Raw genomic sequence first — 72,089 nt, 5'->3', positions numbered from 1 at the left:
AACCGCTAAGCCATCTCTCCAGCCCAATAATTTTCTTACTAAGAGGCCGGAATACCCACACCTTATTTATTGTGCCAGAACCCCTTCTCTGTTACTGGGGTGAGAGAGACCTCCTTGCTAAACCAGGAACTTCCATCTTTTAAAATAAGTATTTCTTTATTTATTTATGCATATATGCATGCATGTGCATGTGTGAATGTATGAACACATCACTGTCTCTGGATACTGCAAACCAATGCCAGATGTACAAGTCACTTCGTGTCTAACTTTATGTGGGTGCTGGAGAATTGAATTGAACCCAGATTGGCAGGCTTTGCAAGAAAGCACCTTTTACTGCAGAGCTATCTTCCCAGCCTTGGGAAGCAATACACTTTATGGCCCCTTGGTCAAAGTCAACCATGAGGCTTGTTAGTTGTTCTAGATGCTTCTTACATCTGGATGGGCATCTGTTTTTCTACACTTGGGAAGTTTTATTCTATAATGTTATTAAAAATAGTTTTTCTATTTGGTATGAAGATTTTTTCCTTCTATGCCCAATATTCATAGATTTGGTCTTCTCATGGTATCCCAACATTTTATTTTATTTTTTTATTGAGAGCATTAGAGAGGGTGAGGGAGAGGACACAGAGAGAGAATTGGTGCAGCAGGGCCTCTAGCCACCACAATTGAAATCAAGGCACGCACACCACCTTGTGTTTCTAGCTTACATGGGTGCTAGGGAGTCGAACCTGGGTCCTTAGGCTTCACAGGCAAGTGCCTTAACCACTAAGCCATCTCTCCAGCCCTCATGTTATTTTTATATTTTTATACTTAAAAATATTTTTTTTTACATATAAGCAGAAAAGGGGGAGGGAACATGCTAAGGCCTCCTGCCACTGCATGGGCCACTCTGCGCATCTTACTTTACATGGGTACTGGGGAACCGAACTCAGGCCTTTAGGCTTTGCAAGTAAGCACCTAATCTGCTGAGCCATCTCTCCAGCCCTCATATGGTTGTTTAATTTGTTTATTTATTTTTGGAACTTGCCATTGAATTTGGCTACCTGGTCCATTTCTTCTACCTTACTCTGGAACCTTGCTATTCTGTCCTCTGCATGCTCTGTTCTCTTGTCAAGGTTTTCCAGGGTGCTTTAAAAAAAAATACTTTATTTATTTATTTGACAGAGAGAGAGAATGGGCATGCCAGGGCCTCCAACCACAGCAAACAAACTCCAGACGCATGCGCCCCTTTGGGCATTTGGCTAATGTGGATCCTGGGGAATCAAACCAAGGTCCTTTGGCTTGGAAGGCAAACGCCTGGACCACTAATCCATCCCTCCATCCCTCAGAGTGCTTTTTATTTGCTTTAATGCATTGTTCTCATTTGTTGGTATGTTCTTTAGCATTTCTATCTCTTCATTGAATTCGTTTTTCATAGCCTGGTTTAATGTCCCCATTTAGCTGTTTGTGCCATTTCAAACTTCACGCAAGCATCTGTGCATGATCTGTTTGAATTCATTCAGCTGTCTACCGAGTTCTCTCAGTTGTTTGTGCTCTATCCAGTTGCATTTGGGTGTTTATTAGTGTTCTCTTTATGTTTATTGTTACCTATTTATCATTTGAATTCTTTGTCTTGGATATCTTCTAAGTGGCTCTCATGGGATGCCTCCACTATGGGACTGAGCATACCTGTCCATATGCGGTTTGGTTTTATTATTAATATTTCCTTTGTATTAGGATTTGCCCATCTGGAGCTATTCTGCTGGTCAAGGGTGTGTAGGGATTCACACAAGGTAGCAACTAGGTCAAGAGGTGGCATGTGGAATGGGCTGGATGGGGTAGGCTCATGCGGTCTAAGTACATAGGCGGTGGGAGAGAGCCGCATTAGGGTGAGAATGTGGGGTCACCCAAGGTGTTGCAGCGTGGTGGACTTGGGAGGGGCACAGAGTGGGATGACTTGGCTCACTCTTTGTAGGGAAGGGATGTGCTAAGCAGGAGGGTGTCCACGTCTGCGGTAGCATGGTGCAACTGTGTTGGTAAGAGGGACTCATGGAAGATGGTGACAAGGAGCACAGGTTCACAGCAGCGTGGGGTGACTAGGTTGATGGGAAGGACCCACTGGAGTGGGTACAGTGGGGGATGGTGGTGCAGAGAGGTGGACTCACTCACAGTGGCATGGCAGGACTGGGTTGGCAAAAACTGTACACATTTTAAGAGTCCAATTCAATGAGTTGTGATGATTGTGTACATATCATACCATAGGCCACATAAAAATCATTTCTATTTCCTCAAGATTTTGCAATAAACACCTGATCTACTGCCTGCTACCATAAATGGGTTTTGTCTTTTCTCAACTCTTTTTTTCAACGATTTATAATTTTTTTATTATTTATTTGAGAACCAGATATTGGGAGAGAGAGGCAGAAAATGGGCACACCAGTGCTTTCAGCCACTGCCAATAAACTCTAGAAGTACGTATCACCTTGTATATCTGGCTCATGTGGGTTCTCGGGAGTCGAACCTGGGTCTTTAGACTTCACAGGGAAGTGGCTTAACCACTAAGCCATCTCTCCAGCCCTTTTCTCAACTCTTATGTAAATGGAATTATCAAGTTCCTCTTCTTTCATTAGCATACGTATATTGAAATTAGTCCATAGTCTTCGTGTGTTGGTACTTTACTCTTTCACTACTTTCTTTTTTATTATTATTATTTTATTTATTTATTTATTTGAGTGCGACAGACACAGAGAGAAAGACAGAGGGAGAGAGAGAGAATGGGCGTGCCAGGGCTGCAAACGAACTCCAGACGCGTGTGCCCCCTTGTGCATCTGGCTAACGTGGGACCTGGGGAACCGAGCCTCGAACCATGGTCCTTAGGCTTCACAGGCAAGCGCTTAACTGCTAAGCCATCTCTCCAGCCCGTCTTTCACTACTTTCTATTGCTGTATTCCATTGTAGACATGCACCACAGTTTCACAGTTGAGTTATTCCCTGGTTGATGGGTGTTTGGAATGTTCCCATTTTTTAATCTATGAAGAAAAAGTAGGCTGGGGAGATAGCTCGGTTGGTAAGGTGAATACCGTGCAAGCATCAGAACCTGAGTTCAGACCCCCAGAGCCCTTGAAAAAGCTGGGCATGGTGAGGTATGCCCGTCATCCTAGAGCTAGGGAGGAGGGACAAGAGGATCCCTAGGGCTTCTGGCTAGCTAGTCCAGCCTAATCGGTGAGAGACCCTATCTCAACAGACATCTCTTCCTGCAATTTTTATATTAGAGAGATTATGCATATCATTTATGAGCAAAAAGTATGTAGCCTCTCAAAAAAGAAGCAAATGGTGGGGGAGGAAGAGAGGACAAGAAGCGTGAAATAGTAAATCTGTCTTTGGAGCCAGAGTGCTACGGTCAAAACCTGGCTCTGTTTGTCTCTCGTTATATCTGCTAGGATAAATGAGCATACTTTGTCATAGATTGGATATTTCTTTTTCTCTGAAAAAAATTGTATTTATTTATTTGCATGTGTGTATAAGTGGGCGGGGGGGTAGAGGAGGCACACACTAGGGTCTCTTGCCACTGAAAAGAATGTCAGATGTTAGGCTGGAGAGATGGCTTAGTGGTTAAGCACTTGCCTGTGAAGCCTAAGGACCCCAGTTCGAGGCTCGGTTCCCCAGGTCCCACGTTAGCCAGATGCACAAAGGGGCACACGCGTCTGGAGTTCGTTTGCAGAGGCTGGAAGCCCTGGCGCACCCATTCTCTCTCTCCCCCTCTATCTGTCTTTCTCTCTGTGTCTGTCACTCTCAAATAAATAAATAAATAAAAATTAAAAAAAAAAAAAAAAGAATGTCAGATGCATGTGCCACGGTTTGCATTTGGCTTACATGGATGGCTTGGAAATTGAACTCAGGTCAGGCTTTGCAAACATGCACCTTTAACCACTAAGCCATCTTCCCAGCCCCTGTTTTTCTTTATGAGGACCCTGCCACACAGTAACTAAGAAGATTAAATTCATTGAGATCACTCACAAAGTTCATTGCAAGTGCTTAGCACGTGGTTTCTTTCCCGTCTCCCTGCCTGAGAGGGAGGGAAGCGCTGGCTGGAGGAACTCGCAGCCTGTGGCACTTACAGCAGACCAGACATCCATGAGGTACTTCCGATGCCCGTCATGCTGAGAGCTGTCTGCCAGCTTGTGTGGTTTAGGTCAAAGAGTGATCTATAGGTTGCTGGTACTTCCTTAATCATGCTCTAAGTAACCCTTTATAAAATTATCAACTATTAAAAGCCCTCAGAATACAAGGTTATCTTTATCTTTGTAGGAGATGTTAGGGGAGAAGAAAAGAACTTTAGCCTGCTGTTTGATCAGTGATGGAAAGTTTCTGTCAGCTAACTTTTAGAAGTTTCTAGAGAAGGCTCATCAGACCCAGGGGTGGAAAACACGAGATTTACCTTGCAGCAGACTGTTCTGGGAAGAAGAGCAGCTTGTGTGAGCCCCAAGCTGCGGATACTGATGACAAATGCTGTTAATAATCGCTCTGGGAGAGACACAGGAAGAGATGTTGAAGCAGGTTGCAACTTGGAAAAGAATCACCTGGAACACCTGGGAAAACAAAAGGGCTTAGAGAGGTCTCCTTGTGGCCAATGAGGAGAGAGGTGCTTCACCAAGACCGAGAAGGCCGGAGTCTTGTGACAGCTCTGCCTCCGCTCTCTGTGCAAATCCCTTGGGGGCTTGGTTTCTCCATGGTAATGAGGGTGTTCAACCACATTCACTTCAGCTCTGACATCTTATAATTTTGTGATCCCCATTAAGCCATGGATGTTAGGTGCCAGGAACTTGTCTACCTGGTCACGTTTTTGCTGCTCACAAGCAGAAATGTGGATCGAGGTGAGCATTCCAGGGAGAATAATGCAAGTTAAAGAAAAAAAAAAAAAGAAGGAAGAAACAAAAGGTAGAGGGGAGGGAACAGAAGGAGATGGGAAAGAAGAAAGAGAGAGGAAAAAGGAAGGAGAGAGAGAGGAGGGAGAAAGAAAGAGAAAGAGATGAGGGAGAAAGAAAGAGAGAGAGGAAGCAAGAGAGAGAGAGGGAGGGAGAGAAAGAAAGAAAGAAAGAAAGAAAGAAAGAAAGAAGGAAGGAAGGAAGGAAGGAAGGAAGGAAGGAAGGAAGGAAGGAAGGAAGGAAGGAAGGAAGGTAAGGCTGGTTCACATGAGTTCTATCAGTGGCCATAGGGAGACACAGCTCTGCTGCCTGTCTGAGGAGGTTCCATCTCAGGGCCTTCCACTCAGGTAAACCTGGATCCTTGACCGCACAAAAGAAAACAATTTCAGAATAAATCAGATAAGAGATAGTACACACTTCAAATCTAAGTTGAGAGAGCCCGGCATGGTGGCACATGCCTTTAATCCTAGCACTCAGCAGGATCACTGTGAGTTCGAGGCCACCCTGAGACTACATAGTGAATTGCAGGTCAGCCTGGGCTAGTGAGAGATCCTACCTTGAAAAATCAGAAACAAACAAAAACATTAAGTGGAAAGCTGGGCGTGGTGGCGCAGCCTTTAATCCCAGCACTTGGGAAGCAGAGGTAGGAAGATTGCCATGTGTTTGAGGCCACCTTGAGATCCCATAGTGAATTTCAGGTTAGCCTGGACTAGAGTGAGACCCTGCCTTGAAAAAAAAAAAATTTAAGTGGAGAGACAGATTTTGATGTCTTCACAATGACTGTATAAATGACTATGTTACATTACTCAAAGAATATAATTCATAATAATGTTTAAAGATTAAGCAAAGCTTAAACATGAAGTACCAAAATATAAGCATATCAACTTATTTTTTTTCTTCCGTAATTTTCTTCTGTATCTAAAATTGTAAGTTTGTACATGAGGTACATTCTTCCTGTGTAGGGATGAGAGAGCAGACGCAACGGAACCCGAAGGTCCGAGCGTGCAAAGTTCTGGCTTGAAGTCAGCACAGTTTATTTGTGGTTTTGAACATCCTCATTTAAGACACCTTTAGGAACAGGAACCTTGTCTCTGTGGTTAATCTTGATTTGACCATTTGTGTTAAGGTTTCAGGATCTCACCCAGATTCTGGAATGGGGGGCTTCTTTCCTCCCCACGGCCCTTAACTCTTCCAGTCTTCCTATCCTGCTCCCGGGTGCACGCAGTGGGGAGGGCTGGAGCCACTTCAGGAAGGAAACCGTGAAGGTCAGCTGCGTGGAAAGGGACCAAGGGGATCAAGCTTTGTGCGGATGGAGGCTATGGCACCGAGTGATGGAGGTGAAGTTTTCTTGGTTTGCTGCATCACGGGGAGGGTGCTGGGCCCATTCGGAGCAAACAGATACGTGTGGTGCTCTTAGTTCAGCCTTAAAAGGGTTTATCTGTTCCTACTGGGTAGAACAGGTTGGAGTTTGGGATCAGCTGATGTGATGGCAGTTGAGAGTGACAAAGCCCTCTGGGCTCTGCATGGGCTTAGAACTCCCCAAGCCAGTGGCTCTCAAGTTCTGGTCTTACTATTAACAAAGAATTAGTAAGCACAGACATGAAGAAGGGTAAATTATGAAAGATTTAGTTAAAAAAAAAAAAAACTTGTTTGAGGCAAGCCCAACAGACTGGGCTGCTTTTATGAGAGAGAGAGAGAGAGAGAGAGAGAATTGGCACGGCAGAGACTCCAGCCACTGTAATCGATCTCCAGATGTGTGTACCACCCCACGCACATGTGCGACCTTGTGTATGCATCACCTTGTGCGTCTGGCTTATGTGGGATCTGGGGAGTTGAACATGGGTCCTCAGGCTTCCCAGGAAAGCGTCTTAACTACTAGGCCATCTCTCCAGCCCAAAAGACTTATTTTAGAAGAGAGTAAAAGTAAAGCAGAAAAGCTCCCAAGCTGATAGCTCTCCTCATCCAGCCCAAACTGGGAAGGATCCTGAGTGGGAAAATCTGCATGGTGACTTGGGTTAGGTTTTCTTATAACCTTAGAGAGATAAATTAGGCATCCAATGGGGATGAGCCTCATTGTCAACTTGAACTCCTTCCTCCCCACCCCCGAGGTAGGGTCTCACTCTAGCTCAGGCTGACCTGGAATTCACTGTGGTCTCAGGGTAGCCTTGAACTCATGGCAATCCTCCTACCTCTGCCTCCCAAGGGCTGGGATTAAAGGCATGTGCCACCACACCGAACTTCATTGTCAACTTTAAATGTACACGGGGAACCTTGATTGGTTGGTGGTCTAGGGAGGAAAGCACAGACGGGCCTACCAATAGGGGGATATTCAAGGAGGAAGATCCAGGAAGTGGCCTTTTATTGTCATCTTGAATCAGACTGGTGTTCCATGCTAGTTTCAACAAGCAGTGGCAGCTATGTTCTTGTGGACCTGTCTCCCTAAACTGACTACCTGCAAAAATAATAAAAAAAAAGTTACCTTGCCACTGATCTCTATCATTGATTAATCCATGGATGCCACACGCTAGCAGAGTGGCTGCGAACCTGGCCCCCTGAGCAAGTTCCCATTAGCCACGGAGAGCTGCAGGGCCATGGAGGGAGGCGAAGCAGCCGGAAGCTGGAGCATCCACCCACCCAAGTGTTCCCGGGTTTAGAAGCGAGCCGTCAGGTGGAGAGGTCAGTGAGAACCTCTGTGGCCTTCAAGCCTAAACCTAACCTGTCTGTGAGACTCAGCAGAACACAGGGAGCCGCAGTGCAGTGGACAAAGCCGTGGCCTCAGGGAGCTGGCTTGTCTCTGAGTCCTCAGGTTTCCATCCACACAGTGGATGACAAGCCGGGCGTCATGGGAAGAAACACAAAGGGTGGGCTCTTAATCAACAGTGACTCTGACATGTGGCCGAGGAAGATAGCTGCCATTTTGTGCTCTGCGGGTTGAGTCAGCTCCTGGAGACAAGTCCAGACATGTCCCTTTCACATGTTTTTGCCCCAGCCAATTAGAACTGTAGCTGCTGCTTGTCTAGCCAATCATGTCAGAAGATTACCTAACCAGCCTTGCATTCCCCTAGTTGTGCTTAAAAGGAGCCTGCGTGCTGGTCTTGTGGCAGCCATTTTGTATGAATGGTTGAAACCTCCCCTGCCACCTGCATGCTGGCAGATTCTCCAGAATAAAGGCTCTTGGTTTTTACATACTATTTGAGTCTGAGGTCTTTCTTTAGCGATCTCCAGACCCTTACAGGGCCACACACCTTTAACCCCAGCACTTGGGAGGCAGAGGTAGGAGGATCACTGTGAGTTCGAGGCCACCCTGAGACTACATAGTGAATTTCAGGTTAGCCTGAGCTAGAGTGAAACCGTACCTCAAAAAAATAAAAATAAAGGATGGATGAAAAGATTGAGGAGCTAGCCTACACAGTGCTTCGTTCTCTAGGTGAGTCACAACGAAAGCCAGCTTTGAAGTGCCCACAGCCTGTTCTACACAGAACCAAGTCAACACAACACAGGGAGCTGCCCTCCACACAGGGCTACAAAACATGTGCACCGTTCCTACTGACTTGTCGTCAGGTGGACGGGATCTAAAAGGAGGAGATTCCAAGAGTGAACTCGATTCTGAAGCCAGGAGCTTCAGCCTTCTGGTCTTTTCCTTTTAAAATGTACCTTCCCCCATTCTACCAACCACAATACTCCTTCAACCTTTGTGCATGGGCGTGTCAGGGTGAAAAGAGGCAGAGGAACAAGAAACTGATGTTCCCAAAGGGCTTCGGAAATGGGAAATGGTTCTGGAATGTGCCGCTGCTCGGTGAGGGAGGGGCCCCGAGGAGCAGCTTGGCAACTTGCTGGGCGGCGGCCAGGGGCAGCTCAGAGGGACAAAGGAGAGAGAGAGAGGCGGCAGGGCTGAGACTTTGAAGCCCATCTCAGTGAAGGCAGATGCTCAAAACTTTCCAAACCAGGAAGCAAAGCCTCCTTAGCAACTCAGCAGCAAAGATGAGGATGATTTTTGCAAATAAATGGCTTGCAGGAGGTGAGAAGGAATGCCTGCAGCCCACCCACCCTTTTGGCTGCCATTCTGCATGCTCAACTTGAAGAGGAGACGCTTCTTGCCCGGTACCTTAGGGAAACCAGTTTCAATGCTCCACACTGATTTGACCTGGGAAGTCACTAAACCACCAACAAATAAGTACCAGGTTCTCTTGACTTCTCTGTGCGAACAGAAAGAAGGTCTATGCCTCCCAGAACCCTGACCTGTAATGCAAAGTAGAAGCAGTGCACAGGGTTCCCCTCAGATTCTTGTAATGGTTCACCTGAGAACAGGAGGAACACCTCACTGCCCCTTCAGCTGCCTTTGCCTGCCCCTAAGTCATGCCTCCTTGGGACTCCAGAGGTGTTCATTGACATAAATGTGAGGTCTGGGCATTTTAAAAAGAGATTTACGGGCTGGAGGGAAGTGGTTAAGGTGTTTGCCTACAAATCCAAAGGACCCAAGTTTGATTCCCCAGACCCCACGTTAGCCAGATGCACAAGGAGGCACACGTGTCTGGAGTTCGTCTGCAGTGGCTGGAGGCCCCAGTGTACCCATTCTCATTCTCTCTCTCTCTTTCTCTCTCCCTCTTTCTCTGTCAAATAAATTAATTAAAAAAAAAAAAAAGATTTACAGAATTCTAAGACTGGGCAATGCCACCTTTTCTTTTCCCAAGTCTTAAGGGAGTTACTTTTGAAAAGGATTTAAAAAGATTGACTCCAATTCCACAAATACTTTCAAATATTTGCTGCAGGCAAAACACCTAGCTAAGCACAGTGAGAAAGATGATGATGAGATTAATAAAAGCCAGGCTTGGTGGAGCACGTCTGTAATCCCAGCACTCGGGAGGCAGAGGTAGAAGGATCACCATGAGTTCGAGGCCACCCTGAGAACACATAGTGAGTTCCAGGTCAGCCTGAGCTAGAGTGAAATCCAACCTCGAAAAAGAGAGAGAGAGAGAGAGAGAGAGGGAGAGAGGGAGAGAGAGAGATAGAGATTAAAGCGAAAGGGAGGGAGATATTTGAGGATTTGCTTTTGAGCTAGCGAAGGAGACAGACGCACGCGAGGCAAGCGCGGTGCCGACAGCGCAGAACGTGGAGGAAGAAGAGGGAGGTCTTCCTCTTGGGAGGGCCAACAGGGGTCTGGAACACTGGTTTGTACCGAGCCTTAGAGGAAAGGGATGACTTCAGCAAGTGCCAAGGAAAGGAGCACCCATCAGGAGCCAAGACACAAGGAAGGAAAATATGGGGGCTGGAGCAAGTGCTCAGTGGCAAAAAGGTGTTTGCTTGCAAAGCCTGACAGCCCCGGTTTGATTCCCCAGTGCCCACGCAAAGCCAGATGTATATGTAAAGTGGCACATGCATCTGGAGTTTGCAGTGACAACAGACCCTGGCACACCCACACTCTCTCTTTCTGCCTCTTATATCAATAAACAATTTTAAAAAATTAACAATTATGGAAAACTAGATATTTGATATGGTTGGGGTAGTCCTTGGGTTATATATATATATATATATATATATATATATATATATATATATATGAATAATAAAACATATATACATAATAAAACATATATACATAATAAAACATACATATAATAAAACATAAATACATAATAAAACATATGTGTGTGTGTCAATTGAAGCTTTACGATAGTGGGGGGCAGTGAATATCTCCACAATAGGGATTGATTTCTAAAGGCTCCTACTCATTCCTCATTCTTCTCCCTCAAGTAAAGACACAGATTAGGAGTAAGATAGCCTCTTTTTTTCTGGTAGGAAGTTAGGGACTGGTCTGTGGAAACATAAATACCACCCTGCCTGCTCTGGAACATCTAGACTGCACATCTGATGTAGTATCATCCCAGACAGCTATGTTAGAAACAAGGACCCCCGGAGTCAAAGACACTTAAGGGATGAGAAGATCTGGAAAAGGTAACTTCCTTCTGCAGAGAGCACGTGTTTTCTCAGAGGTGAGGTGGCAAGCCCACTGGGTCCTTTCCCTAAGGTGGTGGCGGGGGGGGTGGGGGGTGGGGGGGGTGCTGGCCCTTTACCTCATTGGCTAAGGCTTGGGTTCACAATCTAACTCACAACTGGCTAAGGAAAATGGCGCAAAATTGGCAGCAATGAGGGAGCTGGAGAGCCATTTTGAATCAGAATATACAGAGGTAGAGGGAGGTCATATCTAAAATGAAGTCACTGTGGTAGTTTGATAGGAAAGACGCCCTTTCCTCATAGTTTTCCCTCTTAGTCACATAGTTGTGTTCTCTCCTTCATACTGGAGTGCCCTCACTGGCTCTGCTGTTTGTGATCATCAGCAAGAGGAGACTGGCTGGATATGGAGGAGGGGTTTGCTGGGTGAGGGTGGTTTCAGGGAGCCTCTGGATTAAGCTGCCAACCCAAGAAACATGACAGCAACCCAATGCTATCAGGACTCTGCAAACTAGGACTAATGATGGAGACCAGCACTCCTTTCCATTTTCCAAACCAGCGTTCCATAAGGCCTGTGAAAGGATTGTTGATGGCCGAGTTATCAGCTAATTCACTTGCAAGGGTAGTTAGCCCTTGCAATGCTTCGGTAATGGTTCTGTGAGGCGCCGCATTGCTGGGAATGAAGAATAGCATTGGGTCCCAGTCCCCACAGACAGCTCCTTTCCCTGCCAGAATCATGTCTAATGCTGACTGATTCTCCCAGGTCATTTGGCTAGTCGGCTCCAATTGTTCTGCTCTCCCCTTAATTGCATCCCTGGTGTCATTTACAAATCTTTATTGGTTCTAGTAGATGTAGTTGATCCAGTCAACATTAAAAAATATATTTTTTTATTTATTTACCAATAGAGAGAAAGAGAGAGAGAGAGAGAGAGAGAGACACAGACAGAGAGAGAGAGAGAGAGTGAGTATGGGAATTTCAGGGTCTCTTGCCACTGCAAACAAACTCCAAATGCATACCCAATGGGAAAGGAACCACTGGGGCTTCTGGTAATCCTGTTGCACAAGCATAACAGTCACACTTATTTAATGTGCCAACAGAATACTTGATCCACTCCAGCCAGGCATTCAGATCCCTGTATCCTGTCTCTGCCTCTACAGTCTGCCTTAGCTCTATGATTTCAACTATTGCAATCTTAGTGGAGTAGCTCATAGAGTGAAAGAAGGGGTTTCTAAATGTCATGAGAGACGGGTCAAGTGCTGGAGAGGCAGAAGGGTCAGAGGATGGAGAGGTGGCGGGGTCTGGCTGACAGGCAGTAGGCTCAGGGGATGGAGGGACAGTAATGTCAGGGTTGGATATGTCAAGAGTGTTGATTTTGGGTGGGATTACTAGCCTTAATTCTAAGATCTTGGTGGAGTCTGTGTTTGTTCTATCAGTCCCCATATTTCCTGATCACTGGGGGTGGGTGGGTCGTGGTAGAGGGGCTTCCATGACTAGAAGAAGATGGCCACATTGTAAAGTTTGACCGTTTGGAGTGGGGAAGCGTCTATGAATTTGAATTTTGTAGGGCAAGTCTACCAAATCATCTTTACGCCCCTGTGGAGGTCCGGTGGTCGTATTGGGTAGTCCACTGAACATCTCATCCATCAAAGCAACTGTAACTGACAAAATAGGGACCTCGCGTGGGCACGTGTATATATTATAAATCTGCAGCCACCTTTGTTTGTACAGGCTGCCACAAGATAGGACCTAACAGGTGTCAGTCACTACTTAAGGTTGACGGATTTTGAATGACATTCATAACAAGAGGGCAGACAGCAGGGGAAGATGGAACAGGAAGCATAGTTAGACATGCTTCCAGGTGAGCTGGAGTGCACTCTCCATTGTCCTTCTGGGTCTGGTGGGGAGACCATCTTTACATGGGTATGATAAGGCCAACCTCATTCGGCTGCTCTGACCACAGTCTCAGTAGTCAGGACCAGGAAGGGCCTTTGCAGGTGGGCTCTAGTTTATCTTCTTGGGGCTGGGGAAAAGGCACTTGCTCGCAAAGTCTGCTGACCCAGGTTTGATTCCCAAGTACCAGATGCCCAAGTAGCACATGCATCCTGGAGTTCCTTTGCAGTGGCAAGAGGCCCTAGTGTGCCCATTTTCTTTCTTTCTCTCTTTCTGTCTCTCAAATAAATAAGTAGATTAAAAATACTTTTTTTTTTTTTTTAAGTTTCTCTTCCTTCCAGGATTTTTCCCAGTTGGGGATAGACCAGGAACTCAAGAGGTGGGGTCTGGACTAGAAGACCCTTTGTTTCTGAGTGAGAGTGAAGCAGAAGACAAACCAAGTACATAATTCCTTTAAAAAAAGTCTTTGGTCTTGAAGACTGAAGACTGGCACATCAAGAGTAGGAGTAAGGGGCTGGAGAGATGGCTTAGTGGTTAAGACACTTGTCTGAAAAGCCAAAGGACCCAAGTTCAATTCCCCAGGACCCACATAATCCAGATGCACAAGGTGGCACATGTGTCTGGAGTTCGTTTGCAGTGGCTAGAAGCCCCTGGCATGCCCATTCTCTCTCTCTCTGTCTCTCTGAAACAAATAAAATTTTTTAAAAAGAGTAGGAGTAAGGAAGGTAGTCCATATAACATTTCACATGGGGAGGGACCAATGTCCCTCCAAGGAGTGGTTCTAATCTTTGTAAGCTGAAGGGAGGCACTTTGTCCAGGACAGCTTAGCTCCTGAAATTAATTTGGTTATATGGGTTTTAAGAGTCTGATTCATCTGTTCAACTTTTCCAGAGGAGGAGGAGGGATGCCATGGGGTGTGATAGTCCCATTGGATTCCCAGTTTTCACATGAGCACCTTAACAATGTGAGCAGTAAAGTAAATCCATTTGTAAAGTGAATCTATTGTCAGAATCTATATTCTCTATGATTCCAAACCTAGGTATAATATTCTCTAACAAGACCTTGATAACATTATCGGCCATTGCCCTTGGAAGAGGGATAGCTTCTACCCAAGGAGTCAAATGATCTACTATGACTAAGACTTATTTAAGGTGGCCTATTATGGAGGATTTCAGTGTAGTCAACTTGGATATTCTGGAAGGGTCTTAACCCACGACTTCTTCCCCCAGGAGTTGTCTATCCCAAAGTCTGCTTATTCATTTTCTGTCATATAAGACAACCCTCTGAGATTTGTTTGGCTAGGATGTGTAATCTTATACAGCATAGAAATGCGAAATTGTATCACCCGGGACCTAGGGACCTCAGTGGCTTCCTTGATGGAGACGAGTAAGGATGTCCCCATTAGAGGTGTGGACAGCATTTCTCTTCCATTTGGAAGATGCTGTTTCCCTCTGTGTTCTTAAGGGCTCCTGTTTTGTTTTGTTGTTTTTAGCTGTGCTTCCTAAGCTTTGGGAAAGACAGGATTCATAGGGGGTGGAAGGTGGGGAGTGAGATAAAAGATTGGGGCCTTGGAGGAAAGAGTGGCCTGCTTTGCCTCCTTGTTGGCCACAGAATTCTCTTTCCTCTGGCTTCAAAGCTCATTCCTTTAGGATGTCCCAGGACATGGGTGTTTCAATTTGTCTAGGATTTGTTGAGTTAGTACTCTGTGTATTAATTTCTATCCTTTGTTATTGATAGGTCCCCACCCTGCCCAAAATCCTTCCAAAGGTGTGAACAACTCCAAAGGCATACTTGGAGCCAGTGTAGATGGTCCCTTCTTTTTCCTGTAGGCGTTTGGAGGCCCAGCTGGAGGTGGGTAATTCACAAGTTGGTGTGGACAAAACTTTTTGGGAGACTACTAGACTGTAACAGAAAGGGCTGCCCCATTTATTAGGAAATATCCATTATGCCTTTTTTCCATCTAAGACCTTAGATTACCCATCTATAAAAAGGTGAGATTCTGTTTGAAAGGGAGTCTCACGGATATCTGGCCTAATTTTAATTTCATAATTGATGATATCTAGGCATTGATATTTTGGTACCCCAGGGGTAGGTTGCACCATTGAGAAAGTCATCTCTTCCTAACAGAACTTTGAGATCCTTTCATCATCCATCTCCCAGCCTTCTGGTTAAAGATGGTCATAACTTCATGAAGGTCATAACTTGTGCAGAGCAACTGTTTGGGAGCCTACCAGACTATAATAGAAAGGGCTACAATAGAAAATGGCTAGTTTTCCACCAAAGGTTAGTTTTCAGCTTTCTGTGGTCAGGAGAGCAGTGGCTGCTATGGACTAGGTATATTCTAGGTACCCTTTAGTGATGAAGTCTGGGAGTTTAGCTTGGTGGCTTCCTCGATGTTCTTGACTTAACACCCCCAATGTTACTCTCCTATTTATGTTTACAAACAGGTGGGAGGCTTTCTCTAAAGAAGGTAAGGCCGGATGGAGTGATGGCTTAGAGGTTAAGGCACTTGTCTGTGAAGCCTAAGGTCCCACGTTCAATCTCTCTCCAGATCTCACATAAGCCAGACGCACAAAAGGGAGACAAGCGCAAGGTCACACACACCCACCAAGTGGCACAAATGTCTGGAGTTCGACTGCAGGAGGCCCTGGAGAGCCAGTTTTCTCACACACTCTCTCTCTCAAAAAAAAAAAAGGAAGGCCAAAACAGGGGCTGTAATAAGAGCCTGTTTTAAATTTTCTATGTGTCTGATTTCCTCCAGGGTCCCTAGGAGGGGATTTGGTTGCTCCTGGGTCAGTTTGACATAAAGATCTTCAGTCTTGAGGGCATGTGAATCTCTCCAGAGATGGGCAGTGCCCAGTCAGGTCTAGTAGTCTTCTGAGTTCCTGTTTATTGCTTGGCAGGGAGAAATTCCCTCAGTTCTTTCAGGACTTCCTTTCCTCTTCCCCTTGCTGATCATGTGCCCAGGTATTTTACTAACTTTTCAGTGAACTGAAGCTTGTTTTCAGACTTTCAATCCTTGCCCACCTAGGAAGTTTAGGAGACTGATGGTTCTATTTATGACCACACCCTTGGAACTCTCTGAAAGGCATAGATCATCTAAATATTGACTTAGACACATATCAGGGGTAAACTAAATTTTTCTAGGACCTGTTCTAGAATCCATCCACAGAGATGAAGAGAATCCATGAAGTCTTGGGTAAGAATAGTCCTCCCATATTGTTGCTGGCGGTCAGCACATCTTCCCATTTGAAGGCAAATATATCCATACTGTTCTCTGCCAGGGGGCACACCCAAAAGGCTTCTTTTATTTATTTATTTTTGTAATTTTTTGTGAGACAGAGAATGAGAATTGGGAGGGTCAGGGCCTCCAGCTACTGCAATCAAACTCCAGACACGTGTGCCACCTAGTGGGCATGTGCGACCTTACGCTTGGCTCACCTTTGTGCGTCTGGCTTAAGTGGAATCTGGACAGTTGAACATGGATCCCCGGTCTTTGCAGGCAAGCATCTTAACCGCCAAGACATCCATCACACTGAGCCATTGGTGATCACATGGGATCCTGTTGAGGAACGTGCAGGGGTTTGGCACCCTGGGTGCTTGGTGTGAACAATATGATGGGTAGCCCTAAAGTCTTGGAGCAGTCGATAGGACCCATTAGCCTTGTTGAGGTAGGATTGGGGTGTTAAAGATGACGTGCAGGCTTTGAGGAGGCTGAAGGGTTAATAGCCTTCCCTGTAAACCAGAGGAACTAAAGAGTTGATAACTGTCCCTAAGACCAGCAGGCAATAAAGAAGCCTCAGAGGCATGCGGCCTTGGCAGTCTTGTCTGCTCTTGGTTGATAAACTTTCCTTAGCTCAGAAAACCTTGTGGGAACAGGACAAAAAAAAAAAAAAAAAGCGTATTCTAAGTAAAGACACAAATAACTATAGTTCCTTATTTATTTCCTTGAACCTGCAGCTGGTCCCGTCTGCTTTTCTCGGGAGCCTCCTTATAAGCTTGCACCCCAGCCTGGCCGAGTGCTTCAGCCTTCATCCCACGGGAAGGTTGCTGCCCTTCGCTGGTTCAAGAAACTGTCTGTAGAGATCAGATCCGGTGTTCTCTTTTGCTTTTCTTACACTTTCCTTACAGAAGCCATCCAGAATTAATCCCTCTATTATAGGTTTTAATCCTAGCCTTCCTTCTAGAAGAATTAGATATTGTCTCCTCACAACGTCTCCAGGACTCTTTAATTTAATATGTATAGGTGGGATTCAGAGATTCCTCCCCTTCCTTTTCCTGTTCCTCCCCACCCCCACCCCTGGCCAGAGGGTGGGTTGGATTTGCTTTTCAGCCTGAGGAGTGAGAAGATTTAAGGATACTTGGATAATTTCTTTGGCCACATTTAGGTCAAGTCCCAATTTAGTCAATTAAGTCTCTCCTTAGTAAGTCTCTGCCTCAGGGACCAGAAGCAATTGTATTGGAGTGGTTCTATCCCAATGTTCACAGATGTCTCTTCTAGTACTTTAGCTGAGAAACCTTCTTTTACTTCTGAAATTAGGTGCCACTTAGGGTAATAAAGGAGCCTGTTGGGTTGATAACAGAGGGACTATCAGGAGGCCTCTGAGTCGACCAAGCAGGTTATGGCTTCTCTTCTCCTTGCAGTCTGACCTGGAAATTTATCAAGAACTCTGGGTGGGATCTGTTGGTGTAAAAGAGCCATCGACTCCCCCATTTCTCGTCAAAGGTCACGAAGAGAACAATTTTCTTCTCTCGTCCTCATTCTGGGTAATCTTTACTTGAAGTGTCCCCTCTTCCTGCAGTTAAAGGGTCTATTTTCTCCCCTCTCTATTCCCCAGTTCCCAGGTCTCTTTTGTCCTCCTCAACAGGGAATTTGGGGGAACCTAGAGTCTGAGGGCCAGGGCACTTCCTTCCTTTGGTTTATGTGTCCAAAAGTAGCACAAATTTTGCTGTTTCTCCTTGTCTCTCCCCATGTACACTTTTTGGGCTTTTCTCAACAATACTTTTATTTTTTTGCTTTCTGTAGTTTCTTTGAAAGGCCTGGGCAGCTATTGGTAACAAAGTAAAGTTTAACATTCCTTGGCCGAGGGGGTCTTCGAAGTCAAGTCCTGCATATTTTCTCATCTGCTCTTTGAATCTGTTTGAAAAGTTGGGAGTTGGCTTAGGGGTTAAGGCGCTTGCCTATTAAGCCTAAGGACCCACGTTGAATCTCTCTCCAGATCTCATGTAAGCCAGAGGCACAGAAGGGAGGCAAGCGCAAGGCTGCGCATGCCCACTAGGTGGTGTAAGCCTCTGGAGTTTGATTGCAGTGACCAAGGCCCCAGAGTGCCAATTCTCTCTCTCTCTCATTCTCTCTAAAATAAAAAAATAAAAAATTTTTAGACAAAGAAAATTTGGTAGTCCCTATGTCTTTTCTTTGTTGCACATCAAAGACTATGGAGACGTTTTGAATCAGGAAAATCACTCACAAATCCCCTTAGTAATCATCTCTCTGGTTTCTCTCCTGTTTTCCCAGTGGACCTGCTTGTTATTATCCCATCGGGGATCCTGGCTAGGAACGTGACCTCTGCTGCTGGGACTCCTTGTCCGGGGCTCTCATTCCCAAAACAGCCATAGGAGCTCCCCTGATCACACCCCCCTCTTTGCCAGAAAAGAGGATGCCCATAATGGACATTAATTCTGACCAAGCATACAGTTGGGGGTCCCAGGAATTGATCTATCTGTTCTGCCACCCCAAAAGGGTCATCAAGGAAAGGTTGTATTTCCCTTTTTGAATTTCTGACATCTGTTGGGCGTTGCTCTAGTTCCTAATGAAGGCCTGACTTGGAAGGGTAACAGGCAGGAGGGTGAATGGGGAGAGGGGATGGTCGGGAGGTGGTGGGGGAGAGGGGAGGAGTTGGGGCACTTGGCTCTTGGATGGGCTGAGGAAGGGCAGGACTGTAAGGAGGGGGCAATGGAAAAGGGGTTCCACGTAGGAGGAGGTTTTCCTTTCTCTTTTTCCTAATCTTTTAATTTAAGGGGAAATAGGACAGATTATGGAGGATCTTGCATCACAATCATAAGTTATTATTTATTTGTAATTTATTTCCTCCTGAGAGACTGGCCTTTCATCACATACAAACTCGATTGGGAGTTGACCTACCCAATCCTCACCTGATCCGAACTTGAGCCAGAAGGCTGAAGGTTGGAGGACTGGTGTTTGAGTCCAAATAAAACAATAACACGTAATCGTTTATTGATTTTTCTTTCCTTTTGTATGGGTAACTGCCCACCCAGTATTTGAACATCTACCCTAGTTGACTGTCAGGAGGTATTTTATTTTCATTTTCTTTAATCCTGTTGTTTCCTTTACTAGTTTGATTTCCCATTCTGGCCACCTGGCTGCTTCTCCCTTCCTTTAGAGGCTCAGACCCCTGATGCTGAGGTTCTCTCATGCTACATTTTACCTTCATTTGACCCATTTCCAGCCACTTCCCTCATGGAAACTTAGGTGCCTCCTAGCACTGGCAGGTCTGTATAAAACCCTGACCCACATCAGACTCACAGGGAGGGACAATGCCCAGAGCCTGACACCGACCTAAGACCTAAGCCATGTAAGGTCACCAAGGAGACACAGACCTGGGTTCCACACTCCCTCCAGATCTGTGACCCATCTCACTCACACACATAAGCAGCCTCCAGAAAGTCCCAACCACCAAGACGGTGCTTGGTTTCTTATCTTGGTTCATGCATTAAGAGTTACCTGGTCATCTCAGGTCGTCAAGAGATCCTTAAGTCTTGCTTATTCCAGCCTGGTGAATGCTGGAGGCTCAGAGTTCTTGAGCCACCACAGTAGAGTCATAAGACAGTCTTACAGGGCTGGAGAGATGGCTTAGCGGTTAAGCGCTTGCCTGTGAAGCCTAAGGACCCCGGTTCGAGGCTCAGTTCCCCAGGTCCCACGTTAGCCAGATGCACAAGGGGGTGCATGCGTCTGGAGTTCGTTTGCAGAGGCTGGAAGCCCTGGCGCACCCATTCTCTCTCTCTCCCTCTATCTGTCTTTCTCTCTGTGTCTGTCGCTCTCAAATAAATAAATAAAAAATTAAAAAAAAAATAAAAGACAGTCTCACAGGAGGTCAGCCCCAAATTTAGACAACCCCTTCCCATGTCAAATAAAGACATTTTAAATATTTTATTACACACACACAGAATGGGCACCCCAGAGCCTTCTGCCTGTGCAACTGAACTCCAGGCACATGCACCACTTGGTGCATCTAGCTTTATGTGGGTCCTGAGGAACTGAACCCAAACCTGCAGGTTTTGGTTCCAAGATAGCTCTACAAGTCTCTAGTTTGAAAGACTCATTTTCTCATAGCTACAAGAAACAACTTCTTAACCCCTTCCCCCCGCCCCCCTCTTCAGCAAAAGCTATAGCTTCCTCCTTTTTCAACTTCTCTTGGGCATAGCACACCTGTGCTCTGGCCTTGCCTGAATCAGCCTGATCCACTCACCAATCAGGTTCCTCCTCATACCTGAGCGTGCTGATGAGCCTCGTTCTAATTGGATATTTGGGTCATGTAAACGGGCCTGAGACGTGTGTAAGCTCTTTCTCACCCTCTGGGTTCTCTTAGCCTCTCGGCTTCCCAGGCCCTGTTTCTCTCCTTCCTGTGAGGGGGGATATCCTCGGTCTCCATCCCCCTTCCCAGCCTGGAGGAGAATTTCCTTGGGTTTGGGCTTTCTTGTCTTGTTTTCCCTCTTAATCCTAACTCTCCCTAAAATAAATCTCAAAATTCATTATTTATTCTCCTCTGAGTCTGCATTTTCAATTCTTTGATAATTTGGACAAGAACCTGGAATTGGGGTTCACAGGCTGGAGGGGGGGGTCTCCTGCATCTTTATTGAGATCTAATCTCTCCTGGGACTCCAACCCCCCCGCCCCCATCAGTATCAGGATACTGAAGGTTTTGAGATGGAGTCACGAAAGCTCTATCTGTATCAATAATGCTGGGCCCAAGTAAGTGGCTGTGTGTGGTCACTAAGCCATTGTTACAGATACAGGGTTGCCTAGATGTGCCGGGCTCTACAACTTGTGTGTGTGTGACCTGTGTGTGTGCATGTGCATGTGCCCTTATTGTGCCCCATACGCTCGCCTGCAGTGGCTGGAATGGAACATTGGTTGTCTGATTCTCACTCTTCTGCCTAGACTCGTTTTGAGTCAGTCTCTCTCTCTCTCTCTCTCTCTCTCTCTCTCTCTCTCTCTCTCTCTCTCTTTCTGATTCCACAGTTTGTGGGGCTTTGAAAACTCTTGAGTCTCTGCTCCCCTGCAGGACTGGGATTACAAGGCATGCATGGCCATGCCCAGTTGCTTTATGTGGGATTTGCAGACTTGAACTTGGGCAGTCTCAGGTCCCTCGGGCTCTCATGCTGAGCCATCTCTCCAAGCCCTGCTCCAAGCTTCTTCTTCTTCTGGCCCTTTCAGTCAAGGGGGACACAGATAAGAGAAGGAGCCAGCCTAGTGGGGGACTATAATAGTTGGGGTACCATACACCTGAATGAACCACTACACACACACACACACACACACACACACACACACACACACACACACGCCCTGCTCCAAACACCTCTGATCTGTGGCAAGAGGCTGTCGATGCAAAACACACAGCTCTCAATTGATAGTGAAGGACCCAGAAACTGAACGAGGCCATGACAGGCTTCAGTAGAGCGTTGCCCTGGTTAGGCCTAAATTACAAGTTTCAGCTTAAACAGAGAAACAAAGGGGCAGTTGCCCTGCCCCCTGCCCAGGACACATGAGACTGTCCAAAGACTTGTCCCTCCTACCTCCCTGTCATTCAAAGTACATACAAATATTATTTACTGCTTGTTGCTTAGTTACCTAGCTCCCGCCCCGCCAACCTTGCCTGCCAACTTTGCCACCGATGTCCTAAGAAATCAACCAATCATGTACCCATTCCCTACTTCTTTGTTCAAATCCCTATAAAAAACCTGCCCCCCTGCTGCTCGGGGCTCTTGTATGGACCCACTGCGCTGGTGAAGACAGGAGACCAAGCTTAAGCCCGAAAATAAAGCTCCTTGCCTTTGCATATGTGTTTGGTTCTCCATGGTGGTCACTGGGGGTGCCGAGAACTGGACATAACAAAAGAGGGTAAGAGAGTTTTATTCTGGAGCCAAATAGGAGTGACCATGGCCTGGGAACACAGATTCAGGTTACCTGAGATTCCAATGGGTTAACAATTTCATGAAGGTTTTATAGTTACAGAAAAAGGAAAGAAAGAAAGAAAGAAAGAAAGAAAGAAGGAAGGAAGGAAGGAAGGAAGGAAGGAAGGAAGGAAGGAAGGAAGGAAGGAAGGGAGGAAGTAAAGAAAGAAAGAAGGAAAAAAAAGTCATAAATCAAGGCACTTTTATGTTTATTTTTTAGTTTTTGGAGGTAGGGTCTCATTTTAGTCCAGGCTGACCTGGAATTCTCAGGGTGGCCTCGAACTCGTCGCTGATCCTCCTACCTCTGCCTCACAGAGTGGTGGGATTAAAGGCGTGCGCCACCACGCCCAGCTCCAAGGCACTTTTTTTTTTAAATTTTTTTTTTTTTATTTGAGAGTGACAGACACAGAGAGAAAGACAGATAGAGGGAGAGAGAGAGAATGGGTGTGCCAGGGCTTCCAGCCTCTGCAAACGAACTCCAGACGCGTGCACCCCCTTGTGCATCTGGCTAACGTGGGACCTGGGGAACCGAGCCTCGAACCGGGGTCCTTAGGCTTCACAGGCAAGCGCTTAACCGTTAAGCCATCTCTCCAGCCCAAGGCACTTTTTAAATAGAGAGATTGGGAGGCAGGGAGAGAAAATATAAACAACCCTACTGGACCTGGTTCAGCCATTATTTTTTCCTAGGAACAGTGCGTCCTTGTTACTGTGTTGCTTCCTCCTGGACAGGTGGACTATTAGCTCTCCCAACTGTTAGATTTCAAGAAAGCTGCCTCTCCTGTCCACCTCCTCCCAGCAGGGTGCCCAGGACCAGATCATCCCTACACAGTAAAGGAAGTTTACTAAGCCTTATGCCCCAGGGCTTGGGTGAGGATGTGGCGATCCAAAACTCACTTTCCTGAGGAAGTTTCTGCAGGCACTCCAGAAAACCCTAACACGTGGCTGTAAAATCCAGACCCAGGAAAGGAATGTCCTTCCTGGTCACATAGGATCAGTCAGCATGAGTCACAGCTGCTCCTCCCTCACAGCACAGTTCTCTCCACTCCCTTTTCTGAAAGTCCTGCAAGTCTCCTTCTGTAACAGGGTGCCCTTGAACCCCAAACCCTAGGTTTGTTTCTGATTTTTTTTTAATTTTATTTTTTTTTAAATTTTTATTTATTTATTTGAGAGCGACAGACACAGAGAGAAAGACAGAGGGAGAGAGAGAGAATGGGCGCGCCAGGGCTTCCAGCCTCTGCAAACGAACTCCAGACGCGTGCGCCCCCTTGTGCATCTGGCTAACATGGGACCTGGGGAGCTGAGCCTTGAACCGGTGTCCTTAGGCTTCTCAGGCAAGCGCTTAACCGCTAAGCCATCTCTCCAGCCCTTGTTTCTGATTTTAATCAAAGAATTGAATTAAGAAGGCTGAGGAGGATAATTATTAAATTATTATATTTATTGAGGAAAGTACAGAGCCAAGGGAAGACACCCACGTGGCTAGAGGGAGGAGGGCCTGGAGGTGGAGGGACTCACAGAAAGAAAGGAGAGGAAAGAAAGTTCAAGGAGCTCCTGCCATGTGGGGAGCTGGAAGGGATGAAGAACCCATGTGGAGAGTAAGGGCTGGGGGTGGCCTCCCCTCAACTCAATCCAGCTGGGCCTGGGCAGGCAGAGTTGAGGGAAAAACTGAGCCACAGCTGGAAGTTTCCAAGTGGTCAGAGAGCCTGCTCTCCCCTTGCAAATATGTTTAAAGCCTTACTGTGGTGGGCTGGCTTCCGGCTCAGGTGAACCAGAGGAACAGCTGGTTGGTTAGTGTTAGGGGTTCTCTCAGGAAGAAGCTAGCTAGCCCTGAAACCAAATTCCAGGGGCTGAACTTGACCAACCACAGTATGTATTTAAATTCTATGAAAGACCTCCTTCCCAGGAGGGGTCCTGGTTGCTTGTGGAAAAACAGGTCTAGGGAACTAAGCAAGAGATAAGGAGTCAGATCATCTTTGATTTCCAGCAAGTGTAGACTTTCTTGCCTTTTTTTTTTTTTTTTTTGCCTTCAGGAGTCCAGTCACCCTAGCTGTACACCCCTCCCTTCCTTCCTTTACTCAGGGTTCAAGGTTTCCCTCTCTTTTGCTTGGGATCCTGCCAGTCTTTCCTGGCATTCTGACACTCTCTTCCCTTAGCTTCAGTTCCCACTGGTCTCTCCTGGTGTTACATAAAATCTTGGGCAAGAAACTTTCTGTTTTGGTCCTCTTTTTGGGAACCCCCAAACAGACAATAACAGCTTTCAAAGGAATTATTTCCATTTTATATGTAAAGAAGTTGGGGGCACAGGGAGGCTAAGAGATTTGCTGTGGTTAAAACATGATTTACACAAATGATAATACTGTGTGCATGTTTCTCCCAGGCTCCTGCCTCTTCCTCTGTCAGAGATTCTGTGGGGGGCTCACCCTGGCAGTGGATAACGTGGCTTAGCCACATAGCTGAGAAGACAGCGTCCCACAGCTAGCTTACACGGGTGAAATACAACCTTTCATGTGACAAGCCAAGAGATATGTCATTGTCTGGTCCATTCTAAGCAATATGCTTTTGTAAGGTCACTTAGCTAGTAAATGGCAGGAAGGGGATTTAAGCAGGAGAGAAGACAGTTCCACTTCCTGGGCTTTGAGTGAGGAATTAATTAAAAGGAAGGGAAAACAAAACAGGATTAGGTCAAGTGAAGTCACAGCCTGGAGCATTTTCTCGTGCTCATTTTTTCCACCACCACCCACAGAGCTAGAAGTTCACATTTCTTGAGTGCTCAGCATGGGGGTGCGCGCTATCATATTCTGTGGCTTTTCTTCTGAGACAGCGAAGCTCACATAGGTGAGGTGATTTTCTTAAGTCCAGGAGGGCAGTAAGCATCAGAACTGGGTGTTACCACCACATTAGAGCACATGCTTTCACAGCCAAGACAAAGAAATTTTCTATTAGATAAACTAAAGCTATTCTGAAGCACCTACTGATAGCTCTACTCTTGATAATGGGCAATGATTTTATTTTTTAGAGACAGCGAAAGTGAGAGAGAGAGAGAACTGGTGTGCCAGGGCCTCAACCCCTACAATTGAACTCTAGATGCTGGCGCCACCTAGTGGTCATGTGTGACCTTGCGCTTGCTTCACCTTTGTGCATCTGGCTTCCGTGGGATCTGGAGAGTTGAACACGGGTCCTTAGGCTTCACAGGTAAGCGTCTTAACTGTCAAGCCGTCTCTCCAGCCCATGGACAATGTTTTGAGTATATGTAAGTCATATAAGTAAATGTGACTTGTGGTGGAGGAGTGGTGTGCTCACCATGGTTGCCTTCTCTGCCTAAACAGCCCAGGGTACCTGCCGTCAAGAGATACTCTTGCAAATCAATCCTAGAAGAAGCAATTAAACAGTACTAGGAATGGGTCTGACCTGTTCAGCCCCCTATCTATTTGCCCATCTTGTACCAGCTCCTGGCATTCATCATAGTAGGAATTTCTGGGCCCCCAACACGCCTCATCCTCTCATTTACCATAGTCACTTCTTTCTTCCATTCTGTCTATTTAAGTAGTCGTCCATTTGACTCATAGAATTACATTAGCTCTAGGACAGAATTCACGTTAGAAAGGCAAGGTGATATGATTTGTATATTAAGATAAAGTTGCAAGGCACAAGAGAAATGGCTCAGCGGTTTCAAAGTTTGTCCGTCCAGGCTCAGTTCTCTAGTACCGTGTAAAGCCAGATGGACAAAGTAGCGCAGGTGTCTAGAATTTGATTGCAGTGGCAAGAGGTTCTGGTGTGCACATACTCTTTTTCTGTGTGACTGTTTCTGTCTCCTTACCAAATAAATAAATAAGTAAATAAGTAAGTAAATAAAGATAAAAGTTCCTAAACAGAATTCATGAATTCTTTATCACCATATCTGGGTTTATAGCCTAATTCAAGACATAAGTGACATTTGTAAATCTTGGTATATTGACTTCCATAAGCTTTTTTTTTTTTTTTCCTTTCAATTACCCTAATAGTAACTTTTAAAATGAGGGGCTGGAGAGATGGCTCAGCAGTTAAGGGGCTTGACTACAAAGCCTAAGGACCCAAGTTTGATTACCCAGTATCCACATAAAGCCAGATGCACAAAGTGATGCATGCATTTGGAGTCCATTTACAGCAGCTAGAGGACCTGGCATGCCCAGTCTGTCTGTCTCTCTTCTATCTCTTTCTGTTTGCAAATAAATAAATAAATAAAATTAAAATTAAAGATATTTTGCCTTTAAGTGTAAAGTAATTTTTTTAATACAATAAGAAGGAAACTTTATGTCTGTTAAAATGGTTGTCTTAGTTTTCTGCTATCACAGAATACAACATACAGAACAATTTATAAGCAATAGCAGTTTCTTTGGTTCCCAGTTCTGAACTCTGGGCAATTCAATAGTGCAGCGCTGCCACCCTGGGAGAGACTCCTGCTGCATCGTGACATAAGGAAGGACAAGTGAGCATGTGCGACACAGAGCAAGGGAGAGAACGTATCAGAAGCCTGCCCTTAAAAGTACACAGCACCAATCCATCCACGAGCAAGTGTGGTGTCCTGGGGCTGAGCCACCTCCCCAAGTCCCGCCTGTCAACAATCTACATGGACAACCAGATTTCCACATGGAAATTGAAGGGCACAGTAATACCACGGCTACAACAATGCTAAATAAAAAAACTGAAAAGATTAGACACAATACATTTTTATTTTGCTTTTTGGAGGTAGGGTCTCACTCTAGCTCAGGCTGGCCTCAAACTCACAGTGATCCTCCTACCTCTGTCTCCCTAGTGCTGTGATTAAAGGCGTGCACCACCAAGCCTGGCTACAATATACATTTTAAAGTTTTTCTTTAAAAGACAAAATTTTACTTTTGGGAAAACAAGAGGAATCCTCAAGAGTCAAAAATGAAGAGAAGTCGGGCATGGTGGCACATGCCTTTAATCCCAGCACTTGGGAGGCAAAGATAGGAGGAGGACTGTTGTGAATTCGAGGCCAGCCTGAGACTTCAAAGTGAATACCAGGTCAGTCTGGGCTAGAGTCAGACTCTACCTCCAAAAACAAAACCGAAAGAAAACAACATGAAGAGAAACTAGGAGATTTATCATAACATGCAGGCTGTGGCAGCCTGTTCATAGGCGATAGAAAATTTACTACTTCAGTTTCCAAGAACACTGAGTCTTGATGACCTCAAGAGATAAGAGACAAGGGCTGGAGAGATGGCTTAGTGGTTAAGTGCTTGCCTGTGAAGCCTAAGGACCCCGGTTCGAGGCTCGGTTCCCCAGGTCCCACGTTAGCCAGATGCACAAGGGGACGCACGCATCTGGAGTTCATTTGCAGAGGCTGGAAGCCCTGGCGCGCCCATTCTCTCTCTCTCCCTCTATCTGTCTTTCTCTCTGTGTCTGTCGCTCTCAAATAAATAAATAAAAAATTTAAAAAAAAAAAAAAAGAGACAGGGCCTTGGGTGCACACAGCTTGGAAGTTGGAAACGAGATCCCTATAAATGTGGACCAGAAAGTCTACACACAAGGACCCATGACAAAGAAACTTACCTGTAGTGACCATAACTGTAGGTACAAAGGGTCAAGGTACCCTGAAAATAGATAACCATGGCCTTCTTTCATGTAGGGTTAGGGGTGAAGTTAAGTCACTTGGACTACCCAGAACCCCTAGACCTGAGAATTTTAATTTAGACTGGTGTTTTTGGAAGTTTGAACATTTAAACCAGATCCCATAAGTAAAAGCCATTGCATAGGAAATGAATGAAGAGCCCCAGTTACAAAATGCACAGATAATCAAGTCACCATGAGCAAGAGTCAACAGAAAGGGCAGCCGCCGATCTAGACCCCTAGGAACATGAGATACAGGAGTTAGCCTTGGGCAAAATAAATCCATAGTTTAAAGGAATAATAGAGAGAAACAAAGGCATACCCAAACAGTAAGATGACTACCAAAACTACCAGACACATAGTCCTTCTAAAAATAAAATGAAATAGTAATGGAAATTAAAACTCAGTGGGTAGGTGTAAAGGCTAGGTTAGGAGGCAGATTAGACATGGATCAAAGAATTGGAAGAGACATTATTTTCTGGAAAGTTCAGGTTTCCATGTTTGTGAATCTTCAGGCCAAGCAAAACCCAATTTAATCTGTCTGCTTTGGGAGCTGGAAGAGCTGAGTGTAGGCAGACGCACATTCCAGCCCATGTGAAGCAGCACAGACCAGCCCTTTATCCTGGGCCTCCCACTGACCAGCAGTTTCCAATCCACGTCTGCAGACGGAATCAACATGAGGTAAGAAAACTTGGGCCACCAAGCAAAGCACCATAGCACTGAGGAAGAGCTCTACCTCTCAGCTATACCTTTTGTGTATGCATGTATTTAGAGACAGGATTTGCTAAGTACTTCAGGCTAGTCTTGAACTCCCTATGCATATTAGGCAGGCCTTGAAATTACGATCCTTTTGCTTCAGTCTTCCAACTAGCTAGGGTTGTAGGCCTGCACCAGCAAACTCAGTAAAAGCTTTTCAAGATGCTCAGGGGCTAGGGAGATTGCTCAGTAGGTAAAGGCTCTTGCTCGCAAAGCCTGCAACCCAGGTCCTCACATAAAGCCAGATGCATAAAGTGGCACATGTATCTGGAGTTTGTCTGCATCAGCAAGAAACCCTGGCACCCCCCCACACACACACACTCTCTCTCTCTCCTTGCAAATAAATATTTTTTTTAAAAAAAGTAAAGCTGGTTGGAATGAAGGGTTTTAGGAACAATTCACATGATTCTCTCCTTAGACAGTAGGGAATGCTTTCCCGCTAACTGCACAAAACCACTTTGGTATATCATTAGGGTTGATCTTGTTAATAAATAAGTACCTGGGCTGGAGAAATGGCTTAGCGGTTAAACGCTTGCCTCTGAAGCCTAAGGACCCCGGTTCGAGGCTCGGTTCCCCAGGACCCACGTTAGCCAGATGCACAAGGGGGCACACGCATCTGGAGTTCATTTGCCCTGGTGTGCCCATTCTCTCTCTCTTTTTGCCTCTTTCTCTGTCTGTTGCTCTCAAATAAATAAATAAAAATAAACAGAAAAATAAAAATAAATAAGTACCTGAACCTTGATGCCGTAACTGTTTAGTGTGGAGATCTGCTCAAGGATGAGCATGAATGGTGAGGATCGTTGGATCAGTCTGGGTGCGGTGGAAGTGGAGAAACTGAGTAATGTGACTCCTTGTCCCTCCTGGAGCCAAAGGCTCCGAGCAGCCGGTGATGATACAAAGGAAATCAGTCCCTGCTGGACTGGCTCATGAGTCATCGGGGACAGATGTCCAAGGTTCTCCTGAATATCAGGACTGAAACATGACAGAAGAAGGACAGGCATTGCTGAAGGGAACTGGGTGAGAGAAGCTATGTTTGATGCCCACCTCATTGGGCTGGAGACAACTGTGTTCACAGGCCAGTGAAAATGGAGGCTGATTTGGTGAGGGTCTCAGGACCATCCCGTGGGGCTGTAGCCCTCGGCCAAGTCCTGCCCTGGGATGTGATCTTTAGGAGGTAGGAAAGGCTTTGGCTGATTTGAATGGGTTGGTACACCATGTAAATACTGTGCTAGTAAACTTCTAGAAGGCTTTAAAGCCTGAGCAGCTATTCATGGAAAGACAAGATTAAGCTTGACCTACGGGTGGGCAGCTGTTCCCCACACCGCGAGTAAGAAAAGTGTCCTGAGGGTGGACAGTGTTCCCCTCAACCCAGAGTCCTCTGGGCAGCTAGGTGTGACCAATGGAAAGGCAAAGGCTTCCGTGCTGGCCCAGAGTCTATCAGAACCAGGGCATCTGCTCCAGCAGCAGGCATGGCAGGCTGGAGCGAGCCCTCACGTCTGAGCCAAGCTGAGCTGCACAAACCAGCTGCCCGAGGCCATGGCGGGGTGGGGGGGTGGGAACATGCACCCCGCAGGATGAGGAGGTTGGGTGACTCGCAGAAAATACTTTCCTATGGAGGGATAGATGAGGTAGTGACCCCACCCATGCTGCCGTCCCCAACGTTGCTCTTTTTTCTTTTTTTTTTTTTTAATTTTTGAGAGAGAGAGAGAGACAGAATGGGCGCACCAGGGCCTCCAAGCCACTGCAATTGCACTCCACATGCGTGCGCCACCTTGTGCGCATGTGCGACCTTGCCTGGCATCACCTCGTGCATCTGGTTTATGTGGGATCTGGAGAGTCGAACACGGGTCCTTAGGCTTCTCAGGCAAGCGCCTTAACTGCTAAGCCACCTCTCCAGCCCCAACATTGTTCTTTTGAGGTGACAGTTGATACAGGTGATGGAATCTTGTGGTGCTGTGTCGGACCTTACCAATACATTTTCTCTAGTATCCTCTTAGCCGTCCTCTCCTGAGACCAACCAGTACTTACTGGGAATGAATGACAGTGGGCCTTCAGAGATCGCGGCTACTCTGTAAAAGGTTTTATTACATGGGTGTTTTAACGTTGACCTTTAAGTTTCTTATGAATTTGGAAAAGCAACTGAGAGAGAGCTTGTTGCAAGACAGACAGGGTATTCTGTAAGAGTGGAAGATTTGAGAGAAGAGTTGCTAAGCACATGTGGTGGGAAGGTTTGGCCTTTGATAAAGAAGGGCTCCCTCCCTCTTGTACAACTGGATAATGATCTTCCAGCACCCATTATCTTGACCATTTTAGTCAGTTAAAGATCATATATATGTATATATATATATATATATATATATATATATATATATATATATATATATTTTTTTTTTTTTTTTTTTTTTTTTTTTTTTTTTTTGAGGTAGTGTCTCACTCTAGCCCAGGCTGACCTCCTACCTCTGCCTCCAGAGTGTTAGGATTAAAGGCATGCATCACCACGCCTGGAGAACATTCCAAATATTAAGTTCTGCTGTTAAAAATAGCAGTTCTTAAAACAATTAAGAGAGAGAGAGAGAGTGTGTGTGTGTGTGTGCATGCGTGCGCCAGGGCTCTTGCCACTGCAAATAAATGCCAGACCCATGTATGACTTTTTTACATTTGGCTTTGCATAGGTGTTGGGGAACAGAATCTGGGCCAGCAGGTTTTATAAGCAAGGGCATTTAACTACTTGAGCCATCTCCCCGGCGGCGATTCTGTACTCTTTCATTGACCTAGACTCTCTGTTTGAAAGGTGGTTTTCAAACGGAAAATCAGAGGGATCGCATGCAAAATTGTGCATTAAAGTCTATAATCAAACACATCTGGGTTCATTGATTTTCTGTAATACAGAAGTGAGAATGGCTTCTCTGGAGGTGGGATTTTCTCATGAAAGAAAGTTGTTGAGGAGGTGACAGGAACAAGAGATGACTCTGTGAGGATGTCTCGTGTGTGAGATCCCAAGAGAGACTAAACAGAATGTGAAAGGGCTAACAGAGCCCCAGATACCTCCACTCAGAGTAGACAGGATGATGTAAGGTTCAGGGTGAAAGGAAATTATTCTAGTTCTCTAAGTTACTAAAGGAATTTTCTGGAATTCCAGTGGTGGGGAAATTAAGTAGTTATGGCCTAGTGGTAAGTTCATGGGAAAGAGCCAGATGGAAAATTAACTTACATTTGAAACACATACTCTGTGGGTATTCATCAGCGTAAATTATATGCAATAGCGATACTTGAAAGCACTTCCTTTCCCCCTCTAATGAATATGTACTGTTGGATAACATTGTACTGTCCTCTTGGTTTTTAGTAAACTACCAACAACTTCTGGTGCCTATAATCTAGTGTTTAGCTGTCTATACTTATGATTAAATTGAGGGTGGGTACACATTACCATAATCTCTAGGAATTGCATAATATTTCCCACCAACAGTGCGTTCCTTGCTCTTCAGCACAATGTAGGATCCCAGCCAGGCTGGCAGACCATGCCGTGGGAGAGCCTGGGGCTGGGAAAAAGACTCATCCTTAGGAGGTGCCTGGCTTATTTGAGCCAACTATGCTGCCAGCAAAGGAGCAGTGCTAGCTGACTGGCAAGGTGCCTGGGTGGTGACGGGAGTCAGGGTGGGACTGACTGTACATCTTGTCTCTGATATCCTGAGAACAGAGGATGGCGGTTGAGGGAATTAGCCGCCCCGGAGGGCACCTGGTGGGACCAGGATGTGAACGTGTAGGAGACCATCCAGCTAGCAAAGAAGGTGGCATGTTTGCCCTTGACCTTCCTCTCCTCCTGTTTAGCCTGGTTTGGTGCTTTCCTCCAAGTAGTCTTGTAAGAATTATGAAAATCCTGTAAGGTGTGAACTCCAGTTACATGATGAAGTGAGGCAAGAAGAACGCAGCCGTGTACTCTGCCTTCCCCAGCAAACCCAGAAGTGTGTTGGGCAAGTGCAGTCACTCCCGTTTGAAGCAAAAGGGATTAGGTGATGAAGGGCTTTGGCAGGGATGGGTTTGCAAGCTTTGCTCATCTGCACCTTCCTCAAGATCTCGTTCCATCAAGACCTGAAATTATAAGCCTCTTAAGGAGCGGTTATAATTTAATGGAAATTGAAAAGAAGGGTCTAATAGTAGTTGCTACCTTTTCAGTTACACTGACATGAGCTGGCATCTAAGAGTGACTCCTTGATATAAGCAATAATAAAAAGTGGGGCCATTCCCTGTCCATACCTGGACCAGTTTTAAACCCAAGTTCTACCAGGAGGTTTTGTTGTCATTTTGGTTTGTTCTTAAGCATTTTCATTCTTTGTTCATAGTAATGGAAGGTGGAAAATGGTCCTGAAAGTATTATATGTCCTCCCGAAGCAAGAGTGTTTGACATTTCAGGTGTTGCCAATATTGTCACAAACATATGTTCAGGTCACAAAACTCCCAGCTGTTGTGATCCCGAGTCTTAGCCCAAGAGGACATTAGTACTGGCTTGAATGTCAGTTTTGAAATTTGAGAATGGGAAGGGGAGACAGAGGAAGCAGGGACACACCCAAATCCTTCTCTCAGCAGTTGGGTCTGCCACCATTTCTCCCTAGCCACAGACACTGTTGGCTTCTATTTCAACCAGAAGCTTCCAGAAAGAATGTGTGTTGGTCAGCTTTCTCTCACTGTAGCAAACACCTGGCAGAGTTAACTTATTAAGGGACGAGGGGTGTATTGGCTCTCAGTTTTAGTGGCTTCAGTCAATGACGGTTGGTTCTGTTGCTTTGGAGTCTGCGGTAAAGCAGCACACCATGGCAAAAGCTCGTGATGGAGCCACACCGCCCACCTCATGGCTGGGAGGCAAAAGAGAGGTGGGGTAAGATCAGGGATTCACAGTCTGCTTTGTGGGCACACTTCCAAACCCCATGTCAAAGTTTCTACCATTTCTCAGAAGCACCAAACCAGGGACCAAACATTTAGCACATGGGCCTTTGAGGGACATTTAAGATCCAAACCATAGCAGGACACAAGGAGACCTCAGAGCCGGGCTACTTCCCATGGGTCTGTGGGAGGACCCTTGGAAAATGTCCCCGCACCCACTTTACATCTATTCCAGCTTTGAAGGGAAAGGGGACTCCAGTCTTTGATGGCACTTTCTCCTCTTGACTGTTTGACTCCTATGCAGCGTGCATCTTCAACAATCACAGTCACCAAAACATGATAAAGAGAACATGAAGGGACATATATGAGGAAAAGGGATCATGACGAATAGACATAGGAACAGTCACCTCATTCATAGGAGTTAGTTGTTGTGATTAGCTAATTATTTCTTTTAAAAGACAGAAAACCGTTGAACAAGTTTTTTAAAAATATTTTATTTATTTGAGAGACAGAGGCAGATAGAGAGAGAATAGGTGCACCAGGACCTCTAGGCACTGCAAATGAACTCCAGACACATGTGCCAACTTATGCATCTGGCTTATGTGGATACAAGGGAATCAAACCTGGGTCCTTAGGCTTCACAGGCAAGCACCTTAACTGCTAAGCCATCTTTCAAGCTCCATTAAATAAGCTTTTAATTAATTTTTACTACAGATTCAGTGGTGATGTAGGCGCTAAGGCAAAAGAAACAATAAACTGCTAGAAGGATTTGAAACCCCAGGTAAGAATATGGTTATGGCCTAAGAACCTTCAATTACCCATAACCAACCATATACATAAACAGTAGGCTGTGCAGTAGAAATCTCACTAGGGGAAAGTGGCTTGAAGGGATGTATTTGCCCTTTAGGCCAGGAACCAATTTCCCTAGATAGGAACCAATTTGACAAGTGGGACATAGTAAGTTTCTTTTTTTTCTTCTTCTGTTTTTCTTTGAGGTAGGGTCTGACTCTAATCAGTCTGATCTGGAACTCACTCTGTAGTCTCAGGCTGGCCTCGAACTCACAGTGATCTTCTTACCTCTGCCTCCCAAGTGCTGGGATTAAAAATGTGCACCACCATGCCCACCCCATTGTAAGTTTTATTATATCACAATTTTTCCCAGAACCAACCCTTCTGATGTCTACCTAATGCGGTAGAATGTGATGAGCTTGACAAGCTCTCCAAGCAAATCCTGATCAGATAAACTGTCTTAAACACACACACGTGTGTGCATGCACACACACGCCTTCAGACTCTCTTGGATGGTCAATGGTCATGACCTTTTCTACAATAGACACACATGGGTTTGTTTCTAGTTGATGTAGCAGATGGAACCATTGACACCAGAGCCACTGACTTACTATCACACCAGGAAGCCAAGGTGAAGGGAAAAAGCTCTAGACAAAGTAGGGTTCTCCACCTTGGTACCACTGACATTTGGGACCAGGTAAGTTTTGTAGTGGAGGACTATATGCATTTTTAGCAGCATTTCTGGCACCTACCATACATACCAATAGCATTCCCTACTCATATCCCTCAGTTACAACACTCATTAATGTTTTCAGCACTGAAAAATGTCCTGAACTGAGACCAGTGCTCATGGAGTCTTGGAGGGCTTAAGGATGGCCGGTGTCCTGGCGAGCAAGATGAAAAGATGATAGGGTCCCAGCTCCCATTTGGGCCCCAGCCAGCTCCCAGGCTCCAGGATATGACAGCAGGTTTCTGATTCTCAGATGTCACCTGGCCACAGCTTTTGAGCTCCAATCTCCCTGTTGTGGTCTCTGGGAACTCAGGAAGTCATCAGGGCTGCTCCTCCCAGATCCAGATCTCCACCAGGGCTTGGCTATTCCCCACAGGTTTGCTTACAGTCAAGAAAGCAAGTCCAGATCTCTTCCTGCATGGACCAAGATGGGGCCAAGACAAGATGGGGGATCCAATATCAAACCCACAAACAGTGCGGGAACGCAGTCTGAAGTCCTGAGGACCAATCAAAGGATGGTAGGGAGAATGGGAGGGATATTCAAGAGTGATCAAAGACTCCATTCCCTTCCACAGTCTGTAGGTAACTCTGTTAGGACCCCTTTCATTGTCCCAGGGAAGTTTTTCTGTCACTCTGTCAATAACCTTTTCACTTCTGCCTGTCTATACCTGTCTTCCCACCTCCTGATTCTTTTATCGGGCAGAGAGGAGGACCCCAGTATCAATTCTGCTCTAGAGAATGAGATAACCCTCCTCAAGGCATCACAATAGTGTGTCCCCTCGCGTCATTTGTGATTTCTTATCCCTGAGCAAAACTCTTTAGGTCCAGCTAATGATAAGCCTTGAAACCAGAAGAGAAACTTCAAGTTCCTCTAATTCAGGGATCTTCTTGGGAGATTGAGACCCAAGAGGGAAGTCTTAGGATGAAGACACCACAATCACAGCATCATTTCTTGAGTCCTCTTGCAATACATTGCTGCTCACATCTCTGGTCCACGGTGGCAGCATGCAGTCCAGAGCTACTGTTCACTATGGCACAAGCAGAGCTTCCATTGTCCCAGAAGAAGTATGCCAATGGCCCTTTGGTGCGGTGGGTGTAGCATATTGTGACTATTTCTTTTGGAAATAGTTCCTTATGAACCAGAAAAGCAGGACGTTTACCATCCAGTGAGCATCTTTGAAGAGCGTTTGTTGAATGTCAAGTCTCTGCTTGTAAACGGAACCCAGTGTTAAGTTAGGGCAAGCATGCTGCTGCGGAGGCATAACGTGAGGGCTAAGGTGCCAAACAGGAGCCAAACATAACCAAACAGGGGAAGGGAAGGCCCCCTTCCAAGAAGTGCTTCTGTGAGGGTGAGTTTATCAGCTAGTCCAAGTAAGGAAATGAGGGTGAAGAAGGGTACACTGAGTATAAATGAAAGTGTGGAGAAGCACTTATGCCTTGAGATAACGTGGCACCTATGCCACCCCAGCACTCTGGCCTTGACGGAATGAAAGAGTAGAGTCAAGGAAAAGCGGAAATCAGACTGAAAGGCCTTCGCTGCTATCTTGAACACTGGAATTTGTTCCTGTGGACCAGAAGCCAGTGCAAGATGGAGTTGGGGAGACATGAGTTCAAGGCACCAGCACCAAGGATGCCACAGCAGTGTGGAAGGACAGAAACATTCATGGGAAGGATGAGTGAGAAGGGAAGAGTCCAGACGTATTTGTGAGGATGCCAGAAAGAGTCAAGTGACCCTCCGGCGCCCAGTGATGCCTTTGAATAAGACAGCAAGTGGAAAAGGCATGGAGCTGAGGGGCCTAAGTGTTTCCGAATGGGGCCACCTAATATGTGAGTGAAATTCAGGCCGGAGATCCAGATTGGCAAAGGTCCATGGGTGGGGTTCCTGGGTCCTTGCTCCCGGGCAGCAGTCCCCCCCTCCCGCCGCACTAGGGCACCCAGGCAACCAGGGTGGGTGAGTGCCTGGAAGTAAAAGACTTTCGGGTGATAGGTGAACAGCTCTCTCTTGGCTTACTGTCAGAGAAATGGGGTTATAAGCAGTTGAAAGTGGGAAAAGGACCCTAAGGGGATTGGTGGGTTTCAATGCTGCTAGCCTATGCCTAGGGATGTTCTTCCCAGCACATGGGGAGTCAGGCACAGCATGTAGGGAGAGAGTCAGGTGATCTACAGAGGGTCGCAGGACTGTGTGAAGGCTGCTGGCTCATAAGGAGTTTTCTAAGTAACTGGCCAAAGGGCACAGGGCTGTGGGCAAAGCCTAAGTTCAGGTGTGCCGGGCATGGAGAGGGAGCGGCCTCCTCTAGCCCAGGGGTCCTTAGCCATGCCTGGCAGCTCAGACTCCTCTCCCGAAGGTTCCAGCCTGTGTCTGGCAGTGCCCGGCACGTGGGGAGCAGGTGGACGGCTCATGCTAAATCACTTCACTTAATGAAGGTGCGGCATGGAGAGAAGTGCACGGCTGGGTAGCCTCAACATTCAAGAGAGGCCCCTTCATCAGAAACTGCCATTCTGCTCAGGCCAGTCTTTGTGCCAGGTGTGATGCTGGGTGAAGCCATTGGATTCTCATCTAGAAAAGCCCACGCTGGTGTTCCAGAAGGAGGTGGTGGTGTATGAACGATGAGTGGAACTGACCAAGCTGCTTATCAACTTTTGTTTCCAAATTACCCAAACAGCTTTTTACAGATTTTCATTCCCCACCGCCAGACTCTCCCAAAGGCACCAGAATGCTACCTGGCACCCTGGCATTAGATTTGGGATCTTTTTAATGAAATGTGAACCTGCCATTTGTGGAAAAACATTACACAATTTCTAAGGTCTGTGGTCAGATAGGCTCATCCACAATGTAATTGTAAATGTAGACCCTTAAGAATTAGATTATAGCCTGCAAAAGCTGTTGACTGTTGATCACGTTGCCATGTATTGGCAGTTCTTCTGTGCATTGGCGGGGGGGGGGGGCAAGTTTTTCTTGAAACGGCCCTCTTAGTATGTAATTTCCTCTGATGAATACTTACAGAGTCTGCATTTCACATAAAAAACATGGCTTGACTTTTTTCCCTTGGCTTTTCCCATGAACTTAACCCTTTTAGTAGAATAGGTCTTATTTTGATTTCGCTAGCTCTCTGTGAGCTGGCTGTAGTCTATCTTATACCTGAGTCTCTCTCAGTACAATAGAGACAATAAAATTCTCTCAAGTCCTTCATAGATTCTTTTCAACTCTTTGAACCTCTCAAGTCCGTTTATCAATTATCACATAGTCGTGCATTGAGGACTTGACACTGCAATCAGATTTCTTTCCCTGGGGAAAATGATCATAAGGTCTTTTGCATTGTTTTTGTACTCTTAATTTTCAATTTGCTTTTATGTATATTAATTTTTGCTCTTCTCCCAAACCTTGCATTATTGACTTTTTATTGATGAGAAATGACAGTGCAAGGCTGGAGATAGAACCTGACATGCAGAAGATGACATGCAGACAGGGTATGACCCCAGCATATGTTCCCTGTATCTAACCTCAGCTGCTACTGACTGGTGGAAGCTGGACTATAAGAACAGAGGTTCTGTTTGTTTTCTATATAAGAAAAAAACAATCTTTCATATGCAATGAGATCTCATGTCTGTCCTGCCCTCAAACTGGACTCTTGTGTCTGTGATACATCTGGGGTGTGCCAGCTAATATCTTCTCAAAGGATAGCTTAGCAGTACTGTAGAAACATGAGTCTATTGGGAAATCCTCCACAATTTCTTTTAAGAGAATCCAATTCTGTGAGAAGTTGTGGGGTTCTAAACCACACAGTTCAAAGCTGCGTCACCACAGTGTAAAAAAAAAAGGGTCTGGAAAAGGACAAGAAGTTCTGAGCTTGACTCCCCACTAACCCCACTCCAGTAGCCCCACGGCTCACTTCTGTTCTCGCAACTATACAATAAAGGTGGAAGTCGATTAATATTTCTCATGCTGGGGTACAGACACAGTCTTAGAAGCTATGACTCCTCCATGAGCATTTCTTTTTCTACAATCTCTTATAAGGTTATTGAAACCACGGAGCGTTACCTCTCTCTGGCTCTCCCGAAAGGAAGAGAAGAATGGTTATAAAGGCTCGAGGCAGCTACATAAAGCAAGGCCACGAGCCAGCTCCTTGAGAATCCAGCAGAGAAAGCTGCAATGCCTCTTTGTGGTTTCCAGCACTCTCTCTAGCCAGAAACACTTCTCAGGTGACAAACTGTGTTTAATAAAAAAAAAAAACAAAAAACAGTTCGGACTCATCAGAACAGTCCATCGGATAAAACAAGAACATCAGGCACCAGTATATACACTTCACTTTGGTCCACTAACCAGTAGCACTGACTTTTCTACTAGTGTTTTAATGTTGATTTTTTTAAAAAAGCTTTTATTTGAATCATTCAGCTATCTGTCAGACAACCAAGGGCTGTAGCACATTGCCAGGGCTGGTAACTTTTTCTCTTGACATCAGGCAGTATTGCTTTAAATACATGACGTACCATGGATGGAAGACTTCACGACAACATTCACAGCAAGTGATATTATGAGACAGCACCTTACATAAGTAAATGTTGCACATTAGCAAAAGCTTATCAAACACAAAAACCTTCTCCACAGGAGTCATTATTAAGTTCATGTTACCAGTAGCAATTTAGTTTGAATAAAACATTATTTGCCAAGTTAAATTAATGTGATTAAATTAAAATTTTATCAGGGTTCTCCAGAGAAACAGCCAACAATATGTGTGGCTAGAGAGTGAGACTTATTTTAAGGAAGTGACTCACATAGACCATGGCGGTGTGAGTCCGTACCTCACAGACTGGAGACCAGAGGAGAGTGCAGTCTGTGCCAAAGACCTTTTGTTGGCAGAAACCCTTCTGCTCAGAGGAAGTCAAGCTTTGCCTTTGGCTGGCCGAATGAGACCCAAATAGGATTAGAGTGCAATGTGCTCTCCCAAAAGCCCGAGAATTCAACTGTTAACCTTGTTCAAAAACCACCTTCCAGCTTGGAGAGATGGCTTAGCAGCTAAACACTTGCCTGTGAAGCCTAAGGACCCCGGTTCAAGGCTCGATTCCCCAGAACCCACGTAAGCTAGATGCACAAGAGGGTGCATGCATCTAGAGTTCGTTTGCAGTGGCCGGAGGCCCTGGCGCACCCATTCTCTCTCTCTGCCTCTTTCTCTGTCTGCCTGTCACTCTCAAATAAATGAAAATAAACAAAAAAAAATTTTAAAAACCCCACAAAACCACCTTCACAGAATCAGCTAGCATAATGTTGGGCACTACAGTCCAGCCAGATCAGCACTAAAATTAGCCATCAGAACATGTGTTAGCTGGTTTGCCTAGAAATAATCAGCAAGGAGGAATATTGGTCAAGGAGGAAACCTCAATGCCCGTTTAGGGACTAGGAATCTAGCTTCATTATGGAGGGACTGGCTGTGTCTCACGTGTTGTGGTGTCTTCGTGTCTAATCCAGTACCTGGTATGTATGATACATGCTCAACATATGTCTGTTGCCTAATGAAAGCCGGACCCTTTTGTAATATGAACCACAGTGGAGAAATAAGCTTTATCAAAATAACACCTCTGTAAGCCAAGAAAACAAGGTTAATTATGGGGTTGTATTGATTCGTCCCAGTGAAAGCCTTCAACAATACCTACCCAGATTTTACAATTTGAAATGGTTAATTTTTTTTATTGAGAACTTTATTGTGTGAACATAATGCATATTGGTCATATTCCCATTGGGATATACTATTATGCTCCCTGTCCCCCACCCCCATTCCACTGCGGACCCTCCTCATGGGGTTGTCAGTATTCACCATGAGGGAATGAATGCACTGACATGGTTTTAGAGCAACCAAAGTGTTTGTTTTCTTGGGATGACTTTTCACTCTGAGACGAAATCGAATCATTTTCAGAGAGTCTCATGCAGTAAAGACTAGATGATGGTGAAGCTTCATGATGACCGTCCAGGGTCCCCTCACATAGTGAATGCTGAGGGTCTTTTTAAAAAAATTTTTTTGTTATTTTTATTTATTTATTTGAGAGCAACAGACACAAAGAGGCAGAGAGAGAGAGAGAGAGAATGGGCACACCAGGGCCTCCTGGCCACTGCAAACGAACTCCAGACACGTGCACCCCCTTGTGCATCTGGCTAACGTGGGTCCTGGGGAGTCAAACTTCGAACCGGGGTCCTTAGGCTTCACAGGCAAGCGCTTAACCGCTAAGCCATCTCTCTAGCCCCTGAGGGTCTTGGTCATTAAGTCAAGAGCCTTGCATTCAGTTCGTTTTCCTGGGGAGATGGAAGCAGACGCCTATTCAACCTCAGCTACTGTACAGACAACAGGCCAAAATACAAAGAGACTGAAGTCCAACTTGGTGAGCCAGTGAATTTACTAGAGTTACTCACGCAGCGTGGGCGAGCGATTACTTACGGGAGCCTTGGATGACTCACAGGCGGCTCCATCACCGGAAAGCCACCTGGCATGAGTGAAGCCAGGGACGCTGCACCCCGGGAGTTCATTGCACAGTTGGGTCAGGGTCTCTGCCTGCCCATGATGTAACCTTGGGAAGGGGCCCTGTGGATCCTGTCAGTTTCAGGACATTCCTGGTACTTGGAGCCTCACCAGCCTCTCTCCTCTCTCTGGGAGCGAGGGTTTCAGCTTGGCGGAAGCTGCTGCGCAAAGGCCTGGTTTGCATTTCGCCTGCTTCTCAGCTTCCAGCGAAGGTGTCCTGACCACCCTCTCCTACGGGCTCCCCCTCCCCACTAGCCCTTATTTTTACTTAGAAAAACATATTTATCTAGCCGGGCGTGGTGTGCACGCTTTTAATCCCAGCACTGGGGAGGCAGAGGTAGGAGAATCACCATGAGTTCGAGGCCACCCTGAGACTACATAGTGAGTTCCAGGTCAGCCTGGGCTACAGTGAGACCCTACCTCGAAAAACCAAAAAAAAACTTCATCTTTATTCCTGAATTGCTAAGGAGCCTTGGTTGGCCTTCAGTGTAATCTGGTACAGAGGACAGCTTCCTTGACTGGCTCTCCAGAGAGAAAGAAGCTCCGCAGTGCTACTCAGTGCAGGGGAGAGGCCATTCTGGCCTAGGGGTGGGGCGGGGATGGGCTCCCTTTCTGAAAGGTGCTCCCTGCAGCGGTGAGGCCCATCCACTTGGGTGCTCACCTTTGGCCTCCTCAGGAGTCCAGCACATCATAGCCTCAGCCAGTGACACGGGTTCAGTGTTGGTGTTCTGCTCCCTGGCTGACCCTGGGCTCCTCAATGCCATCTTTTTTCTCACCTCTCCACATAGCAGACTGCACGGCATCTTGTGTAAGCCATCACTTAACATGCACATTAAGAAGACCTTTTTTTTCCATTCAGAAAAGAAAAAAAATATTCGTTAGGATATGAATGTGAGAAGTACAGGAAATATTTAGCCAATTGTGTTCTCCATTGTGCACGCACACACAAAAGGATAACTCTCTGTGGTGATGAATATGTTAGTTGACTTGACTATGGTAATCATTTTACGATGTATATTACATCAAGTCACCACATTATACACCTAAAATATATAGTTTTGTTTGTAAATTATACTTCAATAAAGCTAGCTGGGTGTGGTGGCGCACGCCTTTAATCCCAGCACTTGGGAGGCAGAGGTAGGAGGATTGCCGTGAGTTTGAGGCCACCCTGAGTCTCCATAGTGAATTCCAGGTCAGCCTGGGCTAGAGTAAGACCCTACCTTGAAAAAGAAAATAATCAGCCTTCTCTCTCTATAAGTTAATTATCTCAAGTATTTTGCTATAGTAATGGAAATCTGAATAACACAGTTTACCTTTCCTTTTTATGTATTTTTCAGCTTTATTGAAGTGTAATTTTTTTTTCGAGGTAGGGTCTCACTCTAGCCCAGGCTGACCTGGAATTCACTATGGAGACTCAGGGTGGCCTCAAACTCACGGCAATCCTCACACCTCTGCCTCCCTAGTGCTGGGATTAAAGGCGTGCGCCACCACGCCTGGCTGAGAAGGCTGATTTTGACTCATGGTTTCAAAGACTTCAATCTGTGATCAGTTGACTCCTTTGCTCTGGTCTTGGTGAGGTAGCCCATAATGGTGAGGAGTGTGTGGTGAAACGCGGCTGTTCGTCTCATGGCCACAATGTGAAAAAGAAAAGAACAGATCTGAGATCTCACCATGCCTCAAAGAAATGCCCAAATGTTCTAAGGACATACCCCAATGTCCTAAGACCTCCACTGGGCCCCACCTCTCAAGTTTCTGCCACCTCCCAGTGACACCAAAGTGGGGACAAGGCCTTTAACACATGGGCTTTTTGGTACAATCCAGATCTAAACTATAACAAAAGCTGTCCTAAGTCATTTCAGCATTACCAATATTTGAAGTACAGTACTATCAAGTTTAAAGACATAGAGTAATTAAGTCACCTTTCAAAATATCACGTGTTAATGTTTTGTTATGAAAGCTTTACAATGCTGGGAAGGGTGGTGCACACCCACTCATAACTAGGGAGGCTCATGACTTTGGGGCCGCCTAGGCTACTTATAGTGAGACCTTGCACACACACACACACACACACACACACACACACACCATGCACACACGCACGCACAAAACAAAACCAGCAACTAAAATATCTTTGCAGCAATCCTTTCATTTTATAAAAGCAGTAGAATATTGTTTTATAAATACAGCTGAAGCCACATTTTTCTTCCCCAAGTCCTGGCCTTCCGCCTCCCCAGAAGTGGCCAGCGTAGATGCAGGAGAAAGCAGGATGGAGTCTAGAATACAGCAAGCATAAAATGCCCACTTCTGGGTCTCATGGAGGGCTCCCAGCCCAGAGGGCACTAAGGAGCTGAGCCAGTAAGTTGACCCTGGGTTTGAGGTGCCAGATTTAAAGTCCAGGCTGAGTCTAAGCTTGGGCTCCCTACAGACCTGACCACGTGTTCACTTCTCCTTTAGCTTTGCTGATGTTTTCCTCAGAACTACAGATAAAAGCCACTTGGGAGACAAAAGAGATTTGGACTAGGACTGGGACCTCCAGGGAGCGCCTGAGCTGGCACAAGTATAGCTTAGCAATGGGGCCCCTGCCAGGACCCTGTAGGGAAGGTTTCCACGGACATGAATAGGCCACATCAGTATGCCAGGGCAGAAGTGAGGATTACAAACAGAAAGTGACCTCTCAAACAGAGCAAACCCTTGGGTGTTCAGTTTATTTCCCGGCCACCCTACACCCAGGCTTCTCCTTAACCCTCTGACCACCTGCAAGCTTGCTGGCTGGGATTGCAGCCCACATCTGGGCAGCTTGGTTTCTGTGCCTTGTGCATAGCGAAAAGAGAAGGATGTTTCCTCTGGAAACCTGGTGCACTTAAGGTAATGTGAAGCCACACATTCTCTTCCTGGACACTTCTTGGCTAGTTCCTCTGTGAAACCCCATTGCACAAGCAATGGGACCGGTGTCAACAAAAGAGCCTGCACTGAGCATTGCAGTGAAGGTCTGGGCACAGCATGAATTTGCCAAGTTCTTACTGCTTTGGGAAAATGACCTTAATTTTGGGTGGCAAGAAAGTGTATTATTCCATGTCAACAGGCCACAGTTCTTAACTGCGTGCTTCTCCAGTTGAAATGTAGGCCAATGTAGTAGTCAAGACAATTAAGTTATCAAAAGACCCTCACAAACTTAAGAAGAAATATTTTATTCCATGGGATCCAAGTAAGATAATCATATGAATAAGTTCTACAATATCCTTGGTGTTGCCAGTTAATTCCTTTATATTTTGTTCAAGTGAAAAGCTGAGATATATACTTTTGTGGCTAAAACACTAAAAACTGCTTATGTGACAAAGATTTTAAATATATATATATGTAACTTTACCTTATTTGTTTAAGACAGAGAGGGAGAAAAGCAGAGAGAGAGAGAGAGAGAGAGAGAGAGAGAGAGAGAGAGAGAGAGAGAGAATGGGCATGTCAGGGACTTCAGCCACTGCAAATGAACTCCAGACATGTGCCACCTTGCACATCTGGCTTATGTGGGTCTTGGGGAATTGAACCTGGGTCCTTTGGCTTTGCAGGCAAGCACCTTAACCACTAAGCTATCTCTTCAGCCCCCAGTTTTTTGTTTTGTTTTGGTTTTTCGAAGTAGGGTCTCACTCTAACTCAGGCTGACCTGGAATTCACTCTGTAGTCTCAGGGTGGCCTTGAACTCACAGCAATCCTCCTACCTCTGCCTCCCGAGTGCTGGGATTAAAGGCATGCGCCACCACGCCCGGCTTCAGCCCCAAATTTTTAATAACAATATTTGGCAGCTTGTCACCGTTTTCAAAGTATATACCCCAAATTTCATTTGGTGCTTTGTTGCTTATTACTGTAATTCTGTCTCTACAGTATTCTGCTCCCTGACCATCTGTTCAAACTGTGGTCAATACCAGCTGCATGGAGCTGGTCCTTTGGAGGCAACTGCTCCCAACTCCAAAGCACAACCTTCAGGTTTGTTTAATGGAATCACATGACACTTTTTAAAATAAAAGGCATGTGTTCATTGGTAACATATGATCCAATCTAAGCATTGGGTCTAAACAGAGCTTGTGTGCCATTTACCTGTCTGAACCTCACTTTTATGGGATAAGTGAAGGTGAAGACATATGCTTTTTTTAAATTACTTTATTTATTTGAGAGAGAGAGGTAGAGAGAGAGAGAGAGAGAATGGGTGTGCCAGGACCTCTAGCCACAGCAAACAAACTCCAGATGCATGTGCCCTTTGTGCATCTAACTTGCATGGGTCCTGGGGGATCGAACCTTGGTCCTTTGGCTTTACAGGCAAGCACCTTAACCACTAAGCCATCTCTCCAGCCTGACATATGCTTTTAAATGCATAAATGCATTATAAGCTCTTCTTTAGGAGGTTGCTATGGATTAATCCAGGGCCTAGCACATGCTAAACACATGCTCAACCACAGGGTACCTGCCTATAAGTAGTTCCTATCACCATTAAACTACCACCTAACATTGTTGGCGCTTTTAGTCCTACCCATAAAAAGTGCAAATGCTCTCTTAGACCTGAAGTGGACTTCCAAGTAAGATGGCTGCATAGTAGTTATGCCAGAGCAGCCTAAGGGGAAAATAAACAGAAAAACAGCAAAATACACTCTTCTACTGAAAAAGCGAAGGCTCCTCCTGCAGCTCAGGCAGAGCCTGGTGGCTGCACAGACCAGCACCACTGTTGACCTACTTCTATGGTTGTTAGAAGCTACAAGTCTCTCCTCTTTATCTGCTGAGGTTAATTCCTTATTCACTTCCACTTTTTGGTGGAGGAATGTATATTGCTATTTTTCCTCACAAAAAACCTTGAATAGACACAATTTTGAGCAACAAAAATAAGGCTGGTGGTAGCACCATGCCTGATTTTAAGCTATATTACAGAGCTATGGTATCAAAAACAGCATGGTACTGTCACAAAGACAGACATGTAGACCAATGAAACAGAATAGAAGACTCAGACATAAATCCAAGCCATCTTATTTTCAACAAAAATATTCACTGGAGGAAAGACAGCCTCTTTGGCAAATCGTGCTAGGAAATTGAATATCTACATGTGGGAGGATGAAAATAGATCCTTATCTCTCTCCATGCACAAAAATGAAGACCAAATAGGACCTCAATATCAGACCTGAAACTACTAGAGGAAAAAGTAGGGGAAACACTTCAACATATTGGAATAGGCACTGGCTTTCTGAATATATCCCCAGTTGCTCAGAAAATAAAACCTCTAATCAACCAAGGGGACGTCATGAAATTACAAAGCTTTTTTACAACAAAAGACACTGTGAATAGAGAAAAGAACCAGCCTGTCAAATGGGAGAAAATCTTTGCTAGCTATACATCTGACAGAGGATTAATATCTAGGATATACAAAAAACTCAGAAAACTAAATAATAAGAAATCAAACAACCCAATTAAAAAATGGGCTATGGAACTAAATAGAGAGTTCTCAAAAGAAGACATACAGATGGCATATAAACATTTAAAAAATGTTCTACATCCTTAGCCATCAGGGAAATGCAAATGAAAACTACTTTGAGATTCTATTTCACTCCTGTCAGAATGGCTACCATCAGGAAAACAAATAACAATAAATGCTGGTGAAGATGCAAAAAAAGAGGAACCCTTCTACACTGTTGGTAGGAATGCAGTCTGGTCCAGCCATTGTGGATATCAGCGTTGAGGTTCCTGAGACAGCTAAAAATAGATCTACCATATGACCCAGCTATACCACACCTAAGCATATATCCTAAGGACTCATCAAACTGTGGTATTGACCACAGTTTGAACAGATGGTCAGGGAGCAGAATACTGTAGAGACAGAATTACAGTAATAAGCAACAAAGCACCAAATGAAATTTGGGGTATATACTTTGAAAACGGTGACAAGCTGCCAAATATTGTTATTAAAAATTTGGGGCTGAAGCCGGGCGTGGTGGCGCATGCCTTTAATCCCAGCACTCGGGAGGCAGAGGTAGGAGATACTTGCTCAACCATGTTTATTGCCACTCTATTCACAATAGCTGAGAAATGGAACCAGCCTAGACGTCCTTCAACTGATGAGTGGATAATGAAGATATGGCACATTTACACAATGGAGTTCTCCTCAGCGCTAAAGAAAAATGAAATCATGAAATTGGCAGCGAAATGGATGGACCTAGAAAGGATTATACTAAGTGAGTTAACCCAGGTCCAGAAAGCAAAATGTTGCATGTTCTCTCATGTGTGGATTCTAGCTACAAATGTTTAGACTTGTATGTGAATTAAAGTAAAAATTGGTAGCAGAGACTAATAAGCTGGAAAAGAGATATAAGGGAGGGAGGAGAGGGGAGGACTTGAGGGGATGGTATTGTATATATGTAAGTAGATGAACAGATTACTAGGGGGATGCAATAGCCTACATGAAGTCATGGGAAAATATTGAGTAACATAAGGGTGGGGGAGGGTTGATCAAAATTCAAGGTGTTATGAATAAGCCATATGAAAACCTATTTTTTTGGATAATGGCACACTCAGAAGCCGTAGACTGTTACTAGAAAAAGTTCAGTGCCAGGAATGGGATATCTTCCAGTGAGTTGTTGGCCAGGGAGGTCCCTGATGGCCCCAAAACACTATAGGCTATTGCCAAGGCTCTTGTTTTCCCACCAGGAATAGATGGTAAAACCCTATTGCTGAAGACTCCACATACTTGGGCTGCAAGGTCACTGAGAAATGCTGCTGGAGCTGAGCTGAAAACCTCCTCCCTGCAGACTGACAGAAAGCTGGAAAAAGCTATGTTGCATGCAGCTCTATGGGAGACAGAAGTCATCAGCAGTGAAAACAGTGGACAGAGAGAGAACTGGTGCTCCAGGGCCTCTAACTGAACTCCAGACACATGTGCCCCTTGTGCTTCTGGCTTACATGGGTCCTGGGGAATAGAACTTGGGTCCTTTGGCTTCACAGGCAAATGCCTTAGCTGATAAGCCATTTCTCCAGCCCTTGATTACCTTTATAATCTCAATTGATGTGATAGGTTTGTTTAGGAGATTAATATGCTTTGAATTTAGTTTTAGTAAGTGGCATGTGCCTAGGAATTCATCCTTTTCCCCCATATTTTCCAATTTTGTGGAGTAGAGGTTTTGGAAGTATGTCTCGATGATTCTTTCAATCTCATTGATGTTTGCTGTGACCTCTTCCTTCTCATTTCTGATTTTGTTAGTTTGAGGCTTCTCTTTTTGTTTGTTTATTTGATCAAATTGGCCAAGGGTTTATTAATTTGTTTATTTTTTCAGAGAACCAGCTCTTCATTCCATCAGCTTTCTTGTTTTCTTAGTTCCCAGTTCATTAATTTCTGCTCTGATCTTGATTATTTCTTTCCATCTGGAGCTCTTAGGGTTGACTTCTTGTTTTTCCAATGCCTTGAGGTAGACAGGCTATTAATTTGAGATCTTTACATCTTTGTTATGAAGGCATTTAGTGCTATGAATTTCAACCTTAGGACTGCTTTCATTGTGTCTCATAAGTTTTGGCACATTGTATTTTCATTATCATTCAATTCTAGAAATTTTACAATTTCTTTTCTATCTATTCCATGACCCATTCATTGTTTGAAAGTGTGTTATTAAGTCTCTAGAAGCTGGTGGAATTCCTGATGTGTTTCTTATTGTTAATTTCTAGCTTTAAAGAGTTGTGATCTGATATGATACAGGAAGTTGTCAATTTTCCTGAATTTATAGAGGCATGCTTTATGGCCTAATATATGTTCTATTTTGTAGAAGGTTCCATGAGCTGCTGAGAATTATGTGTGTTCTGTAGAATTGGAGTGGAATGTTCTGTAGATGTCTGTTACGTCTAATTGATCTGTGCTGTTGTTAAGCTCTATTATTTCCTGTTGATTTTCTGCTTGGATGATTGATCTATTAATGATAGTGGAGAATTGAAGTTCCCAGCTATGATGGAGTTGGTATTTATTTCTGTTTTAAAGTCAAGTTAGTTTTGTATTACAAACTGTGGTGCACCTGTGTTTAGTGCATATAAATTTATGATTGTGATGTTCTCATGTTGGATCATTCCCTTGAGGAAGAAGTGTCCTTCTTTGTCCTTTTTGATTACTTTTGGTTTGAAGTCTATTTTATCAGATATTAATATAGCAACACCTGCTTGTTTCTTGCTTCCATTTGCTTAGAATATAATTTTCCATCCTTTCACCCTCAGAAGGTGTCTGTCTTTAGTGATGAGATGAGTTTATAGAAGACAGCGGATAGAAGGGTTCATTTTTCTGATTCACCCTGTTAGCTTGTATTTTTTGATGGGTGAGTTAAGACTGTTAATATTTAAGGTTATAACTGTTAGGTTCAATTTATTCCCTGCCATGATGGGGTGCTTTATGGGGTTTAGTGCTGTCTTGGGCTTTGTACTGTTTTGAGCCTGCTCTAGTTTTGGTTATTGTGATCTTCCTCTGGTAAGCTCTTGAGATTGGTTGGTTGACTCTTCTGTGTGAGTATTCCCTGAATTATTCTCTGTAGGTTTGGCTTTGTATTCATATAATCACAGAGCTGATCTTTATCATGAAAATTTTCCCTTTGACCATTTATTATAAGGGATAGTTCTACTGGGTACAGTCGTCTGGGTTAGAAGTCATAGAGTTTTGTTTTTTTTTTTTGTTTTTTGTTTTTTTTATACTTTGAAGCCACTTGAAACCATTCCAGGCCCTCTGGCTTTTCATGGTTTCCACTGAGAAATCTGAGGTAATTCTGATGGGATTGCCTTTGTATATAGTGAGTTGTTTCTCTCTTTCTGCTTTTAGCATTCTCTCTTTGTCTTCACTTTTTAGAGTTTTAACTATGATGTACCTTGGAGTATTTCTTCTTTGGTTCTGTCTGTTTGGAGTTACGTGAGTTTCTTGTACCTGGATGGGCCTCTCTTGTAAGATTGGGGAAATTTTCTTCAATAATTTTGTTGAACAGTTATTGGTGCCTCTAGCCTGGATTTTTCTCCCTTTTGGTATACCCATGATTTGCATCTTTGCTCATTTTAGGGCATCCCACACTTCCCTCATATTCTGTTCACATGATTTTTTTTTTTTTTTTGAGGCAGCATCTCGCTCTAACTCAGGCTGACCTGGAATTCACTATGTAGTCTCAGGGTGGCCTCAAACTCATGGTGATCCTCCTACCTCTGCCTCCTGAGTGCTGGGATTGAAGGCATGTGCCACCACTCCCAGCTTGTTCACATGATTTTTTGAATTTAGCAAAGTTGTTGGGCTCCTGATCTTCTTTTGTCTTGTTTTCCAGCTCAGAGGTTCTGTCACTACATGAGTGACTCTGTTGTGAGAGCTTCTAGTGGTTTCTAAAAGGTCTATTTGATTTTTGTTTTCTGTTGTGGTTTCTTCATCATGTCCATCTCTTTTTTGAGGTATGTTTTCAGGTTTTGGTCTGATTTTCTTGATCTTTCCTATAATTCATTCTTGCATTTGATCATGTCTTCATTAGGTTTAATCAGCTTGTTATTGATTTGTTGACTCACTTTCAATTCATTGTCTCTCCTTTGAGGCCTTTCTGGTTTTCTGCAATTAAATTAAGCCTAGTGACAAAAGCTGTGTGCTCTAAGAGATGATTCTGCTCCATTTTATTTGTGTGATATTTTGGGGTTATTTTTTTTTTTTTTGATGATTTGCTTCCAGTTCAGCAATTCACTTGGTTAAGGTCACATAGCTTGTTGTGTTTTCATTTTGGGATTCAATTTCTGTTGTTTTCTCTATGTTTTCATTGGAGGCTTCCATTGTGGGAGTAGGCATCCTTGGTGTAGATCTCAGGTTTTTTTTTTTTTTTTTGGTACTGTGCTCTACCTATCTCAGGGTAAAAGTCTTATTTTTATTAAGGAGGAAGAAAGTATTTGTCCTTGTAGGATCTTTGGTGAGCATTCTGTTTTAAATTTGAGCTGGATTGGAGTAGGGTGGGGTTGTAGCCGCAGTGGCACAGGTTGTGGGGGTTGCAAGTACAACAAGGGGACCTGGGGAACTGGGAGCTCAGGCCTACTCACACTCTTCAGCACAGGGGAGCTAGGGCTTGTAGAATCAGGAGCTGGAAAGCTGGGGAGCCTATGACAAGAGGCCAGCTCTTACAGTGGCCCCTGTACCCTCTGGCTCAGGGGAACATCAAGTTGGGGACCCAGGGACCAGTCAATTAGGAAGCTGCAGCAAATGGACTGCTTGTACAGCACCCAAGCAGTCTGGGCCACCCTACATCAGCAGCAGGAGTAGCGGGGTCGGGGCACGGAGGGGGGGGGGTGAACCTGGAGCTTTGGCCTTCCTACCTACTCCGCACACACACCCTCCATCCAGTACAGGTGATTGGAGAGTTTGGAAACCTGCTGCCTGCTTTCTGTGGCTCATCTGTGGCTGCCATCCCTGCACATTCCCCTATCTCCAATATCTGCTACCGGAGTCACTTCCTCCCCTGCTCATAAAGCTGCCACCCAGCTGAACCTCTCGTCTTGAGTCTTGCCACAGGCCCTGAGCCAAGGCCGGTGGCAACCCTGGCTGTCTCAGTTTGGGGCCTCTGGATCACTGCTTAATCCTAGCTATTCAGCCCTCCAGACCTGCATACTTTCCCACCTCCCAGACTTTGCATGATAGCTGTAATGTTTACCTCTTAACCAGTCTTAAAAAAATGTGACCATATGGGCTGGAGAGATGGCTTAGCGGTTAAGCGCTTGCCTGTGAAGCCTAAGGACCCTCGTTCAAGGCTCGGTTCCCCAGGTCCCACGTTAGTCAGATGCACAAGGGGGTGCACGCGTTTGGAGTTCGTTTGCAGAGGCTGGAGGCCCTGGCGCGCCCATTCTCTCTCTCTCTCCCTCTATCTGTCTTTCTCTCTGTGTCTGTCACTCTCAAATAAATAAATTAATTTTTAAAAAATGTGACCATATAATAATGCATATAGAGAATTTTTTTTTTTTATCTTCAAGGTAGGGTCTCACTCTAGCCTAGGCTGACTTGGAATTCACTGTGTAGTTCTCAGGGTGGCCTTGAACTCATGGAGATCTTCCTGCCTCTGCCTACTGAGTGTTAGGATTAAAGCATGTGCCACCATGTCCAGAGAGAATTCTTTATAAAGAACTTGTAAAGTCACCTCTGACGTAACAAGTAAAAGCAAAGAAATAAGAAAAAAATATATATGTTAGAACTAAAATAGAAGTGAGTCTCAAGGTAAACCACTGCCCTCGAAATTGGGGAGACCAACAGGCAAATCTGGAAAATCACAGCTTACCTGGGCAGAAACACATTGGAGCAGTACACTGATGGGAACCAAGGAAGGGAAGGAGAACTTGAGCTGTACTTGACCAAGTGCTGCAGGCACAGCAAGAGCAAGTCCAAAAGCTGCGGGCCCCAAGGGGACACAGCATAGAGGGGAGGCAGCTTTGTAAGACTCATCCCCAGAAATTCACAGTAAATATAGAGAGATCCAATGTTCCTAAGAGGAAAATGGGAAGGAACCATTTTGGAACGATAGTGCTATGCTTAACGAAGTCTGGACTCAGGAATAACTGCTTAACCAAACTCTAACTTGCCCAGCTTTTCCTGGCCTAAATGATCTGAAAGGTGGGAAACACCTGACCCCAGTGCACTGGCGTTGGAGAAGGACACTTCTTATTCTATACAGACACATTGTAGTTCCTTCTGGAACCTCCAAGCAAACAGTGCTAATGGCCTGTTTGTTCTGAGATAATCTTCAATCTGGACGTGGTCCAGGCAGCAGCTCAGGAGGAATGCAGGTCTGGGCAGCCTTGGTGTATATGACCCTTCCCCGGGACACAGAGAGGGAACGTGAACTCCACTCCTCCACACAGAGGAGATAATAAGGGGGAAAAATTCACAAACACCACAAATCTCAGCAGGGCAGTAAGCTGTGAAATTATTGATTGCTTTTGTTGTACCTTCTTTATAAACCTGCTGGCAAAGGGAAGATGTGAGAGTTTTTTAGGATGTGTATCTGCTGTCTTCTCAGATGGCTGGCTCTCTGAATAAAATAGAGTTTGAAGATTCAATTCCTTGGTTTTAATCATGTGTCAGGCTGCACAGACAATTTCCCCATCTTGTCCTACCTTAAAGGAGGGTAGGGACTGAGGAGTTTGTTTGAAGTTCTCAGTGCAGACGTATGAGCTCACTCAAAAGACTGAAACCTCATCACAGGACTGTAAAATGCTTCCCCACCCTTTACCTTCACCATCACCTTATTAAAGACCTATTTATAGAAATTCCTTCTACTCAGTGCTTTAACAATCATACCCAGTCACTTCAAAAAGTTACAAAGCATAATAAAAGACAAAAAAGATAGTTTGAAGAGGCTAAAAAGACATCAGAGCTATACATGGTAAGGATGATGGAATTATCAGACCAGGTGTTTAAAACAGCTTTGATTCATTTGCTGAAGGCTTTCTTGGGTAAAATAGACAAGAAACAAGAATAGATGGTCAATGTAGGACGAAGACAAAAATCCTAAGAACCAGGGCAGTGGAGATGCTCAGCAAAGCTACTGGCCCAGGTTCAGACCCAGGGTTGATTCCCCAGCATCCAGGTAAAGCCATATGCAAACACACATGTATGCACACACACAAATAAATAATTTTTATGTTTTTGTATTTTTATGAGAAAGAGAGAGAAAGTGGACATGCCAGGACCTCCAGCTGCTACAAGTGAACTCCAGACACATGTGCCACCTTGTGTGTTTATACAACCTTATGCACGTATGTCACCTGGTGAATCTAGCTTACATGGGATCTGGAGAGTTGAACGTGGGTCCTTAGGCTTTGAAGGCATGTGCCTGAACTGTGAGCCCTCTCTCCAGCCCAAATAAATATATTTTTAAAAAGAAATCATAAGAACCAAAAGGAATTGCTAGAGGTTAAAAAACTTGTAACAAAAGTGAAGAATGCCTTCAGTAGACTGCCACAGCTAAGGAAGGAAGCTCTGAACTTTAGGATATAATAATGGAAATCTCCAAAAGTGGAAAACAATGAGAACAAACCCCGGAAAGAACAGAACAGAATTTTACAAAGGTGTTTTTTGGTTTCCAGAGGGAGGGATGCTCTTCGAGAGAAGTGCAGAGGCACCAGGTTTATCAACACAGGCAGCATGCAGGAGGGTTCAGCCACCCAGGAAAGCAAAAAGGTTTTCTCTTAAGGTTTCCTAGTGAAAGGGAGATCTTGTACAGGCCTAGTTAATCTGTGGCCCATGCAATGTGACAGTGGTTACTTGTCCCATGTGTAGCCTTCTCCTATTAGTCTTTTCTGTCTGGAAAAGCCTTCTTCCAGGAAGGACAGATCATGTGACAGGTGTAATATGCATGTTTCACTTTCTCCAAGAGAGGAAAGAAAAGAAAGCTTTGAAGCTATATTTGAATGACTGCCTTCAAACAAATGTCAGACCCCCAAATCATAGATCCAAGAAGCTCTCAGAACATCCCCTAGGGTAAATGAAGGAAAAGAACCTTAGATCTGGGCATCGTATTTAAACTATGGAAAATGAAAGTGAGAAAAAAATAAAAGAAGCCAGATGACAATGCATTGCCTATACCGAAGCATAAGTATGAGTTCTTTTGACTTTTCAGAAACCATGAAGACAAAAAAGAGAGTGGAGGGAATTATTTAAAGTTAATTTTGGGGGAAGAAAAAAAAACCTAACAAAATTCCAAAATCTTATACTATGTAAAATTATCGTTCAGAAGTGAAGGAGGGGTCTAGAGAGATGACTTAGCTGTTAAGGCACTTGCCTGCAAAGCCTAAGGACCCATGTTTGACTCTCCAGGTCCCAAGTAAGCCAGATGCACAAGCTGACACAGCGCACCAGGTCGCACATGCGCACAAGGTGGCTCACACGTCTGGAGCTCAATTACAGTGGCTGGAGGTCCTGGCACACCAATCTTCTCTCTCTCTCTCACTCCCTCTCATGCATTAAAAAAGGCTAGTCTGGGGCTGGAGAGATGGCTTAGCGGTTAAGCGCTTGCCTGTGAAGCCTAAGGACCCCGGTTCGAGGCTCGGTTCCCCAGGTCCCACGTTAGCCAGATGCACAAGGGGGCGCACGCGTCTGGAGTTTGTTTGCAGAGGCTGGAAGCCCTGGCGCGCCCATTCTCTCTCTCTCCCTCTATCTGTCTTTCTCTCTGTGTCTGTCGCTCTCAAATAAATAAATTAAATTAAAAAAAAAAAGGCTAGTCTGTTGGGTTCACCTGAAAAAAAACGTGAAGGAGACTCTCAGCCATCAAAAATTGAATTTGATTTGTTGCTGTAGACCTAGCTTGCGTGAACTGTTGAAAGAAGACCTTCTTCAGGAGAAATATATATATAAGCCCAAATGTGGATCTACATAGTGAAAGAGCATCAAAGACTAAGTGTGGAGGGGAATCAAGGCTTTTTAGTGTTTTTATTTTATTTATTTATTTGTTTTGTTTTTGAGGCAGGGTCTCACTCTAGCCCAGGCTGACCTGGAATTCACTATGTAGTCTCAGGGTGGCCTCGAACTCATAGTGATCCTCCTACTTCTCCCTCCCGAGTGCTGGGATTAAAGGCATGTGCCACCACGCCCGGCTCTATGTTTTTATTTTTGAGACAGGGGCTTACCCTAAAATAGTCCAGGTTGGCCCTGAAACTTCTTCTTAAGCACATCTGGCAGGCAATACAGACTTTTATATTTTTATTCACAACTGATCATACAACTAAGATTACAAAAGAATTAGCTCATGTCTTTAACCCCAGCACTCAGGAGGCAGAGATAGGAGGATCACTGTGAGTTTGAGGCCAGCCTGGGACTTCACAGTGAATTCCGGGTCAGTCTGGGCTAGAGCGAGACCCTATCTTGGAAAAACAAAACACAGCAATCAAACTTTTCTAAAAGAAAACATGAAGAAGGACACTGCCAAACTCACACCAAAAGCAAAGAAAATTATAGGCTAGTCTCCACCCCCCCAAACACAGATGAAAAACTCAAATCTTATGCAGACACTCAGAGTACAGCGTGCTAACTGTAGTTAGTAACAATGTACAGTACTCTGGCAATTTGCCCAGAGAGTAGGTCTTTTGTCACCGCACACACACAAAAGAGAACAGTGTGAGGTCACAGGCAGAAAAATTAGCTTAATTGTGGGGATTATTATACTTGGTTCACAAAACACTGCATTTTATACCTTAATTGCATACTTATTCCCTTAAATTTTGTCAACTCTACCTAATAAAGATTAGAAATAATTTCAATAACTGTTTGGCAACGTATATCTTGCATGCACGCACTTCTATACATTCATGTACAACTGGAATGATTGTCAGCTATAATACAAGACATGGGAGAGGAATTAGTTTGATCTGGTACCCATGAAGTGATACTGAGTTCATTGAAAGTGTGCTTGGATTTGTTAGAAATGCATATTGGGTCAGCAAATATAAAACAAGAAACATACACCGACACATGCCAAGAAAGGAGAGAAAATGCAATCTTACAAAAAAGAAAAAGAAAGCAAACCAGCCAGCCAGCCAGCCAGCCGGGCGTGGTGCCGCACACCTTTAATCCCAGCACTTGGGAGACAGAGGTAGGAGGATCACCATGAGTTCAAGGCCACCCTGAGACTACATAGTAAATTCCAGGTCAGCTGGGCTCAATTTAGGCCCTCAAGAAGCCCCCCCCCCCCCCGCAACAAAAAGAGTGAGAGGCAAAAACAGGAACAAAGAACCCAGCTGCAAATAGAACATGTTAATCCATGATAGATAGTCATCAACTGTATCAACAATCCTTTCAAATGTCAGTAATTTAAATGAAACATTCAAATGACAGAAGCTGCCAGGGTGGTTCAAAGGACAAGACTCTACTCTATGTTGCCTGTAAGAGATCTATTTTTAAAAATGTAAACATGCCAGGCGAGGTGGCACACGCCTTTAATCCCAGCATTTGGGAGGCAGAGGTAGGAGGATTGCTGAGAGTTTGAGGCCATCCTGAGACTACAGAGTGAATTCTAGGCCAACCTGAGCTAGGGCTAGAGTGAGACCCTACCTCAAAAAAAAAAAAGAAAAAAGAAAAAAAAGAAAAAAATGAAAACACGGGGTGGAGAGATAGCTTAGTGGTTAAGTTGTTTGTCTGAAAAGCCAAAGGTTCCTGGTTCAAATCTTTAGCACCCACATAAGCCAGATGCACAAGGTGGCACATGCATCTGGAGTTTGTTTGCAGTGGCTGGAGGCCCTGGCATGCCCATTTTTTTTTCCTCTCTCTTTCTCCCTCTTAAATAAATAAATAAGTAAATAAATAAAATACCTTTACAAAAATGAAAACACATATAGACTAATAGTACAGAGATGGAACACTTTAAAATATATTAAGACATGCTAATCAAACAAAGGTAGAGTAGCTGTATTAATTCTGGTAGGGTGAACATCACAAAAGGGAAATTACCTGGGCTTTCAAAAGGATATAACCGGGGCTGGGGAGATGGCCCAGTGGGTAAGAGTGCTTGCCATGCAAGCATAAGGGCCTAAGACGGCTTGAGTTTGATTCCCAAGCACCTACATATACTGGCAGGTGTAGCCACACATGTCTGTAATGACAGTTCTGACGCATTACAGAGACTGGAGAATTGTTGGGACTCACTGGTCAGTCTGAAAAAAAATGGCAGCTGTGGGTTCAGTGTGAGGCTCTACATCAAGGACACACCTGGATGAGCAAAAAGAGAACATCCGATGCTCTCCTTTGGCTCCTGCTGGTGTGTGCATGGAGCAGGCACATCTGTGCACACCACACATGCATCACACCATACATGTAAGTGCAGACAACAGAAGAAGGCATAGCAATCCTTAATGTAAATGTGTCTCACAACAGAGCATCAAAATAAGTATGACAAACACTCAGCACCGTAAGGAGGAGTAGGTTAACAAATTATTACATTTAGAGATTTCAATGTCCCCCTGTCATAAATGGACAGAGGCGGAGCATTACTAAGAACGCCACTGAACTCAAGAATACCGCCAATTAACTGCAAATAACTTCCATAGACAGCTTCCTCCAACAGCAGCAGATCAGACATTCACGTGAGGTTTATAAAAGCTTTCTAGAACTATACAGTCTGGGCCATAAAACACACTTTAACAAACTTAAGGAATAGAAGTCATGTAGCATTTCCTTTCATACCCTAATCGAATTAAACTAGAAACCAACAACAAAATGATAACTGTCAAATCTCCATAATATGTGATCATTAAACAATGTAACAATGTATTTCTTTTTTCCTTTATTTTTATTTATTAGAGAGAGAGAGAGAGAGAGAGAGAGAGAGAGAGAGAGAGAGAGAGAGAGAAGTGGTGCACCAGGGCCTCAGCCCCTGTAATCGAGCTCCAGATGCTTGCACCACATAGTGGGTATGTATGACTTTGCACTTGTCTTACCTTTGTGTGTCTGGCTTACATGGGATCTGGAGAGAAATCGAACATGGGTCCTTAGGCTTCACAGGCAGGCACCTTAACTGCTAAGCCATTTCTTCAGTCAGGTTATGACTTTTTAATAATTAAAATTAATTTAAAAATTAAAACAGTTTGAAATCTGACGAATGTTGAAAAGCAGTGCTTAGAAACTTATAGCATAAATGGGAGAATTTATAGTGTGAAACTGGCTGTCCTACCAAAAGTTATATATAGATTCAATGCAATTTCCATCAAAATTCCAACACATTCTTCACAGAAATAGAAAAGACAGTCATAAAATTCATGTGGATGCACAAAAGAACCTCAGATAGCCAAAGTAATCCTGAGCAAAAAGATCAGTGCTGGAAGCATTACCATTACCATACTGGATTTCAAGTTATAAAAACACTGTATTGGCCAAAAACCAGGCACATGGACCAATGGGATAGAAGTCAGGACCCAGATATAAACCCATGCAGCTATACTCGCCTGATTCTTTAACGAAGATGCTAAAAATGCACATTAGAGAAAATATAGGCTCTGCAACAAATGATACTAGGGAAATTGGGTTTATGCATGTAGAAGAATGAAATTAGAGCTTTATCTTTCACCACATACAAAAATCAACTCCAAATAGATCAATGACCTTAGCATAAAACTTGAAACACTACAGCCGGCCATGGTGGTGGACATCTTTAATCCCAGCACTCAGGAGGCCGAGGTAGAAGGATCACCATGAGTTTGAGGCCACCCTGAGACTACGGAGTGAATTCCAGATCAGCCTGCTCTATAGTGAGACCCTATCTCAAAAAAAAAAAAAAAGAAGATTTGAAACTTCAAAAGGAAAGAATATGGAAAATAGTTTAAGATATAAGCATGAGTAAGGACTTTCTGAAGAGGACTTGGGAAATAAGGACCGATAATCAGCAAATGAGGCTTCATGCAATTAAAAAACTTCTGAACATCTAAGTAAACAGCTAATCAAGAAAAGAGGTAGCCTACATAATAGGAGAAAGTCTTTGCCATCTATCCATCTGACAAAAATTAATACCTAGGACATGTTAATAATTACAAAAAGAAAAAGGAAACAAAAAGCATCAAAAATGAATTGTGGAAATATGATATACATGAACATTTATGTGGGAATGTGTGTAAATCCCAGGAAGCTAGAAAGGGACTCGCCAGAAGGAGAAAACACAGAACTCGTTTCATATGAAAGCAGAAGGGGAAAGGCTGGGTATAGGAAGGTTTAAGTGAGTTAAGGGAGGAGGGGTAACAGGGAGATGAGTGGAAGGTAGGAGTGGAAGGGGGCAGGAATCAACCAAAACTAGTGAAGTAACAAAAAGCCATAAGGAGGGCTGGAAGATGTCTTAGCAGTTAAGGCTCTTGTGTGAGAAGCCTAAGAACCCAGGTTTGATTCCCCAGTACCCACATAAGCCAGATGCAAAAGATGGCACATGTGTCTGGAGTTCATTTGCAGTGGCTAGAGGCCCTGGTGTGCCCATTCTCGATCCACTTCCTTCCTTCTCTCCCTCTCTCTCATAAATAAATATCTTTTTAAAATACCTCTTAAAAAATAAAAAGCCATAAAGAAATCTAATACTTCACAAACTAATCAAGAAGTAAAATTAAAAAAAAAAGAGTTTGAATGGAGGTAAACTGTGTGGGTAGATAAAACTGCTCACAGAAGCCATAGGTTTTTAAACGAAATTTCAGTGCCAAGAGTGAGCTACCTCTCTTAAAGTTGCTGGTCAGGGAGGCTTCTGAGACCCTCTCCCCCAAACAACCCAAGCAAATGCTGCTGCCTTCAGTTGCCCACCAGAACTAGATCGTGAGATCCTATTGCTGAAGCTGTCACACACTTTGGCCAGACATTGGAAAAGCTGAAACTGAGCTGGAAGTTTCCTCCTTGATGGTTAGGCTAGAAGGTGTTATGGAGGCTGATGGGGGAATTGGCATCAACGGTCTTACTCTGCTGTTGAGCCTGTGTGCAAAATGATCCCACTGATGTAATGGAGGCAAGACTGCATTGGATTTGATGCCCACACCAGGGGGAATTCATAGTCCAAAGCCTGTGGCTAGTGAGGTCATGGACCCCCGAGAGGAAGCTGCTACTGTTGTTCTGCCAAGTGTGCATGATGCACCTGTCAGATTGCCTTCTAAACAACCATGTTTATACCCATAGATTAGTGCTTCTGTCAGCTTTGATCAGAGAAGCTTCTTTATGCAGTGGTCAGCAGTGACTCATAAGTAGTCATAGCGTTGAGAGTAAGGAACTCTGAATGCTTAGCACTAAGTGGGGCATCTATAGCCGGCTCCAAGGCTCAAGAAGCAGTCGTGGGGGGAGGGGTAGCAGGAGCGCAGGACCCGCAGGAGGCAGGAACTGCAGCGTGCAATTCTGACTTCTGGGCATTCGGGACGTGGTTGTGGCATTCTTGGAACTTATAGCCGCTATGACTACCTGCATAAGATCTGCACAATCCTGGGCCTGTAAACACCCTGTCGTGGAAGGGATAGGGGCTCAAGAGGCCTACCCTTCCCTGAGGACTTATATATTTAAAGGTTGATGTGGGAAGGAGAAACATTTCCTACCAGTGGGGTAACTACTGGTAAGGTGCCCATGTGCTTATAAACAACCCTAACGAAACTCACTGGGCCACAAAAACATAATAAATAAATATGGAAGACATAAAAGTAGAAGGGGAATAGCTACTTGGGAAGAGGAAAGGTTTAACAAGTGAGAGAGAAAGAGAGAGAGGCAAGAGAAGATAATGAAGGTGAATATGATTGAAAGACATCATGTGCATATATGGAAATATCATGATAATCTCATTATTACATAATTAATGTATGTTAATGAAAGCATTTAAAAATAAAATTTGGTCAGGCATGGTGGCATATGTCTTGTAATCTCAGTACTCAGGAGACAGAGAGGAGGATCGCCGTGAGTTCGAGGCCACCCTGAGACTACATAGTGAATTCCTGGTCAGCCTGGGCTACAGTGAGACCCTACCTTGAAAAACCGAAAAAAAAAAAAAAATTGGAACGTTATTTCCATATGTTAGAAAATAGGAAATATCTGAAATCAATTGTCTAAGATTCTGCTTTAAGAAATTAGAAAAAGGGCTGGAAAGATGGCTTAGCGGTTAAGAGCTTGCCTGTAAAGTCTAAGGACCCGGTTCTAGGCTTGATTCCCCAGGACCCACGTTAGCCAGATGCACAAGGGAGTGCACGTGTCTGGAGTTTGTTTGCAGTGGCTGGAAGCCCTGGCGTACCCAGTCTCTCTCTATCTGCCTCTTTCTCTGTCTGTTGCTCTCAAATAAATAAATAAAAATAAACAAAAACTTAAAAAACAAATAAAAAATTAGAAAAAGAACAAAATATAAAAAGAGATCCATAAATATGAAATCAGTGTAGAAAATCAACAAAACCAAAAGGCTATTCTTTGAAAATAAAACTAATCAATTAGAAAAGAAAGACACAAAAATCACTAACATTAGGAATGAAAGAGGAGAAATTACTCAGCTCCCATAACTATTAAAAGGAGAAAACAGCCGGGCGTGGTGGCACACGCCTTTAATCCCAGCACTCGGGAGGCAGAGGTAGGAGAATAACTGTGAGTTCGAGGCCACCCTAAAACTACATAGTGAATTCCATGTCAGCCTGAGCTACAATGAGACCCTATCTCAAAAGCCCAAAAAAGGGGAAAACAGAATGCAATGAACATTCTGTGCCCTGAAATTTTTACCTACATGAAATACACCAATTCCTTGAATCACAAAATCTGCTCAATTTCACACAGGAAGAAACAGGACATTTGAATACTCCTATAACCATCAAAGACGTTGAATCAATAATTAATAATCTTCACAAACAGAAAGGACTATAATCAAATTCATTTGCCAGTGAATTATTACTTTTATTTTTAACTGTACTTATTTGTTGACAACTTCATATATGTACATACGTATCTCGTTCACATTCACCCCTAGGTCCCTCTCTTATCCCCCTTCCACTTCTGCTGAACTCCTTCTTCCTGTCTAGTCTTCCTCATACGATCATGACTTTTTCATAACTTGCTGGATTTAATGGGGTTGCTTGTACGTGCGTGTGGAGCGGGTGGAGTGGTGGCTGTTTACTGTTTACCAGCACACCAGTGGCCACACCACTGAAAGAAATGACTTCTCCATGAGCAACCACTTCACTAATAACTGGAAATAGTTCCTCATGGAGGGGTGAAGCCTTGTGAGCCCCCCGCCATCCATCATGGAATGCTGACAAGCCCAATCTGGCACCGATCTTGGCCATAGCTGATGGGAGTTCGTGAGTACAAAGGCCCTGTCCTGACTGGAAGACAGTGTCACACAGCACTCCTCGCCATCCTCCAGCTTACATTCTTTCCACTCCATCTTCTGTTAGGTTCCCTCAGCGGACTTGGTGGGAATGAGAAAAATGTCCCCTTAGGGATGGCCACTCAACAATCACTTCTCAGAACTTTCACCAATTATGAGTCTCTGTGTTAGCCACCACCCACAGCAAAAAGAAGCTTCTCTAACCAGTGCTGAGAGCCGCACTAACCTATGGGTATAAACATAAGTTTATATGTCCATTTAGCAACAGCAGTGGTAGGTTCCCCCCTAGGGCCTATGACCTCTTCAGCCATGGCCTTTGGGCCAGGTTTACAGTACCAGCATGCATTCCCTCCTATGGAGTGGGCCCCAAATCCAATCACAAAACAGTTAGTTTCACCTGGGAATGAAACCAAACACAAAGGGGAAAATATATCAACTTCATAAAGTATTTTTCAAAAGGTAGAAGCAGAAGGAATTCTTCCTGATTCATTCTTTTTTAAAAAAAATTTTTTGTTTTGTGTTTATTTATTTATTTGAAAGTGACAGACAGAAAAAGAGGCAGAGAGAGAGAGAGAGAATGGGCACGCCAGGGCCTCCAGCCACTGCAAACAAACTCCAGATGTGTATGCCCCCTTGTGCATCTGACTAGCCTGGGTCCTGGGGAATCGAGCCTCAAATCGGGGTCCTTAGGCTTCACAGGCAAGTGCTTAACCATTAAGCCATCTCTCCAGCCCTTCCTGATTCATTCTATCCAGCGTCCTACAACCAAAGACGTTTCAAGAAAATAAAACTTCAAACTGAATATCTCTCATAAACACAGATGTGAAAATCATCAACAAATTATAACAAATACAACTCAGCAATGTATAAGATGAATTATATGGTATTCATCCCAAGTACGCAAGGCTGGTTTTGCATTCAAATTTTAATTAATGCAATACATCATTGCTAACAGGCAATAGAAGTAAATTTATGTAATCATATCAATAAATGTCACGAGAAAAGCATTTGGCAAAATTCAATATTCATTTTGGCTTTTTTTTTTCAGAAAACTGGAAGTGACATAAACTCATTGAACTTGGAAAAAAATATCTAACAAGAACATCCTACAGATAATGTCATGCTTCATGGTGGTAGGCATGAAGCTTTACTGGTAGGATAAGACACACATCAATGATGTTCCCTCTCAATACTGCTTTTCAATATCATATTGTAATTCATAGCTAACGAAATAAGACAAGAAAGGGACATAAAAAGGCACATTGATTAGAAGGAATAAGTAAAACTCTTGGCATATATACATATATTTGAATAATTAACAATAAAAACTCTTGGAATTGATAAATGCCTTAGCGAGATTACAGAACACAATCATAATATACAAAAGTTGATCACGTCCTTCTATATCTGTAGTGAATAAAACTTGAAATTTAAAGTATAATACCATTTATGTTAGAACCTCAAATATGAAATACTCAGGCATAATCTAATGGCATATGTACAAGAGGTGCTTGAAGAAACTAGAAAAGTGCAGAATGAAATCAAAGCACTAAGAAGATACTCTGCAATCACGGATCGGGAGACTCAATATTGCCAACTCCATCTGGGATCTAGTCCAATCCTAATCAAAGTCCCAGTGAATCATTCGGTAGATAGTGACAAATTGATTCTAGAATTTATATGGAGAGGGAGGAGACCTGAATATCCCGCTGAATATTGAGGAAGAACAAGGTCAGAGGACTGACTCTGCTCTGTAAACTAGAGCACTCAGGCAAGATGCTGTTGGCAGGAGGATGGATGGGTACATGGAACAGCCCAGAAGTAGACCTACATACATTGTGGTGGCTGATCTTCAGCAAAATAGATGATGCAAAAACATTTGAAGGCAAAAAAAATAAATAAAAATAAAAAATAAAAAACTTTGCTGCAAACTATACTAGAAAAAATAAACGTACAAAATGAAATAAAGCAAAGCACAGAACTAAAATCATTAACAAAACTTAGCTCAAAGTGGACTATACACCTGAATATAATGTTCAAAACTCAAGATTCCTACAAAATAACAAAAAATTCAGATGACCCTTGATTTGGAGAAAGCTTTCAGATATAATCCCAAAGTTTATGTTCCACGAAAGAAAGACTTGATTAAACTACATTTCATTAAAAAGGGTTTTTTTTCTGCCCATGAAAGACATTTTCAAACAAATGGAAAGACAAGCTATTGACTGAAAGAAAATGTTTGCAAAAGACACTTGACAAATTATTATTATCCAAAATTTACAAAGAAAGCCCAAACATGGCGGCTCATGCTTTGAAAATCCCAGCACTTGAGAGGCTAAAGCAGGATCATCATCATGAGTTTGAGGTCAGCCTGAGCTACAGAGTGAGTTCCAGGTCAGCCTGGGCTAGAATGAGACCCTGCCTCATAAAAACAAACAAAAAAACCTCAAAAATATACAAAGAATCTTATACCTTTTAAAAATGCTTCATTTATTTATTTATTTGAGAGAGAGAGAATGGGCGTGCCAGGGCCTCAAGCCACTGCAGACGAACTCCTGATGTGTGTGCCATAATGTGCATCTGGCTCTGGCTTACGTGGGATCTGGAGAATCAAACCTGAACGCTTAAGCTTCACAGGCAGTCACCTTAACTGCTAAGCCATCCCTCCAGCCTGAAGCTTACACCTTTTTTTTTTCAAGGTAGAGTCTCACTCTGGCCCAGGCTGACCTGAAATTCATTATGTAGTCTCAGGGTATCCTTGAACTCACAGCGATCCTCCTACCTCTGCCTCTTGAGGGCTGGGATTAAAGGTGTGCGCCACCACGCCAGGCAGAAGCTTATACCTCTTATGATGAGAAGAAAATGATCCAAAGACCTTTACAGACACCACATCAAAGAAGGTATATTGGAGGCAAGACAGAAACTGAAAATACTGTTACATCATATGTCACCAGGGAAATGTGGGCTGAAACAATGGGATGCCACGGCTCACATGACTACGTGCTGTGTGGTCAGTGAACCAATGGGGATGGGAAGAGGGGAATGCACAGAACTAGCATTTGTGGATCCAAGCTCTGTTGCCCTTTAGACTTGTGGCTTTCTGACCTCAGCAAAAGGGTCCCTCAAAGTCTCCGCGGGCTAGGTATCTGGAGTTCCTAGATAACTCCTCAAGTATCCAGTACTCAAAATCCCCCCAAATGGATCTGTTCCTCCTCACTGTCAGCAAGCTCTGCATCACTGCAACCAACACTGAGACAATCAAGTTTTTGATGAGAAAAGGTTCATTTATTATTTATTTGTTTTTTTACCGTTTTGAGATGAGGTCTTTTCCCAGGTTGGCCTCAAACTCCTGGGCTTGTGATGGATCTTCTTGCCTCAGCCCCCTGTGTGTAGCTGGCACTGAAAGTGCATGCCAGGCTGCCAAACAAAGAAAAGGTATTTTAGTTCCTAGCCTTGAGGGAATTTAACAGTGACAGGACCCCAAAGTGAATAGTTTTCTCCTTGACTGAATACAGGGATTGTTCTTGGGCCTATATGGGGAAAATCTAGGTCATTACACTTTACTATAGTCAAAAATGTAAAAGGGTCTGGATCTTTCCTTATCTCTGCCTCCCGAGAGAGTCCATCCACTCCCAAAAAGGCCCCTCCTGGAGAACCGTTTCTGGGAAGATTGCCCTGTTCCAAAGTCCTGACCCTAGACACATGATGTCAAAACTCACTGGCTAAACCAGCTGCCCACCCACAGGGCTTGCAAAAAAAATTCCCAGGCTGAGTCTCAAGCTGAGCTCCCTAAACCCCTTCTTCCTCCCCCCTCCCAATCCCTGCCAAGCAAGAGGTCTGTCTTACTTTCCACTCTTGAATTCTGGGCTTCTCAGACCCCATCCTGCCTCCTGCCTCAGTGTCCCAGCTGAAGATCAGGAACAGTAATAGTTCTTAAGTCATATTGACAGGATTGGGGCAAGAATAGAAGAATAGAACATAGAAAAGAAAAGCCCAGCATGTCAGAGTGCAAACATGAGGACATGAAAAGCATGCAACTGAGCCTCAATTTATTTAGGCTAAAAAGTTAGAATTTCTATCAGTTTAAGAAAATTTTACAGATACTATGATGGCCTTTTTCCACTACCCTTTACTTCTGCTCTGTCCATCCTCACCACAGTCACTTCAATCTTGTACTTTATTTATTCTAGTAGTTAGCTCCTCAATGGTATATTTTACACGTCGATTGATTTAACAGCTATAAGGGTCACCTATGACTCCCTCCGTAGCTTTAAATGTCACCTATTGGCTCCTTCTTTTTTGTTTGTTTTTGTTTTTTGAGGTAGGGTCTCGCTGTAGCCCAGGCTGACCTGGAATTCACTATGTAGGTTCAAGGTGGTCTTGAACCTACAATTATCCTCCTACCTCTGCCTCCTAAGTGCTAGGATTAAATCAGTTCCCTTCTACCACTGCTGCCTCCACCCAGTACCATGGTCTTTCTTTCTTTTTTTTTTTTTCAACTTTAAAAACAAAGTTTAATCATATTTGTTAAGCAGGACTTTTCTAAGAATTTAGTATAAATTTAACCTTCATTATTTCAATTAACTTCAAACTTTGTTTCAAATTATCCTGTCCACATTTATAATAATATACCAAATAGAACATATTATAATTTAAATTCAAGGGTCTTTATTTCTTGTTCTGTTGTAGAGGACTGCTTCTCATTTCCCCACTGGGTATGAGAGAGTTGGGAGTCCAACTGTGTCTCTCACAGCCCTTTTTTTAAAAAAAATTATTTATTTATTTATTTGAGAGTGACAGACACAGAGAGAAAGACAGATAGAGGGAGAGAGAGAGAATGGGCGCGCCAGGGCTTCCAGCCTCTGCAAATGAACTCCAGACGCGTGCGCCCCCTTGTGCATCTGGCTAACGTGGGACCTGGGGAACCGAGCCTCAAACTGGGGTCCTTAGGCTTCACAGGCAAGCGCTTAACGACTAAGCCATCTCTCCAGCCCTCTCACAGCACTTTTGTCAGGTGATACTTCATTACAAATTACAGCCTGCTTTGGATCATACCTTACTTTTCTGCTATTTGTGTTGCGATTCTAAGTATTTAATTTTGACTGGCCTTGGAATCACGGTGATCCTCCTATCTCTGCCCCCCAAGTTCTGGGATTAAAGGCATGTGTCACCACACCCACTTGATCCCTATTTTAAGGATGTGGTAGGGGTGTTTTGGAGATGTCTTGGAGGCAGATTGTCCCATCCTCTGATATTCCCAGCTAACGTGCCAATCACGATACAGGAATTTTGGAGTTTCTCTGCCAATGCACCAATATATGGCAAAGATCCACTCATAATTTTGTGGTATCCCAAAATTCTTGTCTTATTAATTCAAAGAATTGAAATCCATAGACTAGAGGGTAAGGTCTACAGAGACTTTGTAGTTTTTCTTATTGTTGATTCCTAGATTTATTACATTGTGGCTGGATAAAATGCAAAGAATTATTTTACTTTTCCAAAATGATTTGAGACTTTCTTTGTGATCTACCTTAGATTAAGTTCTATGGACTGCTGAGAAGAATGTGCATTGCATAGTTTGGGGGTGAAATGTTCTGTACAGTTCTGTCAAGTACATTTTGCTCTGTGGTCATCTAATCCCAATGTTTCTGCTATTGTTCATCTGGATGACTTGTCTACTGGAGAGAATGGTTGAAGTCATCTACTATAACTCTGTTGAGGTCAGTCTGTGAGTTCCTGTCTAGTAGTATTTGTTTTATGAAGTTGGGTGTCCCTTTGTAAAGTACATACTTATTTAGGATTATAATGTCTGCTTGATGAATCAGTCCCTTAATTAGCATAACATTTCCTTCTTTAAGTCTTCGACACATTTTGCTTTAGAGTTTTTTTTCCAGATATTAGAATAGTAACACCTGCATTTTTATTGATTTCATTTGCTTGGAATACCTTTTTCCATCCTTCCATCCTAAGGTTGTATCTGTCTTTGATAGTGTGGTAAGTTTCTTGAAGACAGACAAAAGAATGATCCTGTTTTCTGATCCAGTCTATTAGCCTATGCCCTAGGATTGATGAATTGAGACCATTAATATTAAGGTGTTATTGAGAAACTCGAGTTGGTTCATGTCATGTTGACTTTGTGGTGTTTTGTGTTTTCTTGTACTTCGTTTGCTTAGCTTAGTTGTATTTTTGATTATTTTCCCTCTCTCCACTCTTGAATGTGTTTATTCTTCCCTTCAGTCTGTTGGTTTTTTTAATATTTATTTTTTATTTGTTTAAGAGAGAGAATGGGTGCATCAGGGCCATCAGCCACTGCAAACAAAATCCACATGCATGCACCACCTTGTGCATTTGACTTACATGGGACCTGGAGAATCAACCTGGATCCTTTGGCTTTGCAAGCAAGTGACCTAACTGCTAAGCCAATTCTCCAGTTTCCCTTTAGTCTGAAGTACTCCTTCCAATATTCTCTGTAGAGCTTACTGAGTGGTCATAAATTCCTTTTATCTGCTTTCTTTTGGAAATATATCTCCCATATATTATGAGATATAATTGCTGGGTATAATGTTTGGTTGGCAGCTGGGGTCTTTCAATATTTGAAATACATCATCCTAAGCCTTTCTCTCTTTTAGAGTTTCTACTAAAAAAAATCATCTTTATTCTGATGGGCCTGTCTGTATATGACTTGATGTTTCTTTCTTGTGGCTTTTAGTACTCTTGTTAGATGTACTAAGGGTTTTGACTGTAATATAATATGAAGAGTTTTTTTTTTTTCCAAGTCCTGTCTATTTGGTGGCCTTCTTGTGCCTATGCTTCTTGTGCCTAGATGGATACCTCCTTTTATAGACTTGGGAAATTTTCTTTTACAAGTGTATTGAAAATATTTTCTATTCTTTTGACCTGTAGTTCTTCTCTTTCTCCTATGCCCAATATTCACAAATTTGGTCTTTTTGAGATGCTCCAAATGCCTCTCTGCTTTTGGAACTTATCATTGATTCTGACTGGCTGACCTTTTTCTTCTACCTTGTCTTTCAGCCCTGATATTCTGTTTTCTATAAGGTCTATTCTATAGCTGAGGCTTTCCACAAAGCTTTTTGTTTGCCTTATTACATTCTTTATTTTCAGTTTTATTTCACTTTGGTTTTTCTTCAGGAGATCCATTTTCATATTGTAATTTGACTTCCTCAATTAATCTAGTTGTTTGTGCTGTCATGGAATTCATTTGATCATCTATTTTATTCTTTGGGTTCATTTAGTTTGTGTGGGTTTCATTCAGGCATTTGTGTCCAGTGTGAGTTCTGCAGAGTTCTTTATCTGATATTTCCTCTAAGTTGCCCTCATGGAGGGCCTCTATTATGCTATAAGGTATTCCTAGAGGAGACATACTTACTGCCCTGGATTTTCATGTTACTTGTTTTACTTTGAAACTTGTCTATCTGGAGACATTACGTTGGTCAAGTCTTTCTGGCACACCTGTTTTAGGTGAGTGCTTGCATCAGTGCTTGGTGTTTCCTTGCTTAGCCTGTGTTTGCTCTAGTTGGTGCTGTGTGAAGTTCAGGCATGAAAACAGTTGGTGCTGATCTGTGGATAGGGTAGGTGCTGCGATCTCAGGTCACTTGAAGAGGCTTACTCAGCCCCTGATCTTGCAGGCCAGGGTACGTGCATTACGCATTCTGTGGGTAGTGCAGATAGAGGGAAAGGGACACACACAGCAAGCAGCTGAGCCCAAGCTCCCATGTGGAATGGCAACGGTGAGTGGCTCAGAGAGAGGTGTGAAGCCCTAGACACTGCACCCACATTCACACCCATGATGGCAGCAGGGCGTGCAGAGCAGGCAAGTGTGCCCTGGCTCACTCATGGCCACAGTGGTAATGCAAGCAGGGGAAGGGTAGGTGGAGCAGTCAAGTTCACCTTGCCTTGCACACGGCAGCCACAGCAGCGCGGGTGGGAGAGGTGCAGAGCGGGTGGATGTGCCTTGACTCATACCTGGCAGCTCCAGTGAGGGGGTCAGTCAGGAGAGAGGCGCACAGAGCGCGCAACTGTGCCCGGGCTCACATACAGAAAGGGGGAGAAGGGCGCATGGACCAGAAGAGTGTACCCAGACTCACATGGCAGAAAGAATGGCTACACTGCAGACATGTTGAGCAATTATGACTGTAAAGATTCACGGAATAGCCAAGTAGCCTCTACAAATATGCTTTCTTACTGACACTTGCTGCCATCACCTAAGAATGACCCTAACATAAGGCACTTCAGCTTGCCTTGTATTTGTTTTTCTTTTCTTTTCTTTTCTTTTTTTTCTCAATTTTTATTAGCATTTTCCATGATTATAAAAAAATCCCATGGTAATACCCTCCCTCCCCCTTCCACTTCCCCTTTGAAATTACATTCTCCATCATATCCCCTCCCCATCGCAATCATTGTACTTACATATATACGATACCAACCTATTAAGTACCCTCCTCCCTTCCTTTCTCTTCCCTTTATATGTTTGCCTCGTATTTGAAATGTGTCTGTAATAGACACTTCTTCCTGCTGAATGTGTGATTATTCTGGAAGCTTTTCTAAGAAGCATGTGTCATGCAGGGTATCTGCCAGCATAACTTGTCTTCTTGATTGTATCTCAACCAAGGTTCCTAGTTATTCCATCTATTCTTGGAACATAAGCCATCTTATTTCTTGTCATTCCAATTTCCTTCTCTTTAGACTGGTTTTCTTAGCTTCTGGTTGTTCTTGAGTTTCTGGTTATTGTCATCTTGGATCCAATTCCTTTGTTTTGTTTTCTGTTGTTGGTTGTTTGCTCAGTTAGTTGTTTGAGTATGTAATCATTGTATTTGACCTAAACAGATGGTTACAGTATTTCTCCCAGGAATCACTTCCAGAATCCTCAGCTTTTTCTTCTGGTCCTGCTTCATCCCAGATCCTAATTTCATCTTGACAAAAAACCTTACCAATAAAGATGTGGACAGGAAGTAAATTTCCCGAGCACTTGTCTGTCTGAAGGTACCTCTGTTCATTACACCAGCAGAAGCGATGCTGTGCAGACTCCAACCTTCTAGTGTCATTCTCTGGGAGTCTTTAGAGGTTTTCATTGTT

Source organism: Jaculus jaculus, chromosome 12 (genome assembly GCF_020740685.1).
Source record: "Jaculus jaculus isolate mJacJac1 chromosome 12, mJacJac1.mat.Y.cur, whole genome shotgun sequence".
NCBI classification, from domain to species: Eukaryota; Metazoa; Chordata; class Mammalia; order Rodentia; family Dipodidae; genus Jaculus; species Jaculus jaculus.
Note: the sequence above shows the minus strand (reverse complement) of the source record.